Source organism: Mauremys mutica, chromosome 14 (assembly GCF_020497125.1).
Source record: "Mauremys mutica isolate MM-2020 ecotype Southern chromosome 14, ASM2049712v1, whole genome shotgun sequence".
Classification (NCBI taxonomy): Eukaryota; Metazoa; Chordata; order Testudines; family Geoemydidae; genus Mauremys; species Mauremys mutica.
The window spans coordinates 46,654,042-46,714,989 of record NC_059085.1 but is presented as its reverse complement, the minus strand read 5'-3'; the positions used below and the strand labels follow the sequence as shown (position 1 = coordinate 46,714,989).

At 47.8% G+C, this 60,948-nt stretch overlaps 3 protein-coding genes across 6 annotated transcripts; 1 reads left to right on the top strand and 2 right to left on the bottom strand.

The window, feature by feature from the left end:
- Positions 1-208: 208 nt before the first annotated feature.
- Positions 209-16,834, bottom strand: LOC123349627 (carbohydrate sulfotransferase 5-like). 2 transcript variants are annotated; one of them, XM_044987836.1, is made up of 2 exons: positions 16,361-16,834; positions 209-2,802 (listed from the first exon to the last, which is right to left on the bottom strand). In XM_044987836.1, exons 1-2 carry the CDS (start codon positions 16,487-16,489, stop codon positions 1,594-1,596), a joined length of 1,338 nt encoding a protein of 445 aa, XP_044843771.1. In that variant the 5' UTR covers positions 16,490-16,834; the 3' UTR covers positions 209-1,593. The 2 variants fall into 2 exon arrangements, with proteins under 2 accessions (XP_044843771.1, XP_044843770.1); XM_044987835.1 differs by lacking the exon at positions 16,361-16,834 and adding an exon at positions 3,800-4,071.
- Positions 16,835-18,937: 2,103 nt separating this feature from the next.
- Positions 18,938-29,919, bottom strand: TMEM231 (transmembrane protein 231). Of its 2 annotated transcripts, none has more exons than XM_044987226.1 (7): positions 29,513-29,919; positions 26,635-26,804; positions 23,488-23,616; positions 20,725-20,868; positions 20,367-20,448; positions 20,131-20,236; positions 18,938-19,703 (listed from the first exon to the last, which is right to left on the bottom strand). In XM_044987226.1, exons 2-7 carry the CDS (start codon positions 26,776-26,778, stop codon positions 19,532-19,534), a joined length of 777 nt encoding a protein of 258 aa, XP_044843161.1. In that variant the 5' UTR covers positions 26,779-26,804; positions 29,513-29,919; the 3' UTR covers positions 18,938-19,531. The 2 variants fall into 2 exon arrangements, with proteins under 2 accessions (XP_044843161.1, XP_044843160.1); XM_044987225.1 differs by lacking the exon at positions 29,513-29,919 and adding an exon at positions 28,637-29,003.
- GABARAPL2 (GABA type A receptor associated protein like 2) lies at positions 28,547-58,009 on the top strand. Of its 2 annotated transcripts, none has more exons than XM_044987228.1 (5): positions 28,547-28,670; positions 30,016-30,127; positions 30,672-30,727; positions 50,687-50,859; positions 57,423-58,009. In XM_044987228.1, the coding sequence occupies exons 2-5, from the start codon at positions 30,094-30,096 to the stop codon at positions 57,511-57,513; spliced, it is 354 nt and encodes a 117-aa protein (XP_044843163.1). In that variant the 5' UTR covers positions 28,547-28,670; positions 30,016-30,093; the 3' UTR covers positions 57,514-58,009. The 2 variants fall into 2 exon arrangements, with proteins under 2 accessions (XP_044843163.1, XP_044843162.1); XM_044987227.1 differs by having other exon boundaries at positions 28,570-28,674.
- Positions 58,010-60,948: the final 2,939 nt, after the last annotated feature.

Genomic DNA, 60,948 nt, shown 5'->3' with positions numbered 1-60,948 from the left:
ATAATAAATAAATATTAATAATTGGAGATGTACCAATCTCCTAGAACTGGAAGGGACCTTGAAAGGTCATTGAGTCCAGCCCCCTGCCTTCACTAGCAGGACCAAGTACTGATTTTTACCCCAGATCCCTAAGTGGCCCTACAAGGATTGAACTCACAATCCTGGGTTTAGCAGGCTGATGCTCAAACCACTGAGCTACCCCTCCTCCCCATTGTGTGTTGTAACTGAAACCAATATATTTGAAAATGTAGAAAAACAGCCAAAATATTTAAATAAATAGTATTCTATTACAGTTTAACTAAACAATTAAAACTTTGATTAATCATGATTATTTTTTAATCTTGAGATTAATTTTAATAGTTTGACAGCCCTAGTATATACTTAGTTGAGATTTTTGCCCAAACCACTTCCAAAATTAAGAGTTTATTTCCCTCAATTAATATTAACTGTGTATCCAAAATTGATTAAATGTTAGATGATGTAATGCCTTTGTTCAGATGAAGAGTTTTAAACTAGTCTTTAATTCTGCTTCAAGATTTGTTTCTGTCAAAGAATTGCATACGGAAGTATAAATAAACACACAAGCTTCAAAGGCAGACATATTTGTTGTGGTGAATTTCATTAAGAATTGACTTTTCAGTATTACAACTAGAATTTGATTTAAAACAAGCTGAAAATTACACAGATTGTAGATACAGGTCTGTTCCTATTGTGTGGGTCATGGAGTTATAGAGCATATGACTATGTTCTTCTGAACAGGCTATTACCACGATGATTCCCTCATTCTAATCTTCTACTTCTATTTTCTGCTTTTAGATTCCATACTCCAATGCAAAAAGCTCTACTCCAGTGCCTTGATCAAATAGCTGATGAGAACTCTGCCATTCAGATCAGAGCACAGGTAAATCTATTAACAAAATCATTCAGGATTTCACAGCTGACCCAAAGATAGGTCATTTTTAGAAGTAACCCCAATTCTCTGGGATTTCCCAGGATGAACTGCACTATTGAAAATTAAAAACACACAAAAAGATTCAGACAAGTTTTCAAAAACACAGAGCTGCAAAATAGCTTGGAAGGGTGTTGGGGGGAGAATACAAAAGACTATAACAAATCAGGGGATACTAAAAAAAAAAATGCAGAAAGCTGAGAGAATTTATGCAATCCTGATTTCCATGCATTTGTTTCTGAGATGATGTTGAGATTTCCTTAAAATGTTTAATCAAATGTTATCCTGAGTTTAATCAAGGTTTAAAAATTAAAGTATTACTCAATAAATAAAGACATTTTCCATCCCCATTAATTCGCATTTGAAAGACATATAGTTTAACATATTAAATTATAATATTTACAAGATGCAGTGTTCACAACAGCTCACCTCAGCTGTAAGTCTGCAAACTGACAAATCTCATGCTGCATTTCTCATTTGTTTCACATTCTCCAGTGTGTGAAACTGAAAAAAAATATACTTACATCACTTGAAAAAAATAGCAGCTAGGACTAGGATTAAATTTGACAGCAAATCTTTTCATATTACCTACACATTGCATAGTAGATACAATTTCCAAAAAAACCCTCTCAAAGTAATATGTCTTAGTTTTTCGGATTGAATGATGACCAGCTGAACTGGTTTCTTCGTCTTGGCACCACTAAATCCAATGACAAATCTTTTTGCTCTTTCTCAGAATCCAGAAGTTTATAGCCAAGCATATTTATAGCACCTTTGCAGACTTCTTGTACTTTCTTAATTTTATGGAAGGAAAGAATATTCCTCCAGGCCTGGGAAACATTAACTGCATCTCGGGAGGTGATTTTGAAGGCTTCCCTTTTCTTTCCTGGTCCCTGGCCATGTGTGATATTATAGATCCAGCTTTCAAGTTTGGGGGTCAGTCTAAGATCTGCAAATTTATACATGTCTCTGATTTCTGATAAGGGATCTTGTACCAGATCTTCAAAACGGATCATCAAATAGCGATCTTTTAGAAATCTTGGAGGTTTTTGAGTAGCTGTTTCATAAATCTGGACATGACTTCTACAAATTTCCTGCATTACTTTATATTTGCTGTCCTCCACTTTAGAGCCATTGGTGCTCAAAACAATCCCATTGTCACGAGCTAAGGCTTTTACTGATTGTTCTCGTGACTTGGCAACAGCTCTGGGATCACGCACCAAGTGAATGATTTTGAGATTCAGGGAGAGGTCAGTGAGAAGGGGATAGAGAACTGTCAGATCAAAGAACCGGACTTCTTTGAGGACAATGTGGCTATAGGTCTTGCAAGCTTCCTCCACCTTGCTGAATGGGTACTTGCCACAAAGGGTCTTGCAGGCCATTTCATTGGTAATGTCAGTGCGTTGAAAGGAATCACAGGCAGGAGCTGAACAGAGTGCCCGACTCACTGCCCATTGGAACAGATCAGACAAATTTCTCTTCCAAGGCATGTAGGCATCAAACACAGACATGTCACACTTGAAGACAGACCTGACTAGGTCTCTAACAGCCATATGTAAGACTTTGGCACTGTTCTGGTACATTGTTACCCACACATGCCAGGCAGGTTCCATCAGGTAGAAGACATCAGGGTGTTGGCTAAACAGTTGGCCAACGAAGGAAGATCCTGACCTCCAGGAAGAGAGAATAAGGATGTGCACCCGAGATGGTTTCTCTTCAGACTGAGGCATGAAGCTGCTACGTCGAGCATACATAAACAGTAAGAATCCAGTCTGAATCATAAGGAAAACTACAACAATGGTGCTGGAAATCCGAAGTCTCACCATACTGGCTGAAGGAAAGCAACTAATACACTGAAAAGGGAGAGGAAAAAGCTGTTTAGTATTTGGTAACTACTGCAGTGGCATAATAACGATACAACTCACAGCAGACAGACTACTGTAATGTAAATACTTTTCTTTTTTGTATTTATGTGCTATGTTGGATATAACTTGTTTCTGACTTATGGAGACTGCAGAGTGAGTCTATTGGCAAGAGAGCTGAGAAAGGTAGTAAATGGAATGGGAAAAAGGCAGTGCAAGATTGAGCACAGAGTAGAAGGAAGTTTGGAGTGGGTATCTGGTGCTGCAGAGAGTAAGTTGTTCAACTGTTAGTATATGAAAGTAAATAAGATAATACAGGAATTAACACACTAGTTCAGACCTAGTCAGTATGCTCTCTCAAACAGTGGCCAGAACCAGATGCTTCAGAGAAAGGTGCAAGAAACCCTGTAATGCACAATGATGGAATGGCAATGTGCCCCAATAGATGGTGGAGAGCATAGAAGATGTCTAAATTAAGTTGGATGGGACTTTAACAACACATGGTGAGGCTGAATGGAGCGGGGTAGGGAAGCAATTGGTTTAATTTATTTGAAATAGGACTCAGCTATCAAAAGTTTGGGAAATGTTGCCAAAGGAGAAGTTTGCTTCCTAACCCTATCAGTTACAGTTCTGTTTATGTCCTGAAGTACGAAGTTTTTTATCCCTTAAAAATGTTCCTATCCATTGTAATTTTGGACGTTCTCACATATGTCTGAAACATAGGTCATCAACCTAGTGCCCAGCCATAGAGTAAAATCACCAGCATAACAACCAACTGAGGTCGTAAGAGTTTAGGCAGCATGAGGGCAACCCAGTTTACTGCACAAAGTACACACTGTATACAGTGATTACAATGACACCCATGGAGAAGCTCATGGCCCACAGAGCCCAAATACAACATCTTGATGCCAGAGTTGCTGAATTGGAGGAGCAGAGATGCAATTATACAAAGAAAACAGAGCATATAGGAACACTGTAACAGACTTACCTCAGCACTGACTACTCTGATCCTGCATTTAAGGAAGCCAGTCTCATGATGGGAGTGTGACGGGTTGGACCCCTTGGGAAGCCACCTGATATGCTGAGATACCGCTAAGTCTACCTGTCTTGCTGAGCCAACGAGAGGCATGCAGCTTTCTGCACTGGGGGTGCAGTGCTGCGGTACAAGTGTAGACACCATGGTCGATTACAGTGCTGCAATTGGCCTCTGGGAGGTGTCCAACAATGCCTGTTCTCACCTCTCTGGTCATCGGTTTGAACTCTACAGCCCTGCCCTCAGGTGACCAACCATCAGCCCACCCTGTAAATTCCTTTGGAATTTTGAAAGTCCCCTTTCTGTTTACTCAGTGATGCATGCAGTGGTCTCAGCGCATCTTTCCAGGTGGCCATGCCTGCTCCACGCACCAGGCAATCCTCCACTTGGAGCAATGTCAAGCTGCTGGACCTCATCAGCATTTGGGAGAGGAGGCTGTCCAGTGCCAGCTGCGCTCCAGCCGTAGGAATTATGATACCTACAGACAAATTTCACGATGCATGATAGAAAGGGGCCATGACTGGGACACATTGCAACGTAGGGTAAAAGTGAAGGAGCTGTGGAATGCCTACCACAAAGCACGGGAGGCAAACCACCGTTCCGGTGCTGTGCCCACGAGCTGCTGGTTCTACAAAGAGCTGGATGTGATACTCGGCAGTGACCCCACCTCCACTGCGAAGACCACGGTGGATACTTCAGTGGCTCGTGTGCCAGTTGAGAGTGGACCAAGCCAGAAGAAGGAAATCTTGGACGAGGATGTCGACGGGGACCCAGAGGCAGTGGATGACTTAGAGGTCAGAGATTCATGCAGCCAGGATCTCTTTTCTACCCCAGAGAAGACTAGCCAGTCACAGCTGTTAGATGTTGACCAAGTTCAAACAGGAGAGGAGGCTGGGAATTGCTGAAGTGAGTTGTTGGGGGCAGGAGGGTTGCAGAAAGCAGGCTGGTCTCTCACCACATGCCTAGTCTAAGTGGTGGAACAGGCTGTTGATTGACTCCCTCACTTCACAGGAAACTGCCTCAGAGATCTCCAGGAAAATCTCATGGAGATACTGGGCAATCCGCTGCCGCAGGTTCTTTGGCAGAGCTGCTTTGTTTCTTGCCCCATTAACAGTATCTTTCCCGCAGCACTGTGCTGTCACTGGGAGGGGAGAGGGGAAGAGGACCATTGCTGCACACAAGCAAGTCACATAATGGCCAGGGCAGAAGCCGCAGTCTTGGAGAAGACCCTTCCTTGATTCCCTGCTCACCCTCAGCGCAAGATATCTTCCATAATGATCACATCCTGTGGAAAATGTGGGGACAGGAATGATTATCAGGCTGCCCCTACAGTGCTGGCTCTCCCCAAAAGCCACATGCCAAGTGTACAGCAGAGTCCAGGAATAATGATTTACCCTGCTCCTGCGGCTATTAACCATTTTGGGGGTCTTGTGGCTCATGTGTGCTTGCCTGGGGTCAGCCAGTTAGTGACAGGTGTGTGAATACTGGCTGTGCTTTAAATCACTGAATCAGTGTTCTGTGTGTTGCAAACAATAGTGCTTCTGTAAAATGCTGCATTTAAACTTCACAGAGATGACCTTGGGAGCCCAGCCTCCCTCTTTGTTACTGGCGGCTGAACAGCTGCGCAGAATTAGAAAATGGCCACGAAGAACTAAGGACTTTCTGCGTGATGTTATGATGCACTCCGGAGCTGAGAAACAGGAGTTGAAGGAGTGGTGGGACAGCAAGAAGAGGAACAGAAAGGAGAATGCAGCACGCGAGAATGAAGCCACGGAGCAGCTCTTAAACATTATGGAGTGCCAAGCGGACATGCTCCAGGCGGTATTAGCACTGCAAACCAAGCTTGGTGTGCTAGTGAATGGAGCCGCCCCTGCCCAAAGCATTCCATTCCTCCCCAGTTACAGTCCAGTACTGCAGACTCCCACTACTCAACACCCATTCCTCTGGAGTTTGGCCCTGCTGAAGTACAGTACCCACTGCATCGTACTCCAAAGGAGAAGGTTGGATATGATCCCTGGACATACACAAATCTTTAGCCATCCTGGGACCCCACCTCCTTTTAGGACCTCCCCTTCCCCCCATCCCCCTCACTGCTGATGGGTTTTTTTGTTTGACTTTCTCCTCCAGTTCTTGTTTTTTAATAAAAGAATTGTGTTGGTTTGAAAGCAATCTTTATTCTATTAATTGAAAGCTAAGCCCTGCAAAGCAACAGACAATTATGTTAAACCTTCATATTGCATCATCTGCACCAATCACAATCACCTCCTAGCATTACAAGCACTGCACTCCCCAGCACAGCAACAAATATTAGTGCCCAGAGTCATGGTCTTTTGGAGCAGGATGCATTAATGGCCCTGCACTTCCATCAACACAAGTCCAATGGTCAACTTTCTCATTCCGAATTGGTTAGCGACCAATCAGTAGCAGTCTGGAGTAGCCAGCTTCCACAGTCATAGAATAATAGAATATCAGGGTTGGAAGGGACCTCAGAAGGTCATCTAGTCCAACCCCCTGCTCAAAGCAGGACCAATTCCCAACTAAATCATCCCAGCCAGGGCTTTGTCAAGCCTGACCTTAAAAACCTCTAAGGAAGGAGATTCCACCGCCTCCCTAGGTAACCCATACCAGTGATTCACCACTCTCTGAGTGAAAAAGTTTTTCCTAATATCCAACCTAAACCTCCCCCACTGCAACTTGAGACCATTACTCCTTGTTCTGACATCAGGTACCACTGAGAACAGTCTAGATCCATCCTCTTTGGAACCCCCTTTCAGGTAGTTGAAAGCAGCTATCAAATCCCCCCTCATTCTTCTCTTCTGCAGACTAAACAATCCCAGTTCCCTCAGCCTCTCCTCATAAGTCATGTTCTCCAGCCCTCTAATCATTTTGTTGCCCTCCGCTGGACTCTTTCCAATTTTTCCACATCCTTCTTGTAGTGTGGGGCCCAAAACTGAACACAGTACTCCAGATGAGGCCTCACCAATGTCAAATAGAGGGGAATGATCACATCCCCCGATCTACTGGCAATGCCCCTACTTATACAGCCCAAAATGCCATTAGCCTTCTTGGCAACAAGGGCACACTGTTGACTCATATCCAGCTTCTGGTCCAGTGTAACCCCTAGGTCCTTTTCTGCAGAATTGCTTCCTAGCCATTCGGTCCCTAGTCTGTAACAGTGAACGGGATTCTTCCGTCCTAAGTGCAGGACTCTGCACTTGTCCTTGTTGAACCTCATCAGGTTTCTTTTGGCCCAGTCCTCTAATATGTCTAGCTCTCTCTGTATCCTATCCGTACCCTCCAGCGTATCTACCACTCCTCCAAGTTTCGTGTCATCTGCAAACTTGCTGAGAGTGCAGTCCACGCCATCCTCCAGATCATTAATGAAGATATTGAACAAAACCGACCCTTGGGGCACTCCAATTGAAACCGGCTGCCAACTAGACATGGAGCCATTGATCACTACCTGTTGAGCCCAGTCGTCTGGGACTTTACCTGGCCTCCATGAGATCTCAAAGATAATTGCCAGTGGTACAGAGATTGGTTTGGCTAGTCTTTAAGTACCCTTGGGTAAATTTCATCAGGTCCTGCTGACTTGAATACATCTAGCTTATCTAAATATTCTTTAACCTGGTCTTTCCCTATTCTGGTTTGTGTTCCTTTCCCTCTTGTTGTTAATACTGTGTTAAGCATTTAGTTAGAATTAACATTTTTAGTAAATTCTGAAGCAAAGACACGTTCATTCCCAGGTCCTCATCCCAATCTCACCAGTCGACAGAAATGGGGGTGGGACAGAAATGGGGGTTATGGATGTGAGCAGATTTGGAGGGGGCAGAGCTAAAGTCTCCCCTGTATCCCCCCACTACACAGCTCTGACCCCTTTCTTCTTCTCACTCCTTTGCAGTATTCTGACTTCCTCTTTCCTCCTAGAAGCAGCAGAATGAAGAGGGTGAGGAGAAGAAAGCCTAGAGACCCATCTTTACTGCTGGAGACAGCAGAGAGAAGGTGGGGAGTTCTGGGAACCCCTAAACCCCCTCCCTGGGCCTGGTAGAGCAGCCATAAGGAAGAATTGTGGAGGATGGGGATATCTGTAGGGAAGACATGGAGGGAGGGCAAAGATGACTCCACTTCTCTTCTTCCTCCCTCCCATATGTCACTGAATGGAAAAATACTCAACTTCCCCTTTACGGCTCCGCTCTGTCAGCGCTGCTGAGCGCCCAGACAGAGGGAAACCCAATTTTGGGGGGAAACCCAATTTTTCATCAAAGCTCTAGTCACTGGACTGACTTTTCAAAAAATTAGGGTTTGAACGATCCCTTGCACTAATAATGGTTGTTGTCTAGCCATGTACTGGCTGCTTAATAGCTGTGCCAGGAAACAGCATTAAGGGACGAAGGTTGGCAAAGGAGCAGCATTTACCTCCCAGCCCTCACACATTCTGCACTGCTTGAACACACCTCCATATTCCTCCTCCCTCCTCTGACTGCCCACCCCATTCCTTCACTGTGCACCAAAAAAGTTGAAAGAATCTAAAAATGTTATGAGCAACTGATGTCAGGGTGCATGCATATCAGGGACCCCTTAATCAAAAGATGGCTTTCCTTTGATGCCATTCAATTCAATTGTTCCAGAAATGGCTGAGGAGCACATTACTATAAAACTCTTTCTTCTTCCCTCTATTTAATTAAAACTAATTTCTTTGACAGTACTTCTAAAGCAAAACCTGAGGCCATGTCTACACTACAAAATGAAGTCGACCTAACTTATGTCAGCATACAGCCACTGCAGTAACTACATCACTTGTGCACATCTCCACTTTGCTCCTTATGTTGGCAGTGTGCGTCATCCGGAGCACTTGTATTGATAGTATTGTCAGTGTGGGCCATTGTAGGTTGGCTCCTGAAAGGCTGTAACAGTCGATGTAAGTGACTACTGTGCGTCGACCTAACTACATCGACCTTGACTCTATGCTGCTCATGGAGGTGGATTTATTAAGTCCGCGTAGTGAGATGGTTACGTTGGCAAGAGCAACATTTATGTGGTGACACTTCCATAGTTAGTTTAATGTAAGCTGCCTTGCATCAACTTGACTCTGTAGTATAGACTAGGCCAGAGTCTGTTTGTGGATTTTAAGACCACTTTAAAACATCTCTCTCTTACATCAGAAATTTTGGTCTCAAGGCTAAACTTCCAAAAGGAATCCCTGCAGAATGCAGGCAGACAGCCATGTTCACAACATACATTTGCTGAAAGCAGCCAAGAGTGGCTGAAAATCAGTGTGTCATATATGGGTTTACCTCAGGTTTAATTACAACACTGAGGGCAAGTCTACACTACAAAATTAAGTCTACCTAAGTTATGTTGACAGTAATTAAATCACTTTTGCATATCCATACTACGCTCCTTGTGTCAGTGGTGCGCATCCTCACTAGCAGTGCTTGAATTGATGCAGACAGCAGTGCACTGTGGGCAACTATCCCACTGTGCAACTCGCCATGATCTAACTCAGGCTATTTTGGGAAGGGTTTGCAATGCCTCATGTGGAAAAACGAGTCATACAGGGGTGACTGGGAACATGGTTTCAACATCCCATGAAGCAGTTTTCTCCATCCCATAATTTTAGTCGCATCCCATAATGTTTCACACCGCTTTTCAAAAGCCCAGCAAAACTGTCCACCATCTCTGTAAGAAGCATGGATCTGCCACAGCTCTGCATTATTGTGATGAGCGTTGCAAGCACAGTGTGCCTGCTCCTGCAGTATTACATGATGATTCCTTGCAGGCTAGCTTGTGGTGAGACATAAAAAGAAACAATTCAAGGTGAGTTGGGACAATAAGCGGGGTGAGGGGGCATGAGTATATGGGGATAGGGCAACTGAACTGAATACTGGCATCGTTTTCCATAGGCAGTGCTGATTTTAGCTGATATCTCACTATTAAGGGTAACGGAGACTGAAAAGGAACAGCTCCTGCACGCGTCCGGCTGCAGACCGCGTCCGCATGCTGCTAGCCTGTGTGCTGCAATGGTGCCTGCTAAAATAATTGCTGAGTGGCGTGGGACAGAAGAAATAAGGCAGCCTTCCCTAGAAACCTTAGGCAGAAGATTGCAGACTACCTTCAGGAAAGTTTCCTTGAAATCTCTATGGAGGATTCATGGGACTTCCTGGTGCACATAAACAAACTGTTCTGCAGGGGCCCCTCTGTCTAACTGTACAGGAGAATGAGAAGCAGATAGCAACTCTACGTCTATTGGTTATTTCACTACCTCTACTAGCATAATTAAAAAAGAATAAACGAACAGATGTGTCCCTGAAATATCAAAGCAAACTACATACTTTAAACTAGAGGTTCCTTCCTCTGCATCAGGCTCACCCGTGCTGGACTGTAGGGACTGGCTCGAGTGCTCTGGAGTCAGAAACAGGTCCTGGCTCACTGCGCCACTGAATCCCCCAGTCATCTGTCCCCCATACTCCTCTTCCTCTCTTCCCGCTCAACACCTCCTCTCACTGTTCACTCCGGGGGCCTGTGACTGACTCCTCCGAAGTATCCATGGGGCTCTTGAGGGTGGTGGTGGGATCTCTGCCGTGCAATCCTTTGTAAAAGCAGCATGTATGTGGCTCCGCACCAAAGTGACCACTAGCCTTCCTTGCCTACTGGCATGCCTGCCACAGCTCCTTGGCTTTCATGAAGCACTGCTGCAAGTCCCTCTTGTAGCCCTTCTCCCCCATGCCCCAAGCGATCTGCTCGTACATATCAATGTCTCTATGACTGAATCAGAGCTGTGTCTGCACAGCCCCTTCTCTCCACAGACCCAGAAGATCCACCACCTCCTGTGTACTCCAGGCAGGAGCGTGTCTGCAGCATGTAGTTAGCATGCTCAGCTGGGCAGTTGCTAGGTGAGCTCTCCACACCGAGCAAACAGGAAATGGAATTTCAAAAATTTGCGGGGCCATAAAAAGGGGAGGGGAGTGTACCTGTCCACTTGGCAGCAGAGATCAAATCAGTGACCAGAGCAGTCATGGTGGGGCATTGTGGGACACCTCCACCATTGTGGAGGCCACTAAAGTTGACGTAAGTAACGCAGTACCTACGCTGACACGGCATCGACCCAACTATGTTGACTTAAGTGCTACACCTCTCATGGAGGTGGAGTTATTAAGTTGGTGTAGTGAGCGAATTACATCGGCAGGAGCAACACGTTAGTGTAGATGCTTAGAGAGTTAGGTTGATGTAAGCTGTCTTGTGTCAACCTAACTCTGTAGTGTAAACCAGGCCTGAGACATCCTACTGCTGTGACAGCAGACTGTGTGAAAACCATATGGCTAATGACCCAATCTGCATTTCACTCTTCGATCTGTCAGTTTAGCTCACGCTGACCTGAAGTTCTAAACTTGATCTTTAGTCACTTTTTCAATATTGCTCCCCAAAGGGGAAGTATGCACTAGCTGAGATAAATCCCAACCAGTGAAATCAATTTAGGGAGGATTAGAGCCATAGTTTGAGCCCCAGATGTGCGCAAAAAAAATTTAGAAGAACAAAGTGATTATATGAACAGCTGAATTTTAGGAGGGGAGGCTGCATCCTGAGAACCCCTTGCACACAGATGACCCCAAATTTGGACCCCCAATCCTATCCTGTAACTCCATGAAGCACAGAAAACTTCAAGACAACCACAGTCATCATTTTAGAGGCCTTATAACTGTCATCTTTTAAAGATTAAGTGACTCTCAGCCTTAACTCTCCTATGAACTTCCACATACACATCTGCTGATATAGACACCCAAACTATTTTGTTCAGTTTTACACATATGAAATGTAAAATATATAAGTATAAAACCTTTTACTTAGTGTCAGTAGTTAGTTTTGTAATTCACATGTCTGCCATGTCTTCCTCCCAGACTCCTTTTGTTTTATATATTATTGTGGCGATTAAAGAGGCATTGTGAATTTTAAAAATATATATATACTTCTTTCTGAAACGTTTGTTACAAATTACAACTGAAATTAGTATAATGAAGGAGATTAGATTAGAGATTTTTTTCTCTGTTCCAAAGTATGATATAAATTGCAAGGAAGCACATGAAATAAAAATAAGAACCTCAGTAGAGCAGACATTTTCAATACATTAGATTTGTCTCCTATTATTTTGCGGGAGGGACCAATTCCAGGAATACACATATATACCCAACACCTTCAAAAAGTTATGGAAATAACCATACCACTTTGTAAATTATATAAATTCTCATTTTTCAAATCATAAACCAACCACAAATCCATTTCACTGGATTTCCTTTCAAAGGATACATTTGCATCACAGGTGGGGGTAATTCCTCACTTGGGGGGATGTACACTTGCTAATTCTGCTCAAGCTAATGAGCTAAAAATATCAGTGTGGCTGTGACAGCACAGACAGCATCTTAAGCTCACCACCTAAGTACAACTCCATCTCAGGTACAAGTACTCAGTTGGCTAGCCTGAGCCGCTGCCCGTGCCATCACAGCCACACTGCTCACTAGCTTGAGCAGAGCTAGCTTGTATACATCTACCTGTATACAAGGTATAGTTCCCCCTGAGGTGGGAACTATACCTCCCAGCTGTTGTGTGGACATACTCTTAGTGGTGCAGCTATCTTAATTGGTCTTGGGATGTTACTGGTATTTATATGTATTCCTTGGTATTTAAACATGTTTGTACTATTTTCAGCTGCATTCCCCAGTCATGCTATTTTCAGGTGACATTAAATCTATCTCCATATTAATTGTGTAACTTGATAATTTTCTAAACTCTTTCACAAGTTGTAGCAAAGTAAAGTGGGGCTCTCTCAAGAACCATCACGTATTATCTGAATATAAAGATTTTTACAATACTTACTGTTTATTTATACTGATATGCCAGGATTCACCAGATGGTACTGTTACACGAGTTCTTACAATTTCTTTTTCTTTGCACAGAAATAGCATACAGTCTTTGAAGAAATGGTGCAATGTTGTTAGTTTTGTGATGCAATTTCTTTTGGGAGAGCTTTTTCAAACAGCAGGAGAAATTCATGCTAATCTCTTTACCTAGAGTTATTTTTTTTTTGATAGAGTTGTTTCCTGGGAACCAGGCATTAAAGTTTGTGATGAGATTTCTGAAAGCAGGATTTTCATGCATGCCATATGTGAACACTGTGCTCAAGGACTGGTGTATATTTTTGTGTACAAGTTCACATCACTGATTTCTCCTCCAACAAGAGGCTAACCTTCTTGTAGGCAGGGGCGGCTCTATGTTTTTTGCCGCCCCAAGCAAGGCAGGCAGGCAGCTTTCGGCAGTGTGCCTGCAGGCGGTCCGCTGGTCACGTGGATTCAGCGGAATGCCTGCAGGAGAGGTCCACCAGTGCCATGCCATCAGCATCCTCGCCGCCGAATTGCCGCCAAAGCCGCGGGCCTGGGGTGGACCTCCCGCAGGCGCGCCGCTGAAAGCCTCCTGCCTGCCTGCCACCCTCCCAGCGACCAGCATGCTGGTCCCCCCCCGGCTTGCCGCCCTAGGCACGTGCTTGCTGCGTTGCTGCCTGAAGCTGCCCCTGCCTGTAGGTCCCCAACATCTGCTACTGGTGGCTAGCAAAGGGGTGGTAATATCTACAGGTTCCACTCTCAGTTGTACCAGTCACTATACAAACACATTGTAAAACAATCCCTGTCCCAAAGAGTTTACAATCTATATAGAATGTTTTACAGACACAAGGTGGGAAGGGAAACAAACGGACAGAGAGATGAAGTGACTCACCCGTGTTTCCACAACAGGTCAGTGGCAGAGCAGGAATGGAAGCCAGGTCTCCTGAGTCTCAATCTAGTGCTCCAACAACTAAACTAGTAGTCCTCCAAAGTGTGGGGCATGCCCCGCTGAGAGGGGTGCAGAGGAATGTTTGGGGGGGTGGGGCCTGGGGGGAGGAATTGCCACCCTTGCTGTGCCCCCAGCTCCACTCTGCCCCAGCCCCAGCTTCAGCCCCACTAAAATCTGAACAGGCACCGGCTTCCAATAAAGCAGATTGACTCTTGTCTGCTTTCGGGGAGGCTAGCCATGCAGACTCACCTCTTGTGCCCAAGGCCCCACCCGGCTCCCCCATCCGCCAGAGCCCCAAGTGCACCCCCCCACACACAGCTGGAAGATCCCTGGCTGAACTGCCCCAGGCCACCCCGTGTTGAGCATCAGCGTGCGGGCTGCCCCCAACATCAGTACCAGCCAACCGGCCACTCCCAGCATCGGCACCAACACCAACCCACCGGCCACTCCCAGAGCCAGCCCCAGTGCAGAACCATTGGCCTCTGGCCGGAGCTGAGCTTGGACGCCAGCTTGGGGGAGAGGGCAGAGCATGGCAGGGCCAGGGCTTGGCTTAGAGGAGGCTTAGCCTCCCCCGGCCTCATAGGTGCTGGAACAAGGGGTGGTGCAGCACCCCCTGGCTTGGAGTGGTTTCCATTATATGCAGTTTTTACGGATTGATTCAATGGCTCTCAGCACCCCCACTACAAAAATTGTTCTAGCATTCCTACCTGCCTATTGTACCCACTGCTCACATCCCCAAACTTTTTCGGTCATGTCCTCCCCTTACCCGTAATGGAATCTGTCTGGGGCTCCTGGGGGCCGGCTCCCGGTCACAGCTCCGCTCCTAGCCACGGCCTCAGGTCCTGACCACAGCCCCAGCCTTGGTTTTGGCCTCTGGCCGTGGCCCTATCCCCCAACCACGGCCCCGGGGGAGGGAGAGACAAATTCAATAACAGTTAAGGAGGCATGACAGAAAAAGTTTGGGGACCACTGAACTAGACCATGCTGACTCCCTGGGTACAGGTGGGCATAACCAGCAGGGCCGGCTCTAGGCACCAGCAAACCAAGCACGTGCTTGGGGCAGCACATTTTCGGGGCAGCATTCCGGCCATCTTTTTTGTTTTGTTTTGGGCAGCAAAGGCCTAGAGCTGGCCATGGCAGCAGCAGCACGTTGTGCGCAGGGCTGCCCTGGGGCTGCTGCGATTTGCGCCACGGGGGAGCAGCGCCCACACCTTGTGGCTGGGCCGGGCAGGCTCCGAGCAGGGGACACTCAGGCTGGGGCCGCCCCGCGGGGCACACAGCACCGCCTGCAGGTGCCGCAGGGCAACTGCCCCCCAGTGCCACAGCCGTGGCTGGGCGAAGTGGCCCAAGCCGCCCAGGGACTGCGGCAGGGTGGCCAGAAGCAGCAGCAGCGAGGACATAGAGGGCGGGGTGCTGCCATGCGGGGCCCATGTCCTGCTCTCCAAGGCTCTGCTCCCTCTGGGGCTACCCTGCCCCAGCTCCTCAGCCTCCTGCCGGGGCAGTCCCCCAGCTCTGCCCTCCCGGGTCCTGGCTGGTTCTGGAGGTGGGAGCCCTGGCTGGAGGGACACTGGACTGAGGCACGGCCCGGAAGCCCTGCTGCTTATCCCAACCCTACCAGCACCGGACCGGCTGGAGGCAAGGGGGGGAGTGGGTGGAGTCAGCACTGGTAGTGGGGAGCCCAGTGCTGATAACCAGCAAATGTTTGGCATGAGTTTGGGGAAATTGCTCCTTTGGCTATGGTAAGGGTTTGAGAAAGATTGTGAATAGCAATAGAGGCAGAAAGCAGACAAGAGTCAATCTGCTTTATTGGAAGCGTGAAGGAGTGCCCGTACCAGTTCAGATTTCAGTAAGAGAGTTCCTACATGGTGTTTTGCTACAGTTTAGGCAGCGGTGCCAAACCACCAGTGCTTCCCATCTCTGTCAGTTTTTAATTTCATTCCCATCATTTTCTCATTAGAATTTGTAAATAAATCACAGGCAGTAATTGCGCTTCAATTATTTTAAAAAAGCCTCCTCCAAGCTTCCTAGCAGAGACCCATCTTACTCCAAGGTATACTAGCTGGTCCTGTCAGCACTACTGTTATACTTGGCACTTCACAGCACCTCACTCCTGAGGACCACAAAGCATGTCAGACAATCGATTTAGCCTCACAACCCCCAGGACAAACTAGGACAGGATCGTTATCCCCATTTTACAGACCGCGAATCAAGGCACAAGCAAGTTGCCTCAAGTCACACGGAGACCCGAGGAAGAGCTAGAAAGCTGGTCTCTCCCCATACAGAAGCTGGTCCAATCCAACACATTCCCTCACCCACCTTGTCTCTCCAACATCCTGCGGCCCACAGAGCTACAACAAGGCTTCATGGAGAAACAGGAACAAGCCCCGGGAGCCCTGACCCCCAGCCCGTCCTCTCCGCTCCCCTTTGCCCCCAAGTGCCAGTGGGCGGGTTGGAGCTGGGACTTGCTGCTGGGGAGAGAAGGGGTGGCGGCTCCCTGGGGGCCAGTCCTACTGCCCCGCCCGGCAGGGGAGCCGAGCTCCGGGAGAGTCAGGCGGGTCTCGCCAGGGGGGTGGACTGGCCAAGGGGCGAGCCCAGAAAAGAACCAGGGGGGCTCGAATACAGGGAGCGCGCGGCCAGCTCCCACCTAGGAACCAGCGAACTTCCCACGTAGCGACCCCCGCCAAGCCCAGCCGGTACCTGCAGCCGCTTCCCCCGCTCGCTGGAGACGCCGCCGAGCTGGACGCGCAGACAATGAGCCGCTTTCAGACGTGGCCGAGCCCCCGCGCGGCGGGAGGAGCCGGGAAGGGGCCGGTCCGCAGGCAGCATCCCCCGTGGAGCGGGAGCGGGGGTCCCGGGAAGTCAGACGGGCGGGGGCGGTGAGGGGGGTCGCTCGGCCCCTCCCGTCCGCGCCAGCTTGGCCGCCGACGAGCGTGTCCTGATTCTTTATGTGTGAACGCGACAAACGGCTCCGGAGCGGGGCAGGCGGCGGGAGGGAGTGTGGGAAGAAGGGGCTGAGGGGAGCCATAGGGCAGGCTGTGAGGGAGGGAAGGAGGGAGGGAAGGAGCGGGGCTGGGGGGAGCTATAGGGCAGGAGGGAGATTGGGAAGGAGCGGGGCTGGGGAGAGCCATAGGGCAGGCTGTGGGGAAGGATCGGGGCTGGGGTGAGTCGCAGGGCAGGAGGGAGATTGGGAAGGAGCGGGGCTGGGGAGAGCCATAGGGCAGGCTGTGGGGAAGGATCGGGGCTGGGGTGAGTCGCGGGGCAGGAGGGAGATTGGGAAGGAGCGGGGCTGGGGGGAGCCATAGGGCAGGAGGGAGATTGGGATGGAGCGGGGCTGGGGGGAGCCATAGGGCAGGCTGTGGGGAAGGAGCGGGGCTGGGGTGAGGAGCGGGGCAGGAGGGAGATTGGGAAGGAGCGGGGCTGGGGGGAGCCATAGGGCAGGCTGGGGGTAAGGGAAGGAGCCAGGCTGGAGGAGGGCTGTGTGAGGGCAATTCCAACATGGGGTGGACACGCACTGTTGGAATTCCTGGAGGATCTTATCCCACACCTACAGGGCATGATGCAGGAGGAACCAGGTTCTTCCAGTGGTGCTCCTGGGGACAGGAGCGGATTTACCATGAAACGAACCATATGGTGGCACAGGGCCCCCAAAATGCAGGACAAATCTCATCTGACAATCTGCCCCTCAGCCCGGCCAGTGGCACAGCAGGGTTCAGGCAAGCAGACTTCCTGCATGCCATGGACAGTGGCCCCGCACGACTCCTGGAAAGGGTCAGCTGCTGGCACGTCTCTACGTGTCCCTGGCCAGGGGAGGCAGGTCCATGCACTGCCCCCACCTTGAGCAGCTCATGGAGACCCACTGCCACCCTCCCCCAAGGGGCGCACAGAGACATGCCAGCAGCAGGGCTAGGGCGTCTCCCTGCCTGCTCTGCCTCCCTTCCTCTGCGCTGCTCCTGTAAGCGGACGGCATGTCCCTGTGGCCCTGGGGGGCAGGGCCGGCGGTCACCTAGGGTGGCAGGATTTGGGGGGCGGCATTTTGCCTCCCTTGGCGGAAATTCAGCGGCAAGGGGGTCCTTCCGCTCCAGGTCTTTGGCAGAAATTCGGTGGCGGGTCCGTCACTCGCTCCGGGACCCGCCGCTGAAGTGCCCTGAAGATGCGGAGTGGAAGGACCCCTGCAGCCAAATGCTCAGAGGAGGAGCACTGCCGCCTAGGGCGGCAAAAACTGTGGTGTGCTGCTCCTGCCAGGGTGGGGGGGTGTCTCCGTGGATTGCCCCTGGCCCGAGCGCCAACTCCGCAGCTCCCATTGGCTGGGAAGTGCAGCCAGTGGGAGCTGCAGGGGTGGTGCCTGCTGGCAAGGGCATGCAGAGACCCCAGGCGGTCCCCACCACTTAAGAGCCGCTGCCAGTGGGGGGGGGTCAGTCACTTGCACCCCACACCTCTGCCCCAATCAAAGTACCTCACTTTATCTTCATTTACTTCCCATTTCTTGTAAGAGAAGGATGAAGAGAAAAAGAATGAAAAACGGCCGGGGGGGGGGGGGGGATAAGAGAGAATGTTCTTTTTCTTCGCTGGGTCCTGAGGGTGGGCACAGGCCCTCACTAACTCTAAATCCACCACTGCCTGGGGAGCAGGGGAGAGGATGCTTTGAGGTGTCATTGGGCATTCCTGCATTTTCTATTATTGTCTTTCCCACCTCATTGAATGATGGGCCTACACTGTCCTTGGTCTACATCTTGCTTCTAATGTAGTTGTAAAAATGTTCTTGTTACCCTTTATGTCCCTAGCTAGTTTAATCTCATTTTGTGCCTGCCTTTCTACTTCTATCTCTGCATGCTTGTGTTGTTTTTTTAAATAAATCCTTCATAATTTAATCTAGTGTTCACTTTTTGTGGGATTCTTTTTTGAGTGTCAGGTCATTGATTATCTTCTGGTTAAGCCAGGGCGGTTTCTTACCATACCGCCTATCTTTCCAATGCACTGGGATAGTTTGACTTGTGTCCCCTTAATAATATCTCTATAAACAACTCCCAACATTCCTAAACTCTTTTTTCCCCCTTTACACTTGCTTCCCATGGGATCTACCAATTCTCTGAGTTTGCTAGTCTGCCTTTTTTAAGTCCATTGTCTTTATTCTGTTTTCCCGCTGACCATTCCTTAGAATCGTGAACTCTATCATTTCATGATCACCTTCACCCAAGCTGCCTTCTAAGGCTACTTAGAAATCAAGCAAGTACAAACCCAAGATTCATAACTTTGAATACAAAAATGACACATGTATACAAATAGGATGAATAGATTCAGTAGATCATAACCTTTACAAAGATATGCCTTTGCCTCTTCACCATTCTTTTAAAATTTCTCCCCTCCCATTCCCACTCCTCAACACAGTTAAAGGCTTAATAGAACTTCAGTTTTCAGCCCTTATATACAAAACTAAGACAGTACAAGTAGTTTACACAGTTATTGTTACCATGTGCCTTTCAATTATTATATTGTGTATTTTACCCAAATTAAAAGCATATCCGATCAGCCAAAGGTGGTAGAGATTTCAGCAGAACAGGTGCCATGTTGACTTGCATGGCTTTTGAAATGCAGTCATATTGCAAAAGATAACATTCTTCTTGAACTGTCAAAAACATGAGAGCACACAATAATCCCAAAGCAGTGCTCTCTCACAGCAACATGAGGTGTACTAAATGTAAAGAAATAAAAATGTCCAGACATTCTAGTCTATTGTAGCATTAACAGAACATGATCCAGAATGTAACTTACGAAGTTCCCCACCTTCAGAAATACAACAATTCTAAAGAGAACAAAAATTAAGTAGACTCTCTTATCCTAAATCTCTTTAAAGTCATTTCAGGCATTTTCTCAGGATTGGTGCTGTTTATAAGAGGAAACTGGCAACACTGGTATTGTGGTCAGCACCTGATTCTGGAACACAAATATTTTTATCCTGTCAAACACCCAAAGAAAGATAAGCAGGATACTAACATACTGGATCCAGGCAAATTTGATCATTTCCCAGAAACCTGGCTGATATGTAGTAAGAGTCAAGGAGCATTAGATAAGAAGCATCTGAAACTTCTATTACACCAACTAAACTTGAAAACTTAAAATTAAATGCAGCACAACTGAATAGATGTAAGTATGTATATCTAGAGAAGGAAGAAGTTAGAAATAAATCCAGAAAAAAAATGGACTAAGGGAATTGAACATCCTTTTCATAAGAGAACCACTGGAAGATGGAGCCATAACAGAGCTAGAACAGGTTTCTAAAACTGTATTAATGTTCCGAGCACAAGTTGCTGCACCTTAGGATCTACATATTTACCAAGAAAAGTTTAGTAACATTTCCACTCCTTTGATATTACATACAGATGAAGTGGGACAGACACTGTATTTTAAGTGCAGAACATTGTTAAATACCTTGTTACCTCACTGGAGTTCACACAACTGCTAAAGGATATAAAATAACTTCCACTGGGAAACGGATAGTGGCATTAATCACAAATGGCACATCTGCTGCTCTTCCTACCAGCCAAACAGGGTTGGAATCAGAAAGAACTGTTGTTACTGCAATGAAAAATGAATGAAGGTTCTTAAGGAGCCTTTCAAGCTCATACTGAAAACACAAATCCTCCGAGAACAGCCACCAAACATTGTTATATGTAGTCACATATAAACTGTCCTGGGATTGACTTACCATTTCTATCTTGATATGCTGCAATGATGTTAGTGAGATCGTAGTCACTTGCAAAAGGGCTGGTGCCATTGATCACAGATACCTGTTACACAAGGTGATACTTTAATGCCAATATAAAACCTTCATGCCCCACTCTCCAGAAAGTTGCTTTTACCCAATTTTTTACACAAAGTGGTTCTGTCTGTAAAGATAAATAATCCCAGTCCTTGGTCTGAATGGCTTGGCAGCCACAGGACCTTCTCCCACCCTCCAGCTCAGCAAGCAGACCTTAGTTTAGAAATACTGGGTACGGGTAATTCTGGTCATCACTGATGCAGAAAGGGTAATGAGAAGAAAAAGGGAGAAAGGTTCTCCTCACATTGTATCTGATGTCTACTCCACAATGGCTAAGTGACTGCTTCTGGTGCAATTTCAGGTCTCCGTTCACATAAAGCTGGGACCCTGGAATAGGGGAGGATGACTGGATAAAAGCCATGCTCTGCATCACAAATGTTGACATCCTCTGAAACAGTGAACAGTAGATAAAACTAAATATAGGAAAACTCTCCAAAAAATCTTCTACCTTTGTAAGTCTACAGAATCTCTGTATGGGTTTTATTTTACATCATCTTGGCTCTTAAATTTTAGTGTCAGATAATGTTAGACATGAGGCTTCAGAGATTCCAAGGTCAGAAGGGACCATTGTGATCATCTTTTAGTCTGACCTCCTGTATAAACACAGTCCATGTAACTTCCCCCCAGATAGTTTCTACAGCATATCTTTTAGAAAAAGAACACCGAAACTTGATTTTAAATGGTCAGGGAGGAATAATTTACCATGACCCTTGGTAAATTGGTCCAATGGTTAATTAACCTTACTATTAAAAAAGTACACCTTATTTCCAGTCTGAATTTGTCTAGCTTCACCTTTCAGCCACTGGATTGTATTGTACCTTCTTCTACTAGACTGAAGAACCCATTATTAAATATTTGTTCTCCAGGTAGATACTTATAGACTGTAATTAAGTCACCCCTTAACCTTATCTTTGTTAAACTAAATAGATTGAACTCTTTGAATCTATATGGTACATTTTCTAAGTCTTTAATCATTGGGTTCTTCTCTGACCCCTCTCCAATTTATCAACATCCTTCCTGAATTGTGGGCACCAAAACTAGCCACAGCATTTCAGCACTCACATCAGTGCCAAATACAAAGGTACAATAACCTCTCTACTCCTACTCGAGATTCCTCTCTTTATGCACCCCAGGATCACATTAGCTCTTTTGGCCACAGTGTCACATTTGGAGCTTATTTCCAGCTTATTATCCACCAGGACCCCCAAATCTCCTTCAGAGTCACAATTCCCAGGATAGAGTCCCCCATCTTGTAAGTATGGTCTTCACTCTTTGTTCCTAGAAGAATACATTGACATTTAGCCATATTAAAACATATACTGTTTGCTTGCACCCAGTTTACCAAGCGATCCAGATCGCTCTGAATCAGTGACCTGTCCCCTTTATTATTTATTGCTCCCTCAATTTTTGTGTCATCTTAAAACTTCATCAGTGATGATTTTATGTTTTCTTTAAGGTCATTGATAAAAAAATATATTAAATAGCGTGTAGCCAAGAACCGATCCCTGTGGGGCTTTACTGGAAACACACCCGCTCAATGACAATTCCGTTTACAATTACATTTTGAATCCTATCAGTTAGGAAGATTTTAATCCATTTACTGTGTGCCATGGTTCATTTTATATCATTTTAGTTTTTTAATCAAATTGTCATGAAGTACCAACTCAAATGCCTTACAGAAAACTATATAAATGTGTTTTTTTGGTTATTAGACGTTAACTACCTTAAATGCTACTCAAACTAGTTTATAGAAGCCCCACAGAATTCTACATGTCACACCAGGGAATCCAACATTTTATAGCTGATGAAAAAGACAAACATTTGGCCATCTGACATAGTGGAAACCCAATGATTAAGCAAACGTAAATTCATCTGAGATAAATACTTTAAAAACACTCATCACAGGATATGCATGCTGAGAAGCAGGAATTCCTGCCCAAAGGGTGAGCTGAAGTAGATGGCTCCTTGGCCCTTTTTGGCCATGTAACCGACTGGAAGATTCCTACACTAATTTATTAAAAGGGCAAAGCACGAAGAATTTCAGAACCTTCCACATATTAATAATTGCCAAAAAAACCCCAACCTTTGTTAACATACAATTAAGGTTGACTGGTAGCGCACCTATACTTAAACCTCTGAAAATAAGGAAATATAAAGTTATGGTAAAGGACTCCCAGACCGTGCTGCTACGTAAGCTTAAGTCTTCTTCTCTGCAGTTGGCAATAAGCACCAGGACAAAACAAAATCTGACCTATCCTTAACAAAATATACCATTTCATGTGTTGTCTTGTGTCCAACACAATGCTTTACAATTATTCCTCATCTTAACACCTACTGAAACCACACTGTGGCAGGTGTAGCTGGCACCTGATCTAAGGATTAGTTCCAGCAAGTTGCCAAAGCTTGTGCTCCCATTTCAGGAGAGGTGCATGTGCAGGAACAGGTGCAACTAGAGAAACAAGAGATCTTTTTTTTTTTCTGGACTGTGATATGCAGGAGGTTCAAGCAGATCACAATGGACACTTGGCTCTAAAATCTAAGAACATATGAAAGAGTGGTAAGAATATCTGCGAAAATGGCTGCCACTGTCACCCCTCGATATGGCAAGAAGATAAGGGAATGTAAGTATGTAGCATCCTTTTCTAACAAACTCTTGCATATTCTCAGTGCCCACCAGAACCCCATAGCTACACTGGCATTCACACAGTGCCATGCATTCTTTCTGTCCTCTGCACTGTACTACTGCCTTGGAGAGTTCTAGCAGTCTGGTGACATATGCACCATAAAGCTCAGTCAGGAGAAACCAAAACTGATGTCCCTTTCCTTGGAAAGTAGAGAGAAAAATCAAACATTGATTTAGTTAGTCCTGACATACAGCAGACTTAGATAATAAAAAAATCATATTTACATATTTTATTATTATATTATTGCTACAGGAATGTCGCACTGGACACTCAAATACCATTGTGATAGGGCCACCTATATTAACAGAATCTGAGCTACTCACATGTAATTGGTAGGAGAAAGTCAGAATGAGCTGGACAGCAAGTACTTGTTCTGTAGATTGTAGAGGAAGCTCTAATTTAAAATGTAATTGGTCCATTTTGCCATCATGATTCTTGTCTTCTTCTCTAGTCTATAAGATACAAGAACTTTATCAGAAATGCATGGCTTGGTAATGGTCTCTTATTACAGGCAGATATCTGGAAGTTAATTACAGCAAGCAGAAACTAAAAAAAGAATCTCAAGATGAACAGACTACATGTGCAGGGGGAAAAAGATACATCCTTATAATGCTACACTGAAAGCATCCATTTTGCCTTGAACTCAGAAAGCAGACTAGAGAAATGACAGGACTCTACAGTTCAATGTTTGGTTCATTAATGGCTATGGGAAGGATTGCACCCTCAGCAAGTTTGCGGATGACACTAATCTGGAGGGAGAGGTAGATATGCTGGAGGGTAGGGATATGGTCCAGAGCAGGGTCTCAAACACGCGGCCCGCGCCCTCCCCCAGCGTTTACCTAGGCACCGGCGGCAGGGCTCCCTGCCTGCCTGCCCTGCCCCCGTGCCACGGAAGGAGAGGCGGGGGGGGAGGGGTGTTGATGTTGCTTCAGGCACCGCCCCCAGCAGCTCCCACTGGCCACGGTTCCCCATTCCTGGCCAATGGGGGCGGTGCCTGAAGCAACAGCAACACACACACACTCCTGTGCCCCTGCTCCCCCACGTTCCAGCCACTTCCCGGAGTGGCGCGGGGGCAGGGCAGGGCAGGCGGGCAGGGAGCCTGCCCTGCCTCTGGTGCACGCCGGGCCAGAGCCCGCCCCCCAAGCCCTCCTGCAGTCGAACCCAGGGGCGGCTCTAGAAATCAGGCTGCCCCAAGCAGCGCGGTGCGCTGCGCCGCCCTTCCCCGGTCCCGCGGCGGGTCCCCTCTTCCCGCGGCTCTGGTTGAGCTCCCGCAGTCATGCCTGCGGCAGGTCAACCGGAGCCCGGGAGGAGCGGACCTGCCGCAGGCATGACTGCGGCGGGTGCTGTGGTTCCTCGGCTCCGGTTGACCTGCCGCAGGCATGACTGCGGGAGCTCAACCGGAGCCGCGGGAAGAGGGGACCCGCCGCAGTCATGCCTGCGGCAGGTCCGCTCGTCCCGGGCTCCGGTGGACCTCCCGCAGGCATGACTGCGGCAGGTCCACCGGAGCCAACTGCCGCCCCCCCGGGAAACGGCCGCCCCACGCGCCTGCTTGGCGCGCTGGGGTCTAGAGCCGCCCCTGGTCGAACCCCTGTATTACCTATATTACCTTACCTTACCCTGCACCCGACCCCCTGCCACACCCCTCCTGCACCCCAACCCACTGCCCTGAGTCCCCTGCCGCACCCTGACCCCCTGCCCTAAGCCTCCTGCTGCACCCCGCACCACTCCTGCACCCCAATCCCCCTTCCCTGAGGGGGAAGTCCGCCTGCCGCACCCCTCCTGCACCCTGCTCCCCTGCCCTGACCCCCTGCTGCACCCCAACCCCCTGCCCTGACCCCCTGCTGCTCCCCTCATCCCTCCTGCACCCCACACCCCAACTCCCTGCCCTGAGCCCCTGCCACACCCCACACCCCTCCTGAACCCCCTGGGGGCAGCGAGGGGGCAGAGCTGGGGTGGGGATTTTGGGGAAGGGGTTGGAATGGGGGCAGGGAAGGGGTGGGAAGAGGCAGGCCAGGGGCAGGGATTCATGTAAGGGCCAAGGGAGGCTGGGGGCCAAGGGCGGCTGTCAGTAATGCAGCCCTCGGGCCAATATACTAGTCCTCATGTGGCCCTCGTGGTCATTTGAGTTTGAGACCCTTGGTCCAGAGTGACCTAGACAAATTGGAGGATTGGGCCAAAAGAAATCTGATGAGGTTCAACAAGGACAAGTGCAAAGTCCTGCACTTAGGATGGAAGAATCCCATGCACTGCTACATGCTGGGGACTGACTGGCTAAGCCGCAGTTCTTCAGAAAAGGACTTGGGGATTACAGTGCACAAGAAGCTGGATACGAGTTAACAGTGTGCCCTTGTTGCCAAGAAGGCTAATGGCCTATTGGGCTACATTAGTAGAAGCGCTTCCAGGGGATCAAGGAAAGTGATTAATTATTTCCCTTTATTCGGCACTGGTGAGGTCACATCTGGAATACTGCATCCAGTTTTGGGCCCCCTATTACAGAAAAGATGTGGACAAATTGGAGATAGTCCAGCGGAGGGCAACAAAAATGATTAGAGGGCAGGGGCACATCATTTATGAGGAGAGACAGAGGGAACTGGGCTTATTTAGTCTGCAGAAGAGAAGAGCGAGGGGGGATTTGATAGCAGCCTTCAACTACTGAAGTGGGGTTCCAAAGAGAATGGAGCTAAGCTGTTCTCAGCGATGGCAGATGACAGAACAAGGAGCAAAAATGGTCTTAAGTTGCAGTTGGGGAGGTCTAGGTTGGATATTAGGAAAAACTATTTCACTAGGAGGGTGGTGAAGCACTGGAATGGGTTATCTAGGGAGGTGGTGGAATCTCCATCCTTAGAGGTTTTTAAGGCCCGGCTTGACAAAGCCCTGGCTGGGATGATTTAGTTGGGAATTGGTCCTGCTTTGAGCAGGGGGTTGGACTAGGTGATCTCCTGAGGTCCCTTCCAACCCTTATCTTCTATGTTCTCACAAGGCTGTCAGGTAGAACTGTTTGCCACTGAAATCAGAACGAGGCACTTGGGAACTACTATCAAGAGGTTAGAAGCTAAAAGCACTATCAAATAGCCAACCAAAAGACACTCTACACAATCCTTTGTGACATTTCTTTTCTTAGATCTCTTCCAGTGTCTATTCTCCCTTTATCCAATGCATCTATTTGTTCAGTATTCTCCATTCAGTCTCTCTTTAATGTTTTTTCTAATTATACCTTACCAGCTTATTTTACCTCTGTATCTCCTTCCCTCATGTCTTCCTCTTTCATTCTCTACTGTATATCATATATACCCTCATGGTCTGCACATACCCCCCCAGCCCATAAGGGCCTTTTACTTGGTGTCACCACCGGAAGCTTCTGAAGCTGCTGTGTGGGGCAACTGACACGAATCCCAAACACAGATAATTAAGACAACAGGGCATCCCAATTGGCACCCACTTACCACCCCACCCCATTGTAGGTAACCTACCGAGATGAGTGGAACTCGCAGTTGGTCTTCCTGGAGGCGATTGAAGGCTGGAAATGTGCTCCAAGCCAGGAAGCTCCCTGGGTCAGCTCCAGTCATAGCCACCAGCAGCACCTCATACTGAAACTGTACTGTGGGCTGCTCCATGTAGGTACTTTGCTTCAACCAAAGTCCTGCAAGTAGAGAGACAATGGGAGAATCAGTGCTGGGAATGAGGGTGAAGGAGAAGTGACCCCTGGGAGGGTCAGGCCTCTCTCTAGTGTTGTTGCTGTCCTTCCACAGTTTCACTCATCCAATTAAAGTTTGCTCTGAGGGGTCTGAGCCTAGTGTAGTCATGGGCACCAGGTTTGTATAATTTTTGGTGGTGCCCACAATGGGTCAATGCAGAGCTGTCACGTCCATAGGACAGACCAGGGAAACCGCCCCGAGCCCCGCGCTTCAGGGGGACGTGGGGTCCAGGGCAGCCTAGGGGATTAGCAGGGGGCCTGGTGCAGGCAGAACCAGCGACCCAGCCCATTCCGCCCCACCCCACCAGCTCCTGGCATTGCTCAGGGGAGGAGGCAGAAGACGGAAAGAGGCGGAGTGGGGACAGGGGCTTGGGGGAAGGGGTGGAATGGGGGGAGGGAGGGGTCGGAGCAGGGATGGGAAGAGGCAGGGCGGGGCAGAGCAGAGTGGTCTGGGTCACTCGCTGCTGCCAGCGCCAGGCCCCCAGGCTGCCCTGGACCCGGCGTCTCCCTGAAGAGTGGCCCCCCCCAAAGCACAGGGCCTGAGGCAGGATGGAATAGCTCTGAAAATATAAGCCCAAATATTGGTAGAACCAGGACCACCTTCTTAATATTGGTGGAGCACGGGCACCATGGGCCCATATAACTCGCTGCCTGTGAGTGGAGTCTGTTCCCAGGCAGATTCATTCAGTGGAATTAAAAGAAAGCCCGTGAGAAATCAAGGCCATAATCCAACCTGACAGCACTGTTCTTGCACCACACCACCCCCAAGTGGCATCATTGCCTCAGAGGCTCTGTGGGACATCACCATCTCCTGGGAGACTGATGGTAGGCAGGGCATAGAGGTCCAGGGTGGAGGGAGGTGCTGCTTGGAGGGCTGGGTGAGGGTCTAGTCCCTAAGGGAGCACTAGAGGGGCTGGTGGCCAGCAAAGCAGGCCCCTTTGGGGCCCAACAGCCATAGGTGTCCTTGCCACGCAGTGTCTCTGACACTCCTCAGTAGGTAGGTCAGCACCCAGGGCAGGACCTCCAGGGTCAGGGAGTGTCAGGTTGGGGATAGATGGCTGGGTGCCTTAGTTTCCAAGAAAAACAAGTATCAGAGGGGTAGCCGTGTTAGTCTGGTTCTGTAAAAGCAGCAAAGAGTCCTGTGGCACCTTATAGACTAACAGACATTTTGCAGCATGAGCTTTCGTGGGTGAATACCCACTTCGTCGGAAAAACAAGGAGTCTGGTGGCACCTTAAAGACTAACATTTATTTCATGCGTCTGAAGAAGGAGCAGGGATAGCTCAGTGGTTTGAGCATTGGGCTGCTAAACCCAGGGTTGTGAGTTCAGCCCTTGAGGGGGCCACCTAGCAATCTGGGGCAAAATCAGTACTTGGTGCTGCTAGTGAAGGGAGGGGGCTGGACTCAATGACCTTTCATGGTCCCTTCCAGCTCTCTGAGATAGGCATAGTTCCATATATTATTTTTAAGTGGGTTTTTTACCCACAAAAGCTTATGTCCAAATAAATCTGTTAGCCTTTAAGGTGCAACTGGATTCCTCATTGTTTTTGTGAATACAGACTAACAGGGCGACTCCTCTAAGACTCAGTTCCCAGGGAATGTCCTCGCTGGGCTCCAGCCCTGCAGGAGCCAGGGGCTGGGCAGGCTGGGATGGGGCGGCCCCCAGGAGTAAGCGGGGGTGGGCGGGGGAATAGGGCCTGGAGGCCGGGCGAGGGCGGGCGCCAGGCTCTGGGACCGGACGGGGCTAGGGCCGGGCCGTCCCCCGGTCGGGGAGCTCACCCTGACTCCGGTACGCCACGAGCAGCGGCGGCAGGTAGGTGAGTGCCCACAGCAGCAGCAGCCCCAGCGCCGCCGTGGAGCAGAGCCCGGCGCGGTAGCGGACGCCGGGCCCGGGGTGGGAGAAGAGCTCCAGCTGGGCCATGGCGGGCAGGCCTCGGGCACACGCCTCGCTCGGCGATTCGGCGCCCGCCGAAGCCAGACTCCGTTACCGGGGCAACTGTTACAGACTGAGATTGACAAGAAATCAAACCAATCAGCGTGCCCGACTGCCACCGGGCGGGACGAGTTGGACCTTATCCAATGATGATGCACTCCTGGGCTCAACAGCGAATCAGAGGCAAAGCCTAGGGCTCCGCCTGTACCTTTCCGGCCGTCAGTTGCCAAATTCGGCCCGCGCGCCTCCCTGCCCTTCCCGCAGTGCCCAGGGTCCCCGGGGAGGGGGTGGCGACGCAAAGAGCAGCCCGCCCCTTTTGCAACTAGGTGCAGTTTCCGCCACGCCAACGTGACCACCTTGGCTCCTGCTCAGGACTTGCTACCGCCTGGGCCGGGGTTGCGAATCCTGAGGGATGGGGGTTGGTCGGAAACGCTTGCGGGAGGGCGGCGGTTGCTGCACGCCTGAGCGCCGCCCCCCCTGCCCCGACAGGGGCTCACGGTGACGGGCGCCTTACGGTTCAGTTCAAAGGCCCGTTCCGGGACGAGCACACAAGGGGCCACAGGGCAGGGGACTGCTACGGGCCGTGCCACCGCGGCCCGTTCCTGACCCGGTGGCTCCTCAGGCAACGCCCCATGAGCCCTGCTAATGCGAGGGATTCTCTCGCCTCCCTGGCGCAGAAAACGCCTCTCTCCAGCTCCCCTCGCTCGCGCTGGCTGCCACACCTGCTTCACGCGGGGCTTGCACAGGGCTGCCCGCCTCCCGGCCTTACGGGGCGGTCGCTGACTCGCAGTGTGGCAAGTCTGCTGCCCCGCAGGCGGCGGGCTCCGTGCCAGGGCCGGGAGCAGCCTGCGGCGTCGACGCTTTTGTTATTCCCACTAACGCAGGCTGACGGGGTCCAGCGAGCGGCGCTGGGAGGATGGGGACCGGGCTGGGCGGCGGGAGCGCTGAGGAAAGAGGACACGGTTACCAAGCGAGCAGGCGGCCTCCCTGAGGCGGGAGGCACCGCGCCCGGCCTTACACAGCCATGCCGCTAAAACCGGCGCAAAGCATTTAAGCTTTGTACGCGCCACGTGACCCCAGCCCACGGTCCCCGGATGTCGGGGCCCTTTCCCCCATCCCCGTTGCTCGGTCACCGTAGGCCGGAAGCCCCGCCCCTTCGCCTGGTTGCCAGGGAACTGGTGAGCCGGAAGCCCCGCCCGCTGAGCTGTTGTTGTGACGGTGACAGGCCCGGCCCGACCTGGTACCAACCCCCCGGCCGGACCTCCGGGCACCGACCCCCGCTGGCTCCGCTTCGCCCCGCACCATGAAGTGGATGTTCAAGGAGGATCATGCGCTGGGTAAGGAGGCGGGGCTGGGGCTGGGGCTGCGCTGGGTCAGGATACCGCCCCCGCCGAGCCCCAGTGGGCCCTGAGCCACTGCTCCCCCACCGCCCCAGGTCTCACCCGGCTCCTAGCTCGAGCGGTGCCGTACGCAAAGCCCGCAGGCATGGCCCCCCCTCGGCCACCATCTCTCCAGAGGCCGCCCTAGTTCACCCTCTCACTGCCCCTCTCCCCCCACGCAGTGATACCCATCTAGGCTACCCCGCCCCGCAGGCAGAGGGCACTGACCCTCCTCCACCAATCATCTCCAACTCATTGCACATCTTTAGTAGAGAGACATCCCTGGGGGACCCCAGCGCTGAGTCTCCTCCTGTAAAGAGGCTACGTGTTACTCAGGCATTCAGTCCCTTAAGTGGCATAGGGAGGTATGAAAGAGAGCTGGCAGGGAAGATTCACCTATGTGATCCTGCCTCCTTCATCTCCTATTCCTCCTAGCTCTACCCTACGATGCCCAGGGTGTGAGTCATGTTGTCATTTTTCTAACTGAATGTTTTGTTTACAGAGCACAGATGTGTAGAGTCTGCAAAAATCCGAGCCAAATACCCAGACCGTGTGCCGGTGAGTAACCCATGCCACTCCTGTAATGCCACTTCCTCCCCCATATCCTGTTACTCTGTCCAGGTGAAGTAAACTTCCTCTCCTCCCTGTGGCCTACCCCTCTGATCACATTCTGATGAATAGCCTCAAGCAACATGTGCTTCTAGCTGTTAACACAACCCTCCAAGCATCTACCCCCAACTATGTACCGGTAAGTAATTACCATCCCTGGACTTCCCACATAATATCATCTGGACACCTTTTTGGTCCCAACACTATCACCCTCCCAATGAGTGATATCATGGGAGCAGCCCTCACCTAGCTACATTCAAGTGACTGCTTCCTCCATGCCTGATCTCTAGCCAGGTCACATCTCAGTGACTCACCCTCTGTACATGCTCATATGCCCTGACTACATCCAGGTGGGTGACACCTTGTACCAAGCATCAGAGGGGGAGCCATGTTAGTCTGTATCCACAAAAACAACAAGGAGTCCTGTAGCGCCTTAAAGACTAACACATTTATTGGGGCATATGCTTGTGTGGGTAAAAAACCACTTCTTCAGATGTATGGAGTGAAAGTTACAAGATACAGATGCTTGTATCTGTAATTTTCACTCCATGCATCTGAAGAAGTGGTTTTTTACCCATAAAAGGTTATGCCCAAATAAATCTGTTAGTCTTTAAGGAGCTACAGGACTCCACCTTGTACCATATCCATTTCTCTGTCCAGTCATTTCCCTACCATTGCAGGGGCCTTTGGCACCTCCTATTCTCTGCCTGTGACAAACAATGCTCTGGTCTCCTGTGGGGTATATATGGAGATCTAATTTCATTTATTGGGTTTTGTGGGTGTTGGTTTCCTATGATATACAGGAGATCAGACTAGATGATCTGGTGATTCATTCTGGCCTTAAACTATGACTCAGTCACATTTTGGTGAGCTCTCCATTCATGCACCCAATCTGACAGGATTTTAGTGGGTAACCCCTTCTGCACAGTTGCCCATATGACCACTTAGTAGTGTATGACTCTCCCTCCCCTCTGAGATCATGTCCCTGTAAGGGATTCCCCTCTAGCTGTGTCCTAGTCCTGGTGAGTTAAACCACCACACCTCATGCCATATCCCATTGAGTAACACCTCTACATCTAGCCACATACCTGTGAGCAAACCTCTGTCTGAGTACCAGATATTGACACCCTTCTCCACCCCAGCCTCCCAGTGCATGAATGAACCCCCTTCAGACAACCCAGGGAGCAACCCTGTGACCCTTATCTTGTTGGTGTACTCCTTCCCTTAACTCTTTTCCATCAAGCCCACATCACAGCTCCATTCTGACAATTGCCTTCATCTCCTCAAGTCCATGCTGATCCTATTCTTGCCTGTCCCACGCTGACTACTTCTTGATGAGCTGAACCTGCCCCCTCCCAATCTAATTGCCTCCTGGTGTGCAGTTCCTAGCCCATCAACAATCTCCTGGTGATCAACTTCACATCATGACAAGTATCCGTCTCCCAGACTCTCTCTCTTTGAGTAAGGATAGCCAGAATTCTATCCAGACTAGCTTCTAGTAACCAACCCTGGGAGAGAAGGAGAGACATCAGAGCTAGTATTCTGATATGTGGCAACCCGCAACAAAAAACGGCAGGAATCAGTCCCAGAATGCATTGATACATTCCATCCTCAGCAAATGCTTCATTTGTTGGGGCCTAAATCTCAAACATATTGACTTGCCCTCTGGGGCAGATGTTTGACATATCAAATATTTCTCCTAGGCCTGAGGCTGATGGTTTAGGCCTTATCTATACTAGTAGAGTGATCTATTGCAGACTATTAGGGAGGCAGTGTGGTATAGTGGATAGAGCACTGGACAGGGACTCTGGAGACCTGAGTTCTATTCCCAGCTCTGTTCTTGCTTGGTCAAATCACTTCATCTCTCTGTGCTTCAGTTTCTATCTATAAAATAGGAATGATGATGCTTACCTTATTTATAAAATGCTTTGAGATCTACTGAGGAAAAGTACTATAAAAGAGCTAAGTATTAGTTACTACCAATTAGTTAGCACTGCCATTTGACTTGGTGCTGTATAATACACAAATGGCCCCAAAAACATTTAGTCTGAAATAGACACATGGGTGCAGGTGATAATTGTTATTTAAAAGAAAAACCTCACTCTTTGAGAAGTAGTGGGCTCTGGACACTGGTGTTTGGCATTAGTGGGCCCCCTTGCCTGATAGGAAAAGGCCACTTCAGCAAAGTCACAGTGTATGATTGAGACCTGCTAGAACAGGAGCGGGCAAACTTTTTGGCCTGAGGGCCGCATCGGGTTTCCAAAATTGTATGGAGGGCTGGTTATGGGAGGCTGTGCCTCCCCAAACAGCCAGGCGTGGCCTAGCTCCACCCCCTATCCAACTCCTTCTGCTTCTCGGCCCCTGATGCCCCTCCCCCCCCGGGACTCCTGCCCCATCCAACCCCCCCATTCCCTGTCCCTTGACAGCCCCTGGAACATCTGTCCCTGACTGCCCCCCCACCCCATCCAACCCCTCCTCTTATTCCTGACTGTCCTGCCAGGACCACTGCCCCATCTAACCACCCCTGCTCCCTGACTGCCCCCAGAACCCCTGCTCCCTGCCACCCTATCCAATCCCACCCCTCCTTCCTGACTGCCCCTTGGGAACTCCTGCCCCCATTCAACCCCCCTGTTCTCTGCCCTCTGACCACCCCGACCCCTATCCACAACCCTGCCCACTGACCACCACGCTGAACTCCTCTGCCCTCTATCCATCCATTCCCCCCCCCCCCCCGCTCCCTTACCACACTGCTTGGAGCACCGTTGGCTAGCAGCGCTATAGCCATCCCACTCAGCTGGAGCCAGCCACGCCACTGCACAGCACAGAGCACCAGGTCAGGCCCCAGCTTGCAGCCCTACCCAAAGCATTGCGCTGGCTTTTCCAAATAGTGAGTATCGAATAGCCTCCATATGAAGAAAGATTAAAAAGACTCAGACAGTTCAGCTGGAAAAGAGATGGCTGATTGGGGGAATATGATAGAGATCTTAAAAAAAAAAACAACAAAAAACACATGAATGCTGTGGAGAAAGTGAATAGGGAAGTGTTATTTACCCCTTCACATAAACACAAGAACTGGGGGTCATCCAATTAAATTAAGAGGCAGCAACTTTAAAGGAAACTTGAGGAAGTACTTCTTCACTCAATGCACGGTCATCCTGTGGAACTTGTTGCTGGAATGTTGTGAAGGCCAATAGTATAACTTGGTTAAAAAAAGAATTTGGTCCATCAATGGCAATTAGCCAAGATAGTCAGGGACACAACCCCATGCTCTGGATGTCCCTAAGCTTGACTGGATGACTCACTCAATAGTTCGCCTCTTCTGTTCATTCCCTCTGAAGCATCAGTCAGGATACTGGGCTAGACAAACCATTGGTCTGACCCAGTATGGCCTTTCTTATGCTGTGGAGAAGGGGGTATGCCATGTTGGTCCTAGTGCCCTCAGAGTCAGGTTCTCCCCTGCACAGTTCTAGATCTGATAGATGCTGAGTCCCACATATATAGCTGTGCACTATACTACATTTAGCTGACTTCACTGTCCTATAAATTCAGTGCAGCCAACAATATTAAGATATTACAATACACTTAAATGGTGCTCTTTGTCAACGTGGTCAGTAATGCACTTCTGTATGATAATTGCTGTCCTAACCATGCTACAGGAAATATTAGAGCAGAGAACCCTTCACCCTGCCAGGTACCCATTTGCTGGCTTTGATAGAGCTGTAGTGCTGATGGAGCCAGAGTGGGAAGATTCCTTGCAATCCTAAGGCCAAGACATGTAGGGTTCCTCCCCTCACTCCTTTTTAATGAAAACTTAAATTCTGTAAAAGCTTTTGGGGGTTACTGTTCCATTGGATCTGCTACTGGGTAGCAACTAATCATAAGGATCTATTCACTGCCCAATAATTCAATTAATGCAGAGTTTGTTAATCGGTAGTGCCTCATACCCTTCAGATTGTCAAATGCCCCTATACTTAAATCTCTGAAAACTAGGAAATACATATAATGTGCACACTGGCCTTATTCTGGAACCCTAGCTCTCCCACCCCTGGAGTTCGCAATAGCCACTAGGAGTAAATTAAGTATGGATCATCCAGAGCTAGGGTGACCAGATAGCAAGTGTGAAAAATCAGGACGGGGAGGGCGGGGGGGTAAATATGTGCCTATATAAGAAAAAGCCCCAAATATTGTGACTGTCCTTATAAAAAAAATCAGTACATCTGGTCTGCGTAATAAGTGGATAGGAAGAATGACTAAGTAAATATACCATTTTCTGTGTTGTGGTATGCCTCAACTGTATTCTCACATGCCTACACGCCAAATGCTCTTGACTTTTTTTAAGAGTAGCAGTATTAATTGGGGTGGAGATTACTTGATGCAGGTTCTTATATTGATAAAGCTCATATTGCAATATTAGAGGAGCATCTGCACCCGAGGGTGGCAGAATCATGGGTCCCTTGTTTTTGTGTTGAGTTATGTAGGTTAAGCATATGGAGCACAACAGTCTGTTCTTGTGAGGATTTCTAGCAGTTGGGTAGTATTTGTGACAGTGCGATACAGTGCAGGGGTAAATGCAGGTGATGTTTCAGAGATTCCTTAGGTTGAAGGTCAAGGAGTGCTAGCATCTAGCAACTCTGGGTGAAATGGTTGAGCATACTACAGGGAGTTAGCTGGTGTTCACTATGCCTGACCTAAACATATAAAAACTTTTGCTTTAATGAAGACAAGATCTGTTAGATTTTTCCTACAGTACTCGTGCTCTGTTCCAACCGCACTCCATATTATCTGGTAAGGTAGTGTGGTATGATGTCTGTCAGGGATAGGTTTGGGCATCACTCAGAGGGCAGAGTTAAGGTTGCAGTGTGGGGCTGGTGTGCACATCACGTCTGTATTTCCTGGTTGACAGAAGACTCACTATGGGGACATTTGTATGTAGTGTCAGTCCCAGGGTATTAGAGAGAGGAAGTGGGTGAGGTAATATCTTTGATTAGACCAACTTCTGTTAGTGAGAGAAAGCTTGTCTCTTACCAACAGAAGTTGGTCCAATGAAAGATTTTACCTCACCCACCTTGTCTCTCTAGGGGCATCTGGCATTCTGGAAGGGTACAAGGCACTGATTGTCAACCTTAATTCTGCAATAATGAAGTTTTGGGGCAGTAAAATCCCCTAGTTTGTTTTTTTTTTTAATTAAAGTAATATGGTAAGGACGAGGGCATGATTGAAGTGCATCTGTGTGGGGAAAATGGGAGCTCTTCCACAGACATCATCTTTCAGCTACCAACAGTGCCCTTCTCCTGGCTCCTCTGTGCCACTGATAGGGCTTGGTATGCCATGGGTTGTGGAGGGAAGGTATGTCTCAGCCTATTGCTTACCACATATCAGCTGGAGGCAATAAGGGGGAGAGGATAGGAGCCAGAGATTCCCTACACCATTTCAGGGGGCTATTAAAGGAAGAAGAGGCTCTGCACAACCTTTTGCTACCAAAGAGGATTGTGGAAGTGTAAAGTGGCAGATTCAGCTGAATTGGATAGAATCATTAGAAATTTAGGGCTGGAAGGGACCTCAAGAGGTCATCTAGTCCAGTCTCCTGCATTGAGGCGGAACCGAGTAAACTTGACCATGCCTAATAAGGTGTTTGTCAAACCTGTTCTTTAAAACCTCCAATGATGCGGATTCCACAACCTCCCTCGTAAACCAATGCCAGAGCTGAATTTCTCTTATAGTTAGAAAGTTTTTCCTGATATCTAATCTAAATCTCTCTTGCTGCAGTCGACTTCTTGTCCTTCCTCCAGTGGACAAGGAAGACAATTGATCACATTCCTCTTTATAAATAGCCCTTAAAATATTTGAAGACTGTTATCAGGTCCTCCCTCAGTCTTCTTTTCTCAAGATTAAAATATGCTCTGTTTTTTTGAGCTTTCCTCATAGGTCAGGTGTTCTGAACCTTTTATCTTTTTTTCCCCTCCTCTGGGCTCTCTCCAATTTATCCATATCTTTTCTAAGGCCTGGTCTACACTAGGCGTTTAAACTGGTTTTAGGAGCGTAAAACCGATTTAACGCCACACCCGTCCACACTGAGAGGCCCTTTATATCGGTATAAAGGGCTCTTTAAACTGGTTTCTGTACTCCTCCCTAACGAGAGGAGTAGCGCTAATATCGGTATTACCATATCGGATTAGGGTTAGTGTGGCCGCAGATCGACGGTATTGGCCTCCGGGCGGTATCCCACAGTGCACCACTGACCGCTCTGGACAGCAATCTGAACTCGGATGCAGTGGCCAGGTAGACAGGAAAAGCCCCGCGAACTTTTGAATATTTCCTGTTTGCCCAGCGTGGAGCTCCGATCAGCACGTGTGGTGATGCAGTTAAAAATCAAAATAAAGAAAGAGCTCCCGCATGGACCATGCGGATGTGATTGCTGTAAGGGCAGGCAAATCTGTTCTATCAGCGCTCCGTTACAGAAGACGAAATTCAAAATCATTTTTAAAAAAAATCTCCAGACAGACGCCATAGCAGGGACTCAGCGCACTGCTGCGTGACAAGCGTAACGGAAAGCCAAAGAATCAAATGGATGCTCATGGACTGGAGGACTCAAGCTATCCCACAGTTCCTGCAGTCTCCAAAAAGCATTTGCATTCTTGGCTGAGCTCCAAATGCTTCTAGGGTCAAACACAGTGTCCGCGGTGGGTCAGGGCATAGCTCGGCAATTTACGCACCCCCCCACCTACCCCCAGAAGTGAAAGGGAAAACAATCCTCTCTTGACTCTTTTACATGTCACCCTATCTTTACTGAATGCTGCAGATAGACGTGATGCTGCAGCACTCAAACACCAACATCCTTGCTCCCCCCCCGCCATGGGTGGTTGATGGTGCAATATGACTGGTACCTGTCCTCATCATCAGCCTATTGGCACATGGGGCAGTGCAAAAGGACTGGTAACCATGCCGACTAGCATCCGTGAGGTCGATCAAGGGCACCTGGCCCTAATTTTTCCTGGTAGATGGTGCAGTATGGCTGGTAACCATCCTCATCATAGCAACAGGGGGCTGAGCTCCATCAGCCCCCACCCTTCATGTGTAAAAAAAAGATTCAATTGCTCCTGGACTAGCAGAGGGATGCTGGGCTCTTCTCCTCCACACTCCTTACTGTCCTGTCTGGACTACCATAGCAGCTGGAGGCTGCCTTCCACTCATTTCTCACTAACAAGTCACTGTGTCTTATTCCTGCATTCTTTATTACTTCATCACACAAGTGGGGGGACAATGCTATGGTAGCCCAGGAAGGCTGGGGGAAGAACGGAATCAACAGGTGGGGTTGTTGCAGGAGCACCTCCTGTGAATAGCATACAGCTCATAATTTCTGCAGGATCTGACACAGAGCAGCTGTGCTCTCTGGTTCTATGATACAGTGGTTCTCTAGTACACTTGCCCATATTCTAGGCAGGACTGATTCTATTTTTAGATACCAAAAAGGAGGGATTGACTCAGGGAGTCATTCCCAATTTTGGCTTTTGCGCCCCTGGCTGATCTCAGCCAGGGGCACTTATGACAGCAGCAAATGGTGCAGTGCAAAAGGACTGGTAACCATGATCATCTTATTACCAATTTATGGTATGGTAGATGGTACAGTATGGCTGGTAACCATCTCTGCTGTCATGCAAAAGCAAAAGCATGCTTCTGTGTAGTGCTGCTGAATCGCCTCTGTGAGCGGCATCTAGTACACATACGGTGACAGTCACAAAAGGCAAAACAGGCTCCATGATTGCCATGCTATGGCATCTGCCAGGGCAATCCAGGGAAAAAAGGCACAAAATGCTTGTCTGCCGTTGCTTTCCCAGAGGAAGGAGTGACTGACGACATTTACCCAGAACCACCCGCGACAATGATTTTTGCCCCATCAGGCACTGGGATCTCAACCCAGAAATTCCAAGGGGCGGGGGAGGCTGCGGGAACTATGGGATAGCTACGGAATAGCTACCCACAGTGCAACGCTCCAGAAATCGACGCTAGCCTCGGACCGTGGACGCACACCACCGATTTAATGTGTTTAGTGTGGCCGCGCGCACTCGATTTTATACAATCTATTTTGCTAAACCGGTTTATGTAAATTCGGAATAATCCCGTAGTGTAGACGTACCCTAAGTCTGGCACCCAGTATTGGACACAGTACTCCAGCTGAGACCTCATCAGTGCCAAGTAGAGCAGGACATTTATCGCCTGACAATAGCTAGGAGACATGTGAACAGTCGCATTCGTCTCATTGGGTGTTCTGTTACTTCTCTGAATATTTACCCTTGCCCCTGTTCCTGAATATAAATTAAGACTCTCCCCTTATGCATGTGAATTTTAGAGTAATTTCAATATTGAGGTCAGCTTCATATTGTGGGGGCTGTACCCTCTTACGTAACGATTTCAACAGCTTCCACCCCACCATCAACCTCAGCCTGGACCAATCTACACGGGAGATCCACTTCCTAGACACCACGGTGCAAATAAGTAATAGTCACGTTACCACCACTCTACACCAAAAACCCACCGACCGCTATGCCTGCCTTCATGTCTCCAGCTTCCATCCTGGAGATACCACATGATCCATTGTCTACAGCCCAGCACTGAGGTACAACAGCATCTGCTCCAACCCCTCAGACAGAGACCATCACCTACAAAATCTTCACCAAGCATTCTCAAAACGACGATACCCGCGCAAGGAAATACCCAGAATCCTCCTACTTCAAGACAAGCCCAAGAAAGAAAATCAACAGACCTCCACTGGCCATCACATACAGTCCCCAGCTAAAAACCTCTCCAATGCATCATCAGTGATCTACAACCCATCATGGACAACGATCTCTCACTTTCACAGGCCTTGGGAGGTAGGCCAGTCCTCACCCACAGCCAACCCGCCAACCTGAAGCGTATTCTTACCAGCAACTACACACCGCACCATAGTAACTAACTCAGGAACCAATCTGTGCAAACCTCAATGCCAACTCTGCCCACATATCTACACCAGCGACACCATCACAGGACCTAACCAGATCAGCCACACCATCACCGGTTCATTCACCTGCACATCCACCAATGTAATATACGAGCAATGCCCTTCTGCTATATACATCGGTCAAACTGGACAGTCCCTACGTAAAAGGATAAATGGACACAAATCAGATATTAGGAATGGCAATATACAAAAACCTGTAGGAGAACACTTCAATCTCCCTGGACACACAATAGCAGATTTAAAGGTAGCCACCCTGCAGCAAAAAAACTTCAGGACCAGACTTCAAAGAGAAACTGCTGAGCTTCAGTTCATCTGCAAATTTGACACCATCAGCTCAGGATTAAACAAAGACTGAATGGCTAGCCAACTACAAAAGCAGTTTCTCCTCCCTTGGTGTTCACACCTCAACTGCTAGAAGAGGGCCTCATCCTCCCTGATTGAACTAACCTAGTTATCTCTAGCCTGATTCTTGCTTGCATATTTATACCTGCCTCTGGAAATTTCCACTACATGCATCCGACGAAGTGGGTATTCACCCACGAAAGCTCATGCTCCAATACGTTTGTTAGTCTATAAAGGTGCCACAGAACTCTTTGCCCCTCTTATATAAATGACCCCAAGTTCGTACCACAAAATATACCCCAGCTCCTATTGCAGCATGCCATTTTTTAAAGTAATTTAACCGCATGTGAGTTTTAGAGTATTTTGAAAATTATACGCAGCACATTTATGTGAATGGGTGCTGGAATTAGCTGTGTTGAAGCTCAGATGGATATCATCAACTTGGGGTGGAATCGTTACAGTAGTTTGAGCCCTATGGATGTGCAATAAGAATTATAAGAAAGATCTATATAGATATAGAGGGAACACTTACCTCTTGAGTGCTTACTTGCAGCTGGGTGCAGTACTACACAGTCTTTTTCCCCACTCCTGGCACCCCTATCAGTTGTTGACCTTGCTTGGCAGGTCTTCAGTGGCTTGGCCTCCAGCTGAGTCACACAGTCAAAATGAACCCCTTCTTGCATAGCTAAGAGGAAAAAAATGAACAGTCTCTCTGTTCTCACTAGGGTCTTTGGCTCCAGTTGTGGGCCTTTGAATTCAGCCCTTCTGTCAGGTTTCTAAATGAGCTCTGTCCCCTTCTTGGGGTTTGGGTTAGACTTGACCCCCACTTTATGGTTCACACCACTTTGCCAATGCAGGAACTCAGGCCCACCCACTACTCCAGGTATATCCTGGATCCTATAGACAGCAGCCACATACTGCCCTGGAGCACCCACAGAGTCACCGCCTGTATCACTACAGCAGCACCACTACAGTGCAGATATTGCCAGTCTTGGGCCATAGCTACACTAGCAGTGCTTTACTAGTATAGGAGTATTGGTATACTGTACTGGCAAAGCACTCCTACTGCGGACAGAGTGATACTGGTAAAGCTGGGTTTTGTAGCAGTATCAGAAACCCTTCCTCCCCCAAACAAAACAAGCTCTAGCAGTAAAAGCTTAGCTTTGACAGTATAACTGTACCTACACTGGTGATATTTGCTGACATAGCTATGTCAGTTTGGAATCACAGCTGTTCATGCATCTGACTGACAATTACGCCAGCAGACATTTGTAATGTAGATTAATAGATTCTAAAAGGACAGAAGGAACAACTGTGACACTAGTCATTCATCAGTGATTTAGATAATGACATGAAGTGTGCACATAAAGTTTGCAAATGATACCAGTGCTTTGGAGGATAGGATTAAAATTCAAAATGATCCGGACAAATTAGAGAAATGGTCTGAAGTAAATAGGATGAAATTCAATGTGGACAAATGCAAAGTATTTCACTTAGGAAGGAACAATCAGTTGCACACATACAAAATGGGAAATTACTGCCTAGGAAGGAGTACTGCAGAAAGGGATCTGGGGGTAATAGTGGATCACAAGCTAAATCTGAGTCAGTGTAACACTTGAAAATAAATAAAAAGCAGACCTCATTCTGGGATATATTAGCAGGAGTGTTGTAAGCAAGACCCAAGTAGTAATTCTTTTGCTGTACTCCATGCAGATTAGGTATCAACTGGAGCATTGTGTCCAGTTCTGGGCACCACATTTCAGGAAAGATGGGAACCAACTGGATGAAGTCCAGAGAAGAGCAACAAAAATGATTAAAATGTCTAGAAAACGTGACCTATGAGGAAAGCTTGAAAAAACAGAGTTTGTTTAGTCTGGAGAAGAGAAGACTGGGGGACAGGGGCAGTGATAACAGTTTTCAAGTACATAAAGGTTATTACGAGGAGGGAGAAAAAAAAACAACTTTTAACCTCTGAGGATACGACAAGAAGCAATGGGCTTAAATTGCATCAAGGGCAGTTTAGGTAGGACATTAGGAAAAATTGCCTGTCAGTGTGGTTAAGCACTGGAATAAATTGCCCAGGGAGGTTTTGAAATCTCCATCATAGAATATCAGAGTTGGAAGGGACCTCAGGAGGTCACCTAGTCCAACCCCCTGCTCAAAGCAGGACCAATGCCCAACTAAATCATCCCAGCCAGGGCTTTGTCAAGCCTGACCTTAAAAACCTCTAAGGAAGGAGATTCCACCACCTCCCTAGGTAACCCATTCCAGTGATTCACCACCCTCCTAATAAAAAATTAGGTTTTTCCTAATACCCAACCTAAACCTCCCCCACTGCAACTTGAGACCATTACTCCTTGTTTTGTCATCTTCTACTACTGAGAACAGTCTAGATCCATCCTCTTTGGAACCCCCTTTCAGGTAGTTGAAAGCAGCTATCAAATCACCCCTCATTCTTCTCTTCTGCAGACTAAACAATCCCAGTTCCTTCAGCCTCTCCTCATAAATCATGTGCTCCAGCCCCCTAATCATTTTTGTTGCCTTCCGCTGGACTCTTTCCAATTTTTCCACATCCTTCTTGTAGTGTGGGGCCCAAAACTGGACACAGTACTCCAGATGAGGCCTCACCAATGTCGAATAGAGGGGAATGATCACATCCCTCAATCTGCTGGCAATGCCCCTACTTATACAGCCCAAAATGCCATTAGCCTTCTTGGCAACAAGGGCACACTGTTGACTCATATCCAGGTTTTCGTCCACTGTAACCCCTAGGTCCTTTTCTACAGAACTGCTTCCTAGCCATTCGGTCCCTAGTCTAACAGTGAATGAGATTCTTCCATCCTAAGTGCAGGACTCTGCACTTGTCCTTGTTGAACCTCATCAGGTTTCTTTTGGCCCAATCCTCTAATTTGTCTAGGTCCCTCTGTATCCTATCCCTACCTTCCAGCGTATCTACCATTCCTACCAGTTTAGTGTCATCTGCAAACTTGCTGAGAGTGCAGTCCACGCCATCCTCCAGATCATTAATGAAGATATTGAACAAAACTGGCTCCAGAACCGACCCTGCAGTCTAACCTGCTCTTAAAAAAATCTCCAAACACCTGTCAGATAATACTTATCGGTCTAGATAATACTTAGTCCTGCCTTGAGTACAGGAGACTGGATTAGGTGACCTCTTTAGATCATAGAATCATATGACTGAACCTCGTCTTATCTCCTGCCTAACACAGGCCATAGAATGTCCTCAAAATAATTCCTGTAGACAGCTTCATCCTTACATTATAACAAGATAGCAGCACTGATATAGTTTACAGGCTTGAAGCCAGCCTTTGCTTAGTCTCATCTTCCTTATTTATCACTAGCACCTCAGTCTTTTCCAAAACAAATTAGGAATTAGGATAAAAGGTCAGGCTAAGGTTGCAGAGGATATCAGTGGTCGGGAATAAAGGAGTTTTATCCAATTCCACGAACTTTCTCAGCATACACCCTTACTTATGCTGTGATCTTTGGCTCCAGGGAGTAACTACATCACTGAACTCATGATTGTATGTTTGATACACCCTTGGAGACCTGTGCTTACTGAGTAAGAGGAAAGTAAGGGATTGCTATATAAGGTCAGCCCAGTGATCTAGACCAGGGGTCGGCAACCGGTGGCTCGCGGCTCGCCAGGGTAAGCACCCTGGCGGGCCGGCCCGGTTTGTTTATCTGCCGCGTCGGCAAGTTCGGCCGATCGCGGCTCCCACTGGCCGCGGTTCGCGGTCCCAGGCCAATGCGGGAGGCAGGAAGCCGCGGCCAGAACATCCCTCGGCTCGCGCCGCTTCCTGCCTCCCGCATTGGCCTGGGACCGCGAACCGCGGCCAGTGGGAGCCGCGATCGGCCGAACTTGCCGACGCGGCAGATAAACAAACCGGGCCGGCCCGCCAGGGTGCTTACCCTGGCGAGCCGCGAGCCACCGGTTGCCGACCCCTGGTCTAGACCCATATCCTGTCCCCGACAGTGACCAGTGCCACATGCTTCAGAAGGTACAAGAAACCCCTTAGTAGACAATTATGGAAAGACATGCCCATAGGGGAAAGAGCTTTACTTTCTCTAGCCCAGTGGTTCTCAGCCAGGTGTACACGTACCACAGAGGGTACATCAGTTCCTCTAGATCAGGGGTCCCCAAAACAGTGCCTGCGGGTGCCATGGCGCCCGCCAGGGTGTCTAAGTGCGGCTGGGTACTGGCCAGTGGACGAGCATCCACCGAAATGCTGCGTCATCCAGAGGCGTTGCTGCTGAAATGACATTTTTGGCGGCGATGTCTCTGGATGACGCAGCTTGTCGGCAGCAATTTGGCAACAATGCCTATTGATGTTGCCACATTTCGGCGGATGCTCGTCCGCTGCCACGGTCCTCCGTGGGGCGCCACACGAAAAAGGTTGGGGACCACTGCTCTAGATATTTGCCTAGTTTAACAGGCTACATCAAAAGCACTAGCAAAGTAAGTGCAAACTAAAATGTCATATACAAGTTATTGTCTGTATATTGCTCTGTATACTATACACTGAAATGTAAGTACAATAATTATATTCCAGTTGATTTTATAATTACATGGTAAAAATGAATCAGCAGTTTTTCAGTAAGAATGTGTTGGAAGCTGTGACCTTCTAAACAAGGTTTGAAATCTAGAAGCTTCTGTTCATTGGCTGAGCCTTAGTCAGGGGTGGGGCTATCAGGAAGGTCAGGGCTTTATAAAGCCATGAGCAAGTGACCAGGGGCCGCTAACAGGGAGTTTCAAGAGGGAGTTAGGAAGGGGGCGAGGTACACTTGCCATTCTTTAAAACCTTTAAACTATAATCAAAACTTCTTGATTTTAAACAAAAACCCTATCATTAACCTAGGTAACTGTAGGAGAGAATGCATGCAGAAGCCCAGCAGCAGAGTGGGGGCTATCCTGTTTATTGTGCTCAGTGTAGCATGTATGATTACCTGTCCTGTGGGCATTTGGTGCAAGGAGCTCCTGGCCCTCAGACCAGGTGTGGGCTTCGGAGGCCAAGGTGGTAGAACTGGAGGAGCTAAGGGAGGCAAAGAGGTATGTTGATGAGGCTTTCCGGGACACAGTAGATTAGTCCCACCTCCAATCAGACAGCCCCTGCGCTGTTGGAGGATGAAAGGCCCAGGGAAGCAGAGCAGTCAATGGGAGCAGAGGGAAACCTTCCCATAGTTGGCACCCTCCTTCCAGATGATGATGGGGTATCCTCTCACACTGAGGTTACCTCTCTGGAGGAGGGAACTCCAGTCACTAGGAAAAGGCAGGTGTTAGTAATGGGAGATTCGATCATTAGAAACGTAGATAGCTGGTTATGTGATGACCAGGAGAACCGTATGGTGACTTGCCTGCCTGGTGCGAAGGTTGTGGATCTCTCAAGGCATCTAGAGTGACTTATTTGGGGAAGAGCCAGTGGTCGTGGTACATGTAGGTACCAATGACATAGGGAAGGGTAGGAGAGATGTCCTGGAGGCCAAATTTAGACTGCTAGGAAAGAGATTGAAATCCAGGACTTCTATGGTAGCATTCTCAGAAATGCTTCCAGTTCCACACACAGGGCCAGGTAGGCAGGCAGGCAGAGCTTCAGAGTCTCAATGTGTAGATGAGATGATGCTGTAGAGAGGAGGGGGTTTAGATCAGGGGTGGGAAAACTATGTGGCTTGCAGGACCCTCCTCCCCGGCCCCTGAGTTCCTGGTCCAGGAGGCTACCCCGGCTCCTCCCCTGCTGCTCTCCCTCCCCCGCAGCCTCAGCACACCACGCTGCCAGCACAATGCTCTGGGCGGCTGGGTAGCACAGATGCAGAGCCTCAGCCTGAGCCGGTGCTCTGGGTGGCGTGGCTGTAGGGCCACAAGCCACCAGTGCTCCAGGCAGTCCAGTAAGAGGGCAGGGGAGTTTGAGGCAGTGGTCAGGGGGCAGGGCCATCAGAGGGCGGGTTGAATGGGGCAGAGGTCTGGGGGTGGGGAGGCAGTCAGGAAGGAGTGGGGGGTTGGATGCAATGGCAGGGGGCAGTCAGGGCCAGGGGGTGCGGGAGCGGTCAGGGGACAGGGAGCAGGGGGTGGTGGATGGGGCAGGAGTTCTGGGGGGCCGTCAGGGAACAGGGGGGTGTTGGATGGGTAGGAGTCCCAGGGGGGCTGGGCCATGCCTGGCTGTTTGGGGAGGCACAGCCTCCCATAACCAGCCCTCCATTCAATTTTGGAAACCCGATGTGGCCCTCAGGCCAAAAAGTTTGCCCGCCCCTGGTTTAGATTTATTAGGAACTGGGGAAACTTTTGGGATAGGGGGGAAGCCTGTACAGGAAGGATGGGCTCCACCTAAACCGAAGTGGATCCAGACTGCTGGCACTTAACATTAAAGAGGTTGCAGAACAGTTTTTAAACTAAGAGATGGGGGAAAGCTGATTGCTGCAGAGGAGCATGTGGATCGGTCAGAGACTTCTCTCAGAAGAGAGCCTATTGATAGAGATTCGCTAGGTTTTAGTCAAGAGGAGAGGATGAAAGAGGATAAAATATGGGCCAGATCAGATGAGAAACATTCACAAAGAATCTGACACATCAGAAAAGGGCAGACAAACAGTGACAAGTTTTTAAAATGCTTGTACACAAATGCTGGAAGTCTAAATAATAAGATGGGTGAACTAGAGTGCCTCGTGTTAAAGGAGGCTATTGATATAATAGGCATCATAGAAACCTGGTGGAGTGGGGATAATCATTCCGGGGTACAAAATCAGGTCATGTGCAGGGGGGTGGAAAGAGATGTGACACTATATGTGAAAGAAAATGCAGAATCAAATGAAGTAAAAATCTTAAAATGAATCCACATGTTCCATAGAATCTCTATGGATAGTAATTCCATACTCTTAATAAGAATATAATAGTAGGGATCTATTATCAACCACCTGACCAGGACAGTGATAGTGATGATGAAATGCTAAGGGAGATTAGAGAAGGTATGAAAATAAAGACTCAATAATAGTGGGGGATTTCAGTTATCCCTATATTACTGGGTACATATCACCTCAGGACAACAATGCAGAGACAAAATTTCTCGATACTTTAAATGACTGCTTCTTGGAGCAGCTGGTACAGGAACCCACAAGGGGCCAGGCAATTCTCAATTTGGTCCTGAATGGAGCACAGGATCTGTTCCAAGAGGTAACTATAACAGGACTGCTTGGAAATAGTGACCATGATATAACAACATTCCTGTGGTGGGAAGAACACCTCAACAGCCCAACACTGTGGCATTTAATTTCAGAAAGGGGAACTATAACTAATCTCCTTATTTTTGCAAACAGAAATTAAAACAAGGAGTCTGGTGGCACCTTAAAGACTAACAGATTTATTCGGGCATAAGCTTTCGTGGGTAAAAAACTTCACTTCTTCAGATGCATCTGTTCATAATCCGACCTGTTCATTATGACTACAGCACCTCCTTTGTCAGCCCCTTTGATTATAATGTCAGAGTTGTACACAAATGCTGGAAGTCTAAATAATAAGATGGGTGAACTAGAGTTCACCCATGGCATTGCATTCTGTATGGCTGAGGTTATGGAGCAAGTGATGCTGTTTGTTCACAATTTCAGACTGTGCACATCTGCAGAAGCACTCCATGTAGAGGTCCAGTCTGTCATTTCGACCGTCAGGAGGAGTCCATGCAGAGTTCTTCTTCTTGTAATGTTGGTAGGAGGGTTCCTGTGGATCAGTGCACTGTTCAGTGTTGTGTTGAAAATATTCCTTGAGTCAGAGACAACGAAAGTAGGCTTCCATCTGCATCTGAAGGAGTGAGGTTTTTCACCCACAAAAGCTTATGCCCAAATAAATCTGTTAGTCTTTAAGGTGCCACCAGACTCCTTCTTGTTTTTGTGGATACAGACTAACACGGCTACCCCCTGATACTTGACACCATGCAAGAAATTAAAAGGTATAGTGACTAGAGTGAAATCCCTGCAAGCTGCATGGACACTTTTCAAAGACACCATAATAGAGGCCCAACTTAAATGTATACCCCAAATTAAAAAACACAGTAAAAGAACTAAAAAAGAGCCATGGTGGCTTACCCATGTAAAAGAAGCAGTGAGATAAAAAGGCATCTTTTTAAAAGTGGAAGTCAGATCCTAGTGAGGTAAATAGAAAGGAGCATAAACATTGCCAAATTAAGTGTAAAAATGTAATAAGAAAAGCCAGAAAACAAGTTTGAAGAACAGCTAGCCAAAAACTCAAAACGTAATAACAAAAAGTACATCAGAAGCAGGAAGCCTGCTAAACAACCAATGGGGACCCAGGATGATCGAGATACAAAAAGGAGCACTTAAAGACTATAAAGTCATTGCAGAGAAACTAAATGAATTCTTTGCTTCAGTCTTCACGGCTGAGGATGTTAGGGAGATTCCCAAACCTGAGCCGTCCTTTGTAGGTGACAAATTTGAGGAACTCTCACAGATTGAAATATCACTAGAGAAAGTTTTGGAATTAATTGATAAACTTAACAGTAACAAGTCACCGGGACCAGATGGCATTCACCCAAGAGTTCTGAAAGAACTCAATGAGAAATTGCGGAACTATTAACTATGGTTTGTAACCTGTCCTTTAAATCACCTTCTGTACCCAATGACTGGAAGATAGCTAATGTAATGCCAATATTTAAAAAGGGCTCTAGAGGTGATCCAGCAATTACAGACTGGTAAGTCTAACATTGGTACCGGGCAAATTAGTTGAAACAATAGTAAAGAATAAAATTGTCAGACACATAGGAAAAACAAACTTGAGCAATAGTCAACATGGTTTCTGTAAAGGGAAATCGTGTCTTACTAATCTATTAGAGTTCTTTGAAGGGGTCAAACAAACATGTGGACAAGGGGGATCCAGTGGACATGGTGTACTTAGATTTCCAGAAAGCCTTTGATAAGGTCCCTGAAAGGCTCTTACGTAAATTAAGTTGTCATGGGATAAGAGAGAAGATCCTTTCATGGACTGAGAACTGGTTAAAAGACAGGGAACAAAGGGTAGGAATAAATGGTACATTTTCAGAATGGAGAGAGGTAACTAGTAGTATTCCCCAAGGGTCAGTCCTAGGACCAGTCCTGTTCAACTTATTCATAAACGATCTGGAGAAAGGGGTAAACAGTGAGGTGGCAAAGTTTGCAGATGATACTAAACTGCTTAAGATAGTTAAGACCAAAGCAGACTGTGAAGAACTTCAAAAAGATCTCACAAAATTAAGTGATTGGGCAACAAAAGGGCAGTAGTCCCCAATCTTTTTCATCTGGCGCCCACGGAGTACCATGGTGACGGATGAGCATCTGCCAAAATTTCGCATTGCTGCTGAAATGCCACTGACAAGTAGCATCATCCAGAGGCGTCGCCGCTGAAATACCGCTGAAAAAATCAGCGATGCCTCTGGATGATTCTACTTGTCAGCGGCATTTTGGCAGATGCTCGTCCGCCAGCCAGTATGCGGGCACACTTAGATGCCCCGGCAGGCACCATGGTGCCCATGGGCACCGAGTTAGGGACTCCTGAATTAGGGGTTTGGAACAGGTCCCATTTGAGGAGAGATTAAAGAGGTTAGGACTTTTCAGCTTGGAAAGGAGGAGACTAAGGGAGGATATGATAGAGGTATATAAAATCATGAGTGGCTTGGAGAAAGTGAATAAGGAAAAGTTATTTACTTGTTTCCATAATATAAGAACTAGGGGCCACTAAATGAAATTAATGGGCAGCAGGTTTAAAACAAATAAAAAGTAGTAGTTCTTCACACAGCACACAGTCAGCCTGTGGAACTCCTTGCCTGAGGAGGTTGTGAAGGCAAGGACTAGAATAGCTTTTAAAAGAGAACTAGATAAATTCATGGCTATTAGCCAGGATGGGTAAGGAATGGTGTCCCTAGCCTCTGTTTGTCAGAGGATGGAGATGGATGGCAGGAGAGAGATCACTTGATCATTGCCTGTTAGGTTCACTCCCTCTGGGGCACCTGGGATTGGCCACTGTCGGTAGACAGGATACCGGGCTAGATGGACCTTTGGTCTGACCCGGTACGGCTTTCAGAGCTGGGCTCCTGGCCAGCAGCCACCACTCTCCAGCTCTGACGTCAGTGCTGCTGCCAGAAGCAGCACAGAAGTAAGGGTTGCAGTACCACAAACCCACCCCCCTTCACCCCATCCCCACACACAATAACTTTGTGGGGGCCCCCACCACTCCTTTTTGGGTCAGGACCCCTACAATTACAACACTGAAATTTCAGATTTAAATAGCTGAAATCATGAATCTTACAATTTTTAAAATCCTATGACTGTGAAACTGACCAAAGTGGACTGTGAATTTGGTAGGGCCCTACTTATGCATACTAACATTTTGTTTTCTCTTTTGAATGCTGCATATTGAGCAGGGTTTTTTGAGCTATCTAGAGGGATGGATGGATTCGGTTCACCTTCTGTTCGACATCCATCTGCCCATAGTATTGTAAGCCTGTCCTAGCAAGAGAGAGACTAGTCTGTCTAGATCCACCCAGCAAAGCCTCATCTTTCTATCTATGCTTTAATAGGTCATTGTGGAAAAGGTCTCAGGCTCTCAGATTGTTGACATTGATAAGAGGAAGTATCTGGTTCCGTCTGACATCACTGTGGCCCAATTCATGTGGATCATCAGGAAGAGGATTCAACTGCCATCTGAGAAAGCAATATTCCTCTTTGTAGACAAGACTGTCCCACAGTCCAGGTGAGAGGCCATTAGACTGGAATTTGTGTGCATTTCACTAAAGATACATAAGCTCAGTGGTGCAAGTGTGGTGGTCTGGTCCAGTCTGCCATACCAGTAAGATATTTATAATTGGTACTCTGTTCCAGAAAGATACAGGAGACCACCGGGTGGCCCCATTCCAGCAGCTCCTCTGGCCCAGCTGTACCACCCCCAGCCATTCCATGCAGTTGCGACTCCTGTCTGGGGTCTGTACAGCAGCCCCATCAGAGGACAGGGCTGGAAGTGGTACAGCTGCGCTGGAGGAGTGGCCCCATGTTCTGCGCTTTTCACTGCTGCAGTTCCAGAGAACCCTGCAGTTTAGAAGTATCTGGTGCAGTAGGAGGAGGACAGAGCCCCTTTCCCCCTTCCCCGGTAATGTGGGATGGATCATGGGGAGGGGACAGGGAGAGTGCAGGGGCCCCGAGCTGGGAGGGGAGAAAAAGTCATGTGATGGAGGTCACATGCCCCCCCCCCTTTGTGTCCCTCCCATGAGGGCAGCATACCAGTAAGAAATTAATTCTACTTGCACTACTGCATAAGCCTGATGGACCACGTTCTGCTAGGATGTTAGTGTTAACCCCTCAAAATGATATACTGAGGAGCAGCTCACTGAGGAAGTAAAGGAAGAATGGTTTGCAATTTAATATCATTGCTCTTATTTTTCTCATTTTATTTAAATGCTGGCAAAATACAAACCCCCAGCTGAAGAAAAGATGATTGTAAAGCAGCTCAGTTGTGACATGCATCAGGGAAGGATGGTGGGGAAGGTTATTGAGATGCCATGTAGGAGTCTGAGACATAGATGGTGAACTTCTTGCCAAGAAAGCAAGTTTAACAAAGTTAAACTTCAGCAAGAGTTCAGGAATCATTTTAGTATCTAGGGGAGAGGGTCACTAAAATCCTCTTAGACTTTAATTTCTTTGGGACAAGTACTGTGCTTATTCTATGTTCTCCACAGCACCAAGCATGGTACCAACAGTTCCATTGAGAATGTTAAGGTTGCGTGATTAAATGCTCAAAAGTGAATACCATAGTCAGGATTCTTGGAACAACCCTTAAATCTGCCCCCTGGTATGTATGACTAATCAGATAGCCACCTACTTTCTTAAATAATACAGTACTGAATTATAATCTTGTAAGGTGCAAAGTGAATGAAGGGAATGGCCCCTTGTGTTATTCACTATGCATTTTATATAGAAATAAGTTTTATTGACTGGCGTACACAGAATACATTACATAAGAATGGCCATACTGGGTCAGACCAAAGGTCCATCTAGCCCAGTATCCTGTCTACCGACAGTGGCCAATGCCAGGTCCCCCAGAGGAGTGGACTTAACAGGCAATGATCAAGTGATCTCTCTCCTGCCATCCATCTCCCCCTCTGACAAACAGAGTCAAGGGACACCATTCCTTACCCCATCCTGGCTAATAGCCATTAATGGACTTAGCCTCCATTAATTTATCCAGTTCCCTTTTAAACATTGTTATAGTCCTAGCCTTCACAACATCCTCAGGTAAGGAGTTCCACAAGTTGACTGTGCGCTGCGTGAAGAAGAATTTCCTTTTATTTGTTTTAAACCGGCTGCTTATTAATTTCATTTGGTGACTCCTAGTTCTTGTATTATGGGAATAAGTAAATAACTTTTCCTTATCTACTTTCTCCACATCACTCATGATACATTGTAGTAGCAGATACTACATGGGCACCAAAGGTTGTAGCAGACGCTATACTGCATTATTTGAGAAACAGCATGTCATCGTGGCAGAGATAAGGCATTACTTGATGTCTGAAAGCTTAAAACCATGCAACCTTAATGGTCTCTTCAGAGAATCTGCAAAGGATTTTTAAAAATTGCATTTGTGGGTCCCCCTTTTGCTGCTTTATTGTGTATGAGGCCTGAAAGGGATTTTTTTTCCTTCCTGCGTGGTTACTCAGGTCTGATCTTCCTGGTATTGCAGTAACACCTCAAACGTGAGTTGTGAACTTTCACATAGAATATCGTGTTAACTGGATGGACAGGAATGTTGAATCTTTAACAACGGCATCTTTTTGCTCAAATATTAACAAAAAACAAAGTTTAACTAGAGGGTCAGACACTTCCTTGCTTCTGTAGGTTGAGCTCATTGCATATGGCAGGGGGCTCCTTGTATTCCTCTTTTTCCCCACATGCTTCCTCTGTGCCACCCTGCTACTCCTGTTTAAAGGATTCACTGCAACCAACCCCCTGTGATGGCCCCAGCATCTTCACCCTTACCTTAGGGATGAAGTCTTTCTTGAGTCCCTGTAGCCAGCCAGGAGCATCAACCTTGCTTCCCTCACTCCAGTCAGCAACCTATCTACTCTGCTGTGGCCAGCAGCTCCTTTTATATGAGCCTGTTGGGATCTGATTGGCTGCTTCCCTACAGTCTCTCTCTGCAGCCTGGAGGACTCACCTCTACTGCTCTTTCTTGGAACAGGGTGTGGTAGAGCTGTGAGGGCCTGGTACACCCCATCACATCCCCTTATTCACATCTCTCCCCATGCCAGAGTTCCAATTCTCCCCCCATGCTAGGGGCTTTGTGTGTACCCCTACTACCTCCCCATTCTCCGTTTCCCTCCACTATTCTTCTTTTCTTTTCTTTCTTTTTCTGTGTGTCAACATTTTGAAACTGTTGGGAGGATGGACAGAGTTAAAATGAGTGGTATTAGACTGGAATGTGTTACTGGCCGCCTCAACTGATTTCTTGATTTTTAGACAATTACAGTGGTGGTGTTGCACAGAACTTTCCTTGAGACGTTATGGATGGGCTGTGGCATTCAGGAGTCATAGTGTTATCTCCAAACAGAGAAATGCTGTCACGTGAGCGTAAGGCCTCGCACACTCAGCCAAACAGCTTCACTGAAAATCCATTCCCCCCTAAGCTACTCATCTCTTGTGCTAACACAATTTCACAGTGCCTCAGGCCGCCTGCAGGGGCACAAAGCTGACTGTCCAATTTAAACAACAAACAGGAAATAAAACCTGTTTTTTGACAAATCTTTCAGGCCATTATACATCATAAAGCAGCAAGGTTTTATGGAAGTTTTTGGAAAGCGTAGGGGACAATTTCCTGGTCCAAGTGCTGGAGGAACCAACTAGGGGCAGAGCTCTTCTTGACCTGCTGCTCACAAACAGAGAAGAGTTAGTAGGGAAAGCAAAAGTGGATGGGAACCTGGGAGGCAGTGACCATGAGATGGTAGAGTTCAAGATCCTGACACAAGGAAGAAAGGAGAACAGCAGAATACAGACCCTGGACTTCAGAAAAGCAGACTTTGACTCCCTCAGGGAACTGATGGGTAGGATCCCCTGGGAAAATAACATGAGGGGGAAAGGAGTCCAGGAGAGCTGGCTGTATTTTAAAGAATCCTTATTGAGGTTGCAGGAAAAAACATCCTGATGTGTAGGAAGAATAGTAAATATGACAGGCAGCCAGCTTGGCTTAACAGTGAAATCCTTGCTGATCTTAAATGCAAAAAAGAAGCTTACAAGAAGTGGAAGATTGGACAAATGACCAGGGAGGAGTATAAAAATATTGCGCAGGCATGCAGGAGTGAAATCAGGAAGGCCAAATCACACTTGGAGTTGCAGCTAGTGACAGATGTTAAGAGTAACAAGAAGGGTTTCTTCAGGCATGTTAGCAACAAGAAGAAAGTCAAGGAAAGTGTGGGCCCCTTACTGAATGAGGGAGGCAACCTAGTGACAGAGGATGTGGAAAAAGCTAATGTACTCAATGATTATTTTGCCTCTGTCTTCACAAACAAGATCAGCTCCCAGACTGCTGCACTGGGCAGCACAGTATGGGGAGAAGGTGACCAGCCCTCTGTGGAGAAAGAAGTGGTTCGGGACTGTTTAGAAAAACTGGACGAGCACAAGTCCATGGAGCCGGATGCGCTGCATCCGAGGGTGCTAAAGGAGTTGGCGGATGTGATTGCAGAGCCATTGGCCATTATCTTTGAAAACTCATAGCAAACGGGGGGAGGTCCTGGATGACTGGAAAAAGGCTACTGTAGTGCCCATCTTTAAAAAAGGGAAGGAGGAGGATCCGGGGACCTACAGGCCAGTCAGCCTCACCTCAGTCCCTGGAAAAATCATGGAGCAGGTCCTCAAGGAATCAATTCTGAAGCACTTAGAGGAGAGGAAAGTGATCAGGAACAGTCAGCATGGATTCACCAAGGGCAAGTCATGCCTGACTAACCTAATTGCCTTCTATGAGGAGATAACTGGGTCTATGGATGAGGGGAAAGCAGTGAATGTGTTATTACTTGACTTTAGCAAAGCTGTTGATACGGTCTCCCACAGTATTCTTGCCAGCAAGTTAAAGAAGTATGGGCTGGATGATTGGACTATAAGGTGGCTAGAAAGCTGGCTAGATCGTCGGGCTCAACGGGTAGTGATCAAGGCTCCATATCTAGTTGGCAGCCGGTTTCAAGCAGAGTGCCCCAAGGGTCGGTCCTGGGGCCGGTTTTGTTCAATATCTTCATTAATGATCTGGAGGATGGCGTGGACTGCACCCTCAGCAAGTTTGCAGATGATACTAAACTTGGACGAGTGGTAGATACGCTGGAGGGTAGGGATAGGATACAGAGGGACCTAGGGGTTACAGTGGACCAGAAGCTGGATATGAGTCAACAGTGTGCCCTTGTTGCCAAGAAGGCTAACGGCATTTTGGGCTGTATAAGTAGGGGCATTGCCAGCAGATCGAGGGATGTGATCATTCCCCTCTATTCGACATTGGTGAGGCCTCGTCTGGAGTACTGTGTCCAGTTTTGGGCCCCACACTACAAGAAGGATGTGGAAAAATTGGAAAGAGTCCAGCAGAGGGCAACAAAAATGATTAGGGGGCTGGAGCACATGACTTATGAGGAGAGGCTGAGGGAACTGGGATTGTTTAGTCTGCAGAAGAGAAGAATGAGGGGGGATTTAATAGCTGCTTTCAACTACCTGAAAGGGGGTTCCAAAGAGGAAGGCTCTAAACTGTTCTTAGTGGTACCCGATGAGAGAACAAGAAGTAATGGTCTCAAGTTGCAGTGGGGGAGGTTTAGGTTGGATATTAGGAAAAACTTTTTCACTCAGAGAGTGGTGAATCACTGGAATGGGTTACCTAGGGAGGTGGTGGAATCTCCTTCCTTAGAGGTTTTTAAGGTCAGGCTTGACAAAGCCCTGGCTGGGATGATTTAGCTGGGAATTGGTCCTGCTTTGAGCAGGGGGTTGGACTAGGTGACCTCCTGAGATCCCTTCCAACCCTGATATTCTATGATTCTATGATAAGAGGTCACAGGACTTTTTTAATTTATTGTAAAGATCACTTAATATTCAACAAACACCTACAAAATGTCATTAAACACAAAGTTGCAGCGTCTGGAACTATTTGGCTAGACAGCACTGGAGCAGCCTGTTCTATACAAGGCACACATTTAGGACAGTGGCATGTAGGGCATGCTCCTACCTCACTGTACAATTAATGAGCCATGACTACTACAGACATCATTGCACACGTTACACCGCAGCGAATGAGGCAGAGAATACTAGAAGCCTTACCTTCTTCAGTGCACCCTCTAGCAGATGAATTCTGTCATATGCAGTGAGGTTAACCATACTTGCATGCTGAGTGCAACGTCCCTTTGTTTGGACTGTTGGTATTCCCAAAATGCCGAAACTGCATAAAACGAGTCTAAAGGCTATCTCACATGGTCAAATCAAAACTTATTTTCACATGGACACTCAAAGGCCCTTCTTGTCAATGAGGATTAGTTTCCTGCCAAATTTAAACTTGCTACCCACAGACATTTTGGAGCAAGAGGTACTCAGATTAGTCCCTTTTTATTTTATCATAGGGAAGGTGTCCATTCCCCCAACCTCTCATTTAAAGTGGTTGAATTTGAAATATATTTTGCGCAAACTTTCAGAATAAATTCATCTTTGGATAGAGACTGAGCCTTGAAAATTAGTCCAGTGGGTTATGAACTGAACACTGTAATGGGGAAGGGGAGTTATAAATGGAAATGTTCACACGATCTTAATTATAGGTGGTAGTGATGCTTCAGCTACAACAATAGAAGTGAGCTATTGAGGTTCTGATCCCACTAAAAATGATGATATCCCAAGACTTCAACTTTAATACGTCTAGACTGGAAACATACCAGTGTATTAGGCTTCAAACAGCATCTACTAAAATCAACATTTGTGAAATGCATTTGTGTAGACCCACAAACTTAACAGTAAAAACCCAAGCATTTTGCAAATTCACAGAAATTATTTATGAATGCCAGTGCTAGAACATCTGGACTCAAGAGCAACCAGGGATATTGGTGATGACTAAGGGATGTGGATGCCTCCTGTGTCTCTCTGGAATCAATAGCATTTCCTGTACTCTCATTCATGTATTTAAACTTACACTTCTAGTCTAGAGCTTTGTTTTTCATTGTATCCTCTTCTCTCTGTTTGCCGTACAGTAATTGTTACCATGTGCAGCTCTGCTGCCTTGAGCAACTTCTCATTGTGTTTTCTTTTCCCTTGTTCAAGCCTAACTATGGGACAGCTTTATGAGAAGGAGAAGGATGAGGATGGATTCTTATATGTGGCCTACAGTGGAGAAAACACATTTGGCTTCTGAATGCTGGTGTCTGGCTGCTGCACCATCCTGCTATGTATCTTGTAAATAGCCAATTGTTTTCAGTTATGCCACCCACAGAGGTTTCTCCCATACACATCATGCATTTGTAACTGGATTAATTTCCTAATATATTGATAAGCCTTGTTTTATAGACTGGTAAATTATCGGGATTTTTTCCTTTATTGTGCATTGTCCTCATAGCTATAAGTTCCCAGAGCCTCACCCCTCTGGAACACATATTTAATGACATTGTTTATATATTGACGCAAAGTAGTTGGGCTACTAAAACATGAAAAAGAGGAACATGCATTTATTCTGGATTTAGTTTGAGGTGTTAGCTTGACAAGAATTAAAATATTAATTATTCTTAGGAACAACACTGGCTTCACTAGGTTATTCTGAGCAGTAGCAAGATGCTTAGCATATTGAACTAAGTTAATGTTCCTCTTTCTGAATTCTATTAAGGAATAACTACAATAAAAATTCCTCCCACACACATGTTGTTGTGTGGCCAATGTCCTTTCTTGACCTTAATTTTGGCCGACAAGTGGTGCGTGTCATGATTCTACGGTGAGGGAGCACACAGCTGCACATAAAAGGAAGAAACAAGGATCTGTCCTTGGGGACCAAACCACCATGGCTGAAGCAGCCAGTCCTCATTAGGAGAGGAGCCAAGAGTTGCCAATGGGACCCAGCTCTCAGTCCAAGGATGTTGGGGAGGAGGGAACTGGATGATGGGATTGCGTATATGGGGAAGAGCTGACAGTCAAGATACTGGACGACATATGCAAGGGCAGAAGAGGACCAGGCAACAAAGGAGTGGGAGAGAATAATACGCTAGGTAGGAGATGGAGATTAAATGAAGAGAAAAAAGAGACTGTAGGACTAATTTTTTCAAAATCAATAATTGCACAGAAGACAGTTAAATATATAAACCCTGTTCCAGGTAAGCAATTGCTGCTGATATTGCATGACTCCGAATGGGAAGCAACGTATTCCCAAGACAATCCTTCTAGTCTTTTAAGTAGAAGAGGTCCAGATTGGAATTAGCAGAGATGGGACAGGCCACGGCAAACACTGGTGAGAGAAAGTGATATACACTTACGAGAAGTTTCAGTCCCGCAGTGGTTTTCAACTTATTTACCATTGTGGGCCGCATCCAGTACTACGTGTATGGTCCTGAGGATGTCACATGGGCTGCAGCTCTGCGCTTATTGGGCTGCAAGCGGCCTGCAGGGGACAGGTTGAGGACCACTACTCCATGAAAATTAAAAGTCACTCCAAATTCATGATTGGAAAATAGGCATAGTCACATCACAACCCTCAATGGGGTGGGGGTGTTGAGAAGGGTTGGGGCAGTCAGGGGACAGGTAGGGGGTAGGGTCCTGGGGGGGGCAGTCAGGGAACAAGGAGCGAGGGGATTGGAGGTTCTGAGGTGGGCAGTCACCCAGCCCTCTGCCCTGACTGAGCGACCCCCCTAAACACACACACACCCTACACCCCTCTGCCCTGAGCCCCGCACCCCCCCCCAGGCACCTGCCCTGGGCCCTGTACCTCCCTCATACACACCCCAACCTCTGCTTGACTTCTTCACCCCCCCCCAACCCCAGCCCAGACTCTGGCACCCCCACACATACCCTACCCAGCCCCCCCACCCTAACACCTGCACCCCTCTCACATGCCCCCCACCCTCTGCCCTGACTCTTGCACCCCCCACATCCCCACCCTCACCCTGAGCACCAAACAGGAGCTCCTGCATTTCCCCCCATTCCCACCTGCACCCCTTCCATCATATGGGAGCTGCCCAGGTAAGTGCCCCACACCCGAACCTCCTGCCCCAACCCTGAGCCCCCTCCCTCATTCTAGCTCCTGGCTAGACCCTTCACCCCCATCCCTGTGCTCAGTTCACTCCCATCCTCAGCTCAGTGCAGAGAGAGGAAGAGAATTGGCCAGAACCAGGGAGAAGGTAGGTACCCACTGTATGTGGGCAGGGCCGGGACCCCAGACCAGCAGCGGGCTGACCGGGTCTGGCAGCCAGGATCATGGCTGGCAGGAGCTGGCGGATGGAACCCCTGAGTGGCAGTGGGCTGAGCTGCTCAGCCCGCTGCCGGCCTGGGGTCCTGGCCGCCAGCCCCGCACAGCCTGCTGCCAGTCGGGGGTTCTGGCTGCCGGACCCTTGCTAGCCAGGGTCCTGGCCACAGGCCCCGCTCAGTCCACTGCCAGCCTAGGTGAACAGAACCCCAGACCCGCAGTGGGCTGAGCGGGCCGGCGGTGTAAGAACATTTTAATTTAATTTTAAATGAAGCTTCTTAAACATTTTGAAAACCTTGTTTATTTTACAATACAACACTAGTTTAGTTATACAATATATAGACTTATAGAGAGAGAGAGACCTTCTAAAAACATTAAAATGTATTACCGGCACGCAAAACCTTAAATTAGAGTGAATAAATGAAGCCTCGGCACAGCACTTATGAAAGGTTGCCAACCCCTGGTGTAGCATGGGCTCCCTGCATCTGAAAAAGTGCTCTTAATCAATAAGCCTTTCATTAGTTCAGTGCTGCAGCAGTTAAGGTCCTGTCATCATTTCCACTGTGAACCTTCTTTTTTCATGAGTTAACACTCATCTATGTTTGTTTTGGGCAGAAACTTGGCATAGCAAGGCTCTGCCTGGAGGGACTTTCTGGCCCTTGTTATCAAAACTTGGAAGGAAATACAATTAGCTGCTTTTTTGTATCCTTTACCATTACAAAGGAGCTTTGTATCCTTTAAACTGAAACACTGCACCATTTGTCCATAGGCAAAACTAGGCTCTGGCTAGTTAGGACATAAATTGAAGCAGATGATTATATAATTCAGAAACATGATTCACTGGTTTATCACTTAGCCCTCCCTGAAAATTTTATATACACCCTACTAATACACAGGCACAGCTACCCAAACCTTGACAGGAACAAGCTTTAACCACAATAACATGACAGGCTGAAATGACGTTGGAATTTCCTCCATGAATATCTGAAAAACAAGTGATGACTTTATTTCTTCTAACATTAGCTCATAGATTACTGGCCAGTCTAGACTCAGCAGCCCGGAGTCATGAGGAAAGAACTGCACAAGAAATACTGCAGCAAAGGAATGAGGCACGGCTCCATAAAGGTCCCTTTATATTGTATCAAGAGGTGGATACATGTAGGTTGGCAGCACACCAGAGCGAGTGATTTTTCTTACTGCACATCCCTGCTTTTGGTAGAACCATTCTCACTTATAGAATGGAAAAAAATGACTGAGCCAGGATGTTTGACTCCCACATGACTCCTACCCCCACCCCATTCCCTCTTTTAACCCTTCAGTATTGGCAGTAGCAGCTCAGCTTATGCACTGGAGAATGCAGAAAGGGTGTAAAATAAGAACTTTTTCAGAGACTTACAGCAACCC

What these genes read in the sequence shown, in the direction of transcription:
- GABARAPL2 (XM_044987228.1), top strand. Translation starts at nt 30,094, where the DNA reads ATGAAGTGGATGTTCAAGGAGGATCATGCGCTGG. An exon ending in AATACCCAGACCGTGTGCCG is followed by an intron (nt 30,728 to 50,686) that starts GTGAGTAACCCA and finishes ATGCTTTAATAG; the next exon opens with GTCATTGTGGAAAAGGTCTC. An exon ending in AAGACTGTCCCACAGTCCAG is followed by an intron (nt 50,860 to 57,422) that starts GTGAGAGGCCAT and finishes CCCTTGTTCAAG; the next exon opens with CCTAACTATGGGACAGCTTT.
- LOC123349627 (XM_044987835.1), bottom strand. Translation starts at nt 3,991, where the DNA reads ATGGTGTCTACACTTGTACCGCAGCACTGCACCCCCAGTGCAGAAAGC. An exon ending in TCAGAGTAGTCAGTGCTGAG is followed by an intron (nt 2,803 to 3,799) that starts GTAAGTCTGTTA and finishes CTCCCTTTTCAG; the next exon opens with TGTATTAGTTGCTTTCCTTC.
- TMEM231 (XM_044987225.1), bottom strand. Translation starts at nt 28,778, where the DNA reads ATGGCCCAGCTGGAGCTCTTCTCCCACCCCGGGCCCGGCGTCCGCTAC. An exon ending in CTTTCTCCTACCAATTACAT is followed by an intron (nt 20,869 to 23,487) that starts GTGAGTAGCTCA and finishes TCACTGTTTCAG; the next exon opens with AGGATGTCAACATTTGTGAT. An exon ending in GAGTAGACATCAGATACAAT is followed by an intron (nt 20,449 to 20,724) that starts GTGAGGAGAACC and finishes CTTGTGTAACAG; the next exon opens with GTATCTGTGATCAATGGCAC.